Source organism: Chenopodium album, chromosome 25 (genome assembly GCF_948465745.1).
Source record: "Chenopodium album chromosome 25, dcCheAlbu1.1, whole genome shotgun sequence".
NCBI lineage: Eukaryota > Viridiplantae > Streptophyta > Magnoliopsida > Caryophyllales > Amaranthaceae > Chenopodium > Chenopodium album.
In genome coordinates, this window is record NC_137858.1 from 32,631,197 (window position 1) to 32,702,778 (window position 71,582).

At 34.0% G+C, this 71,582-nt stretch overlaps 7 protein-coding genes and 1 long non-coding RNA gene across 8 annotated transcripts in view; 5 read left to right on the forward strand and 3 right to left on the reverse strand.

Moving 5' to 3' along the window:
* LOC145613985 (uncharacterized) overlaps window positions 1–520 on the forward strand; it is a 6,914-nt gene extending 6,394 nt beyond the window's left edge. Inside the window, exon 5 of the mRNA XM_081669004.1 lies at window positions 198–520. The gene's annotated coding sequence lies outside the window, so the exon portion shown is untranslated. The remainder of the gene's footprint in view (window positions 1–197) is intronic.
* A 2,181-nt stretch (window positions 521–2,701) lies between these two features.
* Window positions 2,702–4,842, reverse strand: LOC145613204 (gibberellin-regulated protein 1-like). Its single transcript, XM_081668266.1, has 3 exons — window positions 4,682–4,842; window positions 3,281–3,326; window positions 2,702–3,173 (listed from the first exon to the last, which is right to left on the reverse strand). The coding sequence occupies exons 1-3, from the start codon at window positions 4,757–4,759 to the stop codon at window positions 2,992–2,994; spliced, it is 306 nt and encodes a 101-aa protein (XP_081524392.1). The 5' UTR covers window positions 4,760–4,842; the 3' UTR covers window positions 2,702–2,991.
* An 8,084-nt stretch (window positions 4,843–12,926) lies between these two features.
* Window positions 12,927–14,358, forward strand: LOC145615441 (uncharacterized). Its single transcript, XR_014107277.1, has 4 exons — window positions 12,927–13,193; window positions 13,351–13,395; window positions 13,472–13,555; window positions 13,831–14,358. It is a non-coding gene; the product is annotated as an uncharacterized LOC145615441 (long non-coding RNA).
* Window positions 14,359–17,438: 3,080 nt separating this feature from the next.
* Window positions 17,439–23,217, reverse strand: LOC145613100 (uncharacterized). Its single transcript, XM_081668156.1, has 6 exons — window positions 22,789–23,217; window positions 21,395–21,594; window positions 20,485–20,625; window positions 19,946–20,026; window positions 17,802–17,926; window positions 17,439–17,724 (listed from the first exon to the last, which is right to left on the reverse strand). The coding sequence occupies exons 1-6, from the start codon at window positions 23,012–23,014 to the stop codon at window positions 17,676–17,678; spliced, it is 822 nt and encodes a 273-aa protein (XP_081524282.1). The 5' UTR covers window positions 23,015–23,217; the 3' UTR covers window positions 17,439–17,675.
* A 2,950-nt stretch (window positions 23,218–26,167) lies between these two features.
* LOC145613398 (putative alkaline/neutral invertase F) lies at window positions 26,168–31,723 on the reverse strand. Its single transcript, XM_081668497.1, has 5 exons — window positions 31,364–31,723; window positions 30,504–30,936; window positions 29,371–29,802; window positions 27,436–27,994; window positions 26,168–26,951 (listed from the first exon to the last, which is right to left on the reverse strand). The coding sequence occupies exons 2-5, from the start codon at window positions 30,900–30,902 to the stop codon at window positions 26,656–26,658; spliced, it is 1,686 nt and encodes a 561-aa protein (XP_081524623.1). The 5' UTR covers window positions 30,903–30,936; window positions 31,364–31,723; the 3' UTR covers window positions 26,168–26,655.
* A 4,153-nt stretch (window positions 31,724–35,876) lies between these two features.
* On the forward strand, window positions 35,877–38,292 carry LOC145614141 (DEAD-box ATP-dependent RNA helicase 47A-like). Its single transcript, XM_081669141.1, has 3 exons — window positions 35,877–35,979; window positions 36,081–36,159; window positions 36,369–38,292. The coding sequence occupies exon 3, from the start codon at window positions 36,394–36,396 to the stop codon at window positions 38,077–38,079; it is 1,686 nt and encodes a 561-aa protein (XP_081525267.1). The 5' UTR covers window positions 35,877–35,979; window positions 36,081–36,159; window positions 36,369–36,393; the 3' UTR covers window positions 38,080–38,292.
* A 4,840-nt stretch (window positions 38,293–43,132) lies between these two features.
* LOC145615138 (uncharacterized) lies at window positions 43,133–53,239 on the forward strand. The gene is made up of 5 exons (XM_081670212.1): window positions 43,133–43,452; window positions 43,540–43,651; window positions 44,062–44,135; window positions 44,236–45,288; window positions 52,839–53,239. The coding sequence occupies exons 1-5, from the start codon at window positions 43,135–43,137 to the stop codon at window positions 52,953–52,955; spliced, it is 1,674 nt and encodes a 557-aa protein (XP_081526338.1). The 5' UTR covers window positions 43,133–43,134; the 3' UTR covers window positions 52,956–53,239.
* Window positions 53,240–63,563: 10,324 nt separating this feature from the next.
* Window positions 63,564–70,424, forward strand: LOC145614324 (flavanone 3-dioxygenase-like). The gene is made up of 4 exons (XM_081669361.1): window positions 63,564–63,965; window positions 65,809–66,109; window positions 66,607–66,734; window positions 70,069–70,424. The coding sequence occupies exons 1-4, from the start codon at window positions 63,597–63,599 to the stop codon at window positions 70,387–70,389; spliced, it is 1,119 nt and encodes a 372-aa protein (XP_081525487.1). The 5' UTR covers window positions 63,564–63,596; the 3' UTR covers window positions 70,390–70,424.
* Window positions 70,425–71,582: the final 1,158 nt, after the last annotated feature.

A 71,582-nucleotide genomic window follows, 5' to 3' on the forward strand; every position in this document is an offset into this window, starting at 1 on the left:
AAATAATATGTTCATGCAGCCAGGCGAGCCACTTCAGCTTTTATTGTTGATGCAGCCGATGCCGATGCTGCATCTTTTGTTGTCGTTGTAAATGTCGCTGTCTTTGTTATAGATCTGTTGCATATTCTTTGTTGGTTGCTTTAAGAGCTACAATTGTTATTTAGATGGGCTAAAGCTTTCTTTGTTTGATGTTATAGGACTTCGGTGAAGAGTCAGAAGGGCTCAATGTCGTTCAGCAGCACATCATATCTTACAAATGCTCACATATGAGATCCCCTATTAAACTTGACTGGTTTTACGCTTCGAACAACAGCAACAAATTGATACGTTCTGGCCTTATCAACTTCAGCTCAGCAGATCATGTTAAGTTAAAGTAGAAGACATGAACATAATTATAAATTGTGTTAATCTAGTTTTTAGTGTATTATAAACACAAATAAAATAAAAGTTGTAACTTTTGTGTATTTGTATGTGATTCTGCACTAATTTCGCTTTAATTAATGCAATTTTTTTTATTATATATATTTTTTAGCTTTGTTAGCTACTGTAATATTTATGGCAACAAAGTTTGGTAGCCACAGTACAGATTCGAGGCAACGAAGCTTATTAGCTACGGTAATACTTGTGGCAACAAAGTTTATCACCACGGTAGAATTGGTGGCAAATAATGTGTTAGCCACGTTAGTTTTCGTGGCGAGAGAATATTTTTGCCACGTGAATACTCGTGGCATAAATTTCAAAATTTGCCACGACATTCATTTTCCCATGGCAATTTTCTAGCCACGGCCTCTTGTGCTACGGGAGAAAATTTCAAGATTCCCGTGGCAAAATTGCATAGCCACGGGAATTTTATACTTGTGCCACGATTTTACTTGTGGCACAAGGGTCAAATTGTTGTAGTGATAAAAAAAACGAGATTTGTCATTACTTTTTTGAATTAAAAATTTAACTTGTCACGTAAGCAAAATTAGTGAATAAGGTTTGAGATTTTAAAAACCAAGCACCACGTAAAATAATTAAAACAACAAAAGATAACAATAGTGTTAAAATTAAAAAATTATCTTATGATATTAAGAATTTTATCCATAAATCTAATTAATGATATTCATAAATATACAAATTTTTAAATTAAATTAAAATGATTTACTATAACCGTGCATCGCACGGGCTTACATCTAGTTTATATAAAAACCGGTGCAAGGTACACCCAATGATATTTTATATCCATAATTTTACATTTTTTGCTCAATTTAAAATGTTAAAATGAGCAAAAAAAAATTACCCTTGAGTGCACGTATCTCTATGTGCACCCGGATATATAGAAAAGATGTTGGACTATCACTATAACTACTTTAATTTGGAATGTTCTAATTATTAATTATAAAGACATGAGAGTGGAGATAGAATAATGTAAATTAACTTTTATTCAATCCACTGAATAACGTATTATTGATGATAAAGAGGCAAGTGGATAAAGAGTAACATAAATTAACTAGTATTCTATTCACGATTTAAAATTACAAAAATTAAAAAAAATAATAAAAAAATAAAAAAAAAACCTCTTAGGCCTGTTCAGTGTTCACTTCAGCTTAATTTCAGTTTTGTTCAGTTCGGTTCAACTCTAATCAGTTTAGTTCAAGATAGCTCCAATCAGTTCAGTTCAGTTCAGCCCAACTTCTAATTTCATTGTCGTATAAAATATTCATTTCATCTCTATTGAGTTCAGTTCAGTTCAGCTCCAATCAAATCAGTTCAATTCAGTTCATTTTAATTCAACTCAGTTTAGTAAATGTAAACATGCCCTTAGTTTAGTTCGGTAGAATGTGGGTCGTCAAAACCCAATAATGTAGGTGTTATGAATATATGATTGACCTTCGACAAGCTAAAGCAGACACCAAGAGCAACAATACAAAACTAATTCAAGCTACGAGTAAGCATCATGATCCCATGATCATGAATAACATTAATCCACCAAAGCCACTACTCTTATAACTCCAGCACGTGCTCAACTAATACAAACTAATTATTTAGGATGGGTATCATATTCCTATACATTAAGATTTAATTAACCACTAACAATTTGTAGCAAATATTCCTACACACCCTATTTCCTTCAAATTGGGTTAAAATGACCGTTTGATCTTGATGGAAACTGTTATTGTTATAAGGACTTTTACCACAAAGTCGACCACTTAAAAAGACTTTCAGACAATATTCAGAGTAATATTATTATAAGAAGTTGGGTGCTAGAGTTAAGATCGAGGGAAACTAAAGCTAGATTAGGATAGATGTGGCTATATTTAAAATCTAGTGCTTGATGGAAGTAGGACGTAGCTTATACTTAGTCTATCCGTGTAATCTTTGAGGGATGAGGGAAGTAGTGTTCGTATCAACTTTGATTATAACATAATGAATTGATTGGCTAGGTTAGGTGTTAGGATTAAGACACCCTAGCAAAGAACTACCTTAATAGCCATATTAATTTTTGGTAATTACCCATGCATTTACGAATTTTAACATTTCTCTCTTTAGTACATGCATCATAGACCAATAGGAAATCAAGCATATATGTGTAGTGTCTAACTACAGCTTACAATCTCATAACATATTTTTAAAAAAAAATGACTTTCAAAATCATAAATCCAAAAAATGAAGTCACTAACTTGAATATTTAGAAAGTTTTAAATAAGGAGGCCAAATATATAAAGATCAAGACAAGAGAGACCCAATAATTTTATTATATTCGATCATTCACAATAGTGAACGAATACAACATATAATTAAATAACATTACATACTTACATACATACATACAATGACATTATACTCAACCAACAAAATGAAATGAAACATAATACAAAAGAGAATAAGATATAATAAGACATGAAAGTGATAGGAGAAACAAATAATTTGAGCTCAACTTAGAAAAAGTACGTAGTAAATTACACGGGTTCGGAGTTGTGCAATCATTCAGATTTTTTAAGAGTAATTTTAAGGGCACTTGCGTTTGCCACCGTGGGTGGTCTGGTTGTAGTAGCAAGCACACATCTCTTGGTTACCGGAAGTACCCGGTGGCACGCACCCGCAACGAGCACAGCAAGTTCCACAAGCCCTGTGGCATAGGTTTGGCCTTCGGCTTAACTGGCACCTAGCCAAACATGCTGCTCCACAATCTACACCCATAATCACATAGATTATATTAATTATTTAGCTCAATGATGTTAAGAGTAATTAATCCTAATATCATTTGTTAAATAAATATGCTTGCATGAATACTTACTTATGCCAAGAAGAGATCTCTTTGGACCGTAAATCGCGCTTTCAGTCTGCATACAATAAAAAAGTTGTACAAAGTAAGTGATAATGTATATACCATATTCCTGGGCCTCAACCATCAGCTTAAGCTTTTGGTTGAGATTGATAGATTATATAACATATTCTTGAGCCTCAACCATCAGCAAATATTTTTTTAAAAATATTATATAATAGTATAAAATAAATGCATGGACATCGATTGTTGACTTTGCTTAATCCTTATTAAGAGCAAAGGACCACTTTAACGCGGGCGGGGTCATTAAACCGAAACCCGGCCATGCGGAGGCGAGGGGGTATCAAGGGTAGTTATTATACTCCTATAGTCCTATGCTCCCTAAGATCAGTGTTTCCAATGGTCCCACCGTTTTCAATAGATGTACCCATTGTTAAATAAAAAATATCCATCCATTCCAAAAAAAAAAAAAAAAATATCCACTTTTATTTATTTATTGATTTTTTATATAATAACTATAGTACTTAATTCTCTTAAAAATAGGAGTCGACAATAAATTGATAATCAAACAAAAAATGGAGGGATTACATTAAGTCATAACCCGAATTTTTTATATGGTGAGAGAGTCAATACTCTTTGCAAGTAAAAGACGGATAAATAAATGTGCCCTTTAAACGAGTTAGGGTCACATATCATTGGCTTTATTCTTTTTTGGTAGATTCCACTCCAATAAACTTTGCGTTCGTGTATGTGAAAAAAAACAAATACTATGTATATTGCCAAATAATAAAGAGTCCCGATCAATGGAGAATATATCACCAATAATTTAGTATATTATAAAGTATTAATATATTTATATAAATACTATATTCTAAAGAAAGTGTTTTAAGTGAGACAAATATAATTGATGTTCCCGTCTTTTACTTATCATCATGGACAAGTAAGGTACTAAGAATAAGACACAACAATAAGAACAACAATACCAAACTTGAGCAACATTTGTAACTTGTCAAGTCATCATATCCTAGTTATGATAGAAATTAAAGGAGTGATCTAAAGTGTTTACTAAAATAGTGTTTACTAAAATAATTTATTTAAAATTTATTATCATGTTTATGGAAATATGAATGATAGCAAAAAATATTATTTTCGTATAGCATAAATGAAGATTATACGTGTTATACATAAAAATAATAACTATATGATGAAAATATGTATATCTAGTTATATGCTATGAAAAATAAAAATTTTTGTGATCGATAGGAGTGGTATAAGGAATATGTATATTTAAGCTCAGATAGATGTTACAATAGTTATGACAATATTGTAACGCCTATGCCTATCAAGCTCAGCTCCCAAGAACGTACATGTTAAAGAAACTTATTTGATATGACTACAAAGAAATAATCTTACCACTTCGTGAGCTTCGGCTACATGAAGAAGAAGAAAAGAGAGGACAAAAGTAGCAACAATAAGCTTAGAAAAGGCCATTGATCTTTGCTAAGAGAAATAATATGTATAATTAATATGAGCTAATTACTTTGTGTTGAGTGAGGAAGAGAGAAGTAAGAAGGGTTGTATTTATAGGGCAAGAAAAAGATGCTTATATGCCCATGCAAGAGAGGATACAGCTGCCAATTGAAAGCTAAGCACACCATAATATATATAAATTTAAATAAATAATATTAATACAAAAACAAATTAAAAAGTATGTGAGTTTTAGTGGGTGAAAAGTAAAGAAAAAAGCGGGCATATGACAAAAAGTTCTAGGAGGTTCTTAAATGTATACAAGTATAAAAGTTAAGCAGCCTCTTACCAACTTCTGGTGTTCTAAATTAAGTGTAGTCTAGAGAATCAATTAAAGTGACTCTAATAGTAGAATAGTATTTTCTTCTAACTCTTATCATCTCTTATTACGTGTGATTTTATTTGGATAAAAAGAGTCAACGCACTGTAGCTAGGTAGAAGCCAATTATACTAGCCAACCCTATGATGTACAATTATATGATGTTGTTCTCTTTTTCTTAGGTTGCTAAATTCAATTAATCTATCTATTTGTTTTTGCTTTAACCATTATTAGGATAAAGCTAATCATTGTTGATAACTAATCCGATTTTTATAATAAGCCCTCCATATTGTAAGGGCACACCACTTTTGGTTCATTGTTCTATCTATTTAGAATTTGGTATAATTTCTATCATATTGAAGTAAATCATCATAGAGTAAATGTAATTGTTGGTTGGTGCACTTGTACCATGTGCATGGTACACCTAGATCAAAACTAGTTTTTTTTAATAATAATTAAAAAAAAAAAAAAAAAAAAAAAAAAAAAAAAAAAAAAAAAACCAGAAAGAACATAACTTATATTTGTAATGAACATCACGACTTTATAAAAGAACACATCCATTGAAATAAATATAAAGAACGTGATAATTTTGGTGAAACAGTTTTTAAAAAAGGTTAAAGATAATTACCAATTGATTTTTACCACGTATTTAATGTCAAATCATTTCAAAATATTCAGTTTTCTATAATTTCTCTCTCTAAAATTATTTCTTTTATATTTTGTTATAATATTCATCTTGATCATGTGTATCTATTATGATGTTCATTTTATGATTAAATGTCTATGTTCTTTTATTGTAATTTTTAGGCCCTATTTTTTTTAGCTTTTAGGCACAGCAGAGCAGAAGTTAGTTGTTGTTGTTGTTGTTGTTGTTGTTGTTATTATTATTATTATTATTATTATTATTATTATTATTATTATATTATTATTATTATTATATCTCAAAAACATACAAAGTTATACAACCTATAGAAAATTAGTAGGAACCCGAGATACAATCTGGGCCTCCACTCCTCTAGCTATAGAAAAGTCGATCCTAGTAAAAATATGAGTTGCAGCACGCGCCACAATGTCCTGAGTCTTCGAGAATTTCTGGATTCGCTTCAGCAATGCAACAGCCTTCTTTTCCAACTCCCCAAAAGAAGAGAAAGAGACAGAAAGGAAGCCATATCCAATTGCATGACAACTGAATTCGTACTTGACCCGCTTCTGATTGGCCGCATCAGTCAATACCCGTCCAGGAACAAAGTCAGATAAACACCGCTAAGCCAGATTCCCAAATCCCCGCCCACAACCCTCCTTCCCTCTTCTCCTTCTCACCCTCACCTCCACTAGATCACTGATCTTGGAACCCCGACCACCCCAGACCGCCGAAGCCTCTCCTCCACCCTATCTCGATCTCCTTCTTTCCTCTCCGCCCTCTCCTCCACCCTCTATTGAAACATCAAACACTAAACCCACCACCTCTCCTCGAGACCTCGACCAAAACAAACCCACGGCACGAGGAGGCGAGAATGGAAGGTCAGAGGAGAGAGTTGTGAGATTAGGGTTTGAGTCTAGGTACGTAAATTGGTGATCAGAGGAGAATCGAAGGTCAAAGGAGAGAGAGGCGGCGTTTTAGATGAGAGGGTTGTGCGTAGCAGAAGTTGGGATTCACCGTTGAGACATTTCCCTATTTATAATCTCTCTTATTAATTCTCTTCGTGTTCTTAGTCATATAGAGTAGACATTCGATAATATTTGACTTTATTATGTTTTCGCTTGTGTATTAACACCAATTTACAATCACAACTTTTAAAGTTTAAAAAAAGAGAAATGGCGTACAAATAATTATCTACTGACGGAGACAGTAATCCGCACTGGAACTTCAGAAGAAAATTCATTTTCCAACTCTTTCACACCTTAATGTAACATCATATGCATGGCCACTAGCCGGGCCTTAGTTACAAATTTTGCAGTCATTGCAAATAATTCAAAATAAGGAACAAATATAAATGTCAATGTTGCTCAATAAACAACCAAACCTATGTCATTTTCACTCCCAAAAAAAATCAAAAGAGTCATTTTTAATTTAATTCCTCTCTAAAAAAGATAATGATATATCCAGAGCTGGAACTTAAATTATTATAACATTAATTAATAAAAATGACATTATATTAATTAAGTTTACTGCTATACATAACCCTTAGGCCTATATATAATCATTAAAAACACTCTTGAAAATTGTATAAAATTAGAAATTCATGACAAAAACACGCGTAGATCAGTGTAATTAGTGTGTTTTTGTCATGATCTTCTAAATTTAAACAATTTTCTAGAGTGTTTTTAATATTTACATGTAACCCTAAAGGCTATGTATAGCATTTAATGAAACTATTGCTATAATAGAGATGTGTGCAAATTGTTGCTCCATTCAATTCTTAGATTAGGTGTTTGAGATCAAGATTTAATATTAAAGTGTAATAAAATGAAAAACAGAACAAGTATTAGCTGTGTTTTGTTAATTTTTATTGTTTGGTTTTTAGCTTTATATATATCTCTCTCGCTTTCTCTCCTTTTATTTCGGAGGGGGTATGGTTGATTTAGACTTCTCATGGTAATTGGCCTTTGTAGATATAGATAATGACTACCAATATGTTAGAGAAAACTCACATGTTACTTTTCACTTGTTGAAAACAAAACTGTAGAAACAAAGAAATAATCGCCAAAATTCATCCTTCATTTAATTATTGTACGCGGTATTGTTTAGACTCTTACACAATTCACGCATTTTTCAGCATTTTTATCTTGTTCATTTCGATTTCACCAAGAGGTATGTGTATGTGTATCTAAGAGTTCTTTTTTGTTTACCTAGCACTACTGCACTAGTTGCACGTATCCAAAAAGCAACTAAGAATTACGTAGTAGTATTTCCTCTGTTTTTATTTAAGTATTCCAATTTGACCAGTATATTTATCAATGCATAACTTTGACTAATGATTATATCTTTAATTATCAATAAATACAAATTCTAAAAAGTTATATATTTGAAAACTATGCTTTGAGACGATTCTAACAAGTAATCAAGCACAAATATTAGTCAACGCGGTGCATGTAAATATTAGTAAAGTTAAATTGGGACACTTAAATAAAAACAAAGGGAGTAATATACAACATACTTGGTATATCTTTGTTTTATCTTTGTTTCATTGATTGTCGAGTACTCGAGTTGTGGCTTACTGGCTTTTAGACCTTTGCATGATGCAGTGTAGTTGGAACTTGAAGCCTTGAAGGGGTTGTACGTATAGCAGCATGGTGTTGTGTTTTCGAAAGATGTACTCAAAGGTATTGTTTTGAATAAATAGCTCAAAATTTGATGATGAATTCTCATCAATATACAAGAAAAACATAGTCATGAGGCTCTTATAAAATTTATCTCAACACGTCGTTTTTTGAAGTGTATTTTTTAAATTTTGGATAATACTTCTTACAACTAAAGATATTTGAAAGTGTATAAAAATGAAAGAGGATAGATTATTCATTATTCTTAAAAATAAAAGTGGTGTTTCTTACATTCTAAGGGAAGGCTTGTTAGGAGTTTGAATTTCATAATAGGACATTTTGTGAAAAACTACCTTATAAAGCACTTTTTTTTGCGAGAAACTACCTAATAAAAAAAATGTTGTAAGAAACTACCTTATAAAAGGATAAATGTTGTAAGAGACTACCCTTGGTCGAAAAATCATCGTTGACTTTTGTTTTCCGGCGTTGATCACGTCACGTGCCCAACGTATATAAATTTTCCGTGCTTGTATTTCTGTATTAACAAGTATATATATACAACCTAGTAAGAGATTAGGCCCGTGTAATATTATTGGCCCATTAGCTATACAAGAATAGGTCTAACACACCCCCCCTCCCTCTCAAGTTGGAGCATGCAAATCAAAATGCCCAACTTGCCAAGTAAATACAAAAACTAGATTTTACTTAAAGCCTTAGTGAATATATCCGCGAGTTGATTAGTTGTTTCACATAAGACGGACTAATAAGTAATAACCCATTCCTGAATTGCATCCCTAACATAATGACAATCAACCATAATATGTTTAGTGTGTTCATGAAAGACCGGATTCCGAGAAATATATAATGCTGATTGACTAACACAAAACAAACTTATCGCACGTGGATGCGAGACTCCCAAACTATCAAGTAATGCCTTCAACCATTTCAACATTAAAGTAATAGAAGACATTGAGCAATACTCGGCCTCTGCAGAAGAGTTAGAGACTGTATGTTGCTTCTTGGCCTTTCAAGAAATTGATGGAGAACCACCAAAAAACACCAACCAGCTAGATTTTGACCGTCCAGTTAAAGGACAACTAGCTCAATCCGAATCACACTAACCTGACAAATGTAGATCACAAGCGGGCCTTAAAAGGATAGGTTTGACAAATAACGAATTATAAGCATTAATTTTTGAACCCATACATTATCGAAACTACATTATAGTGGTAGGGTGGTGTATTTTTTCCCCTTTTCTAATTCTTAATTACTCCGTAAGGTTTTCCACGAACTTATTTCTCTCTCAGCTCTTAATTTCTTCATGAATGGTTGATCGCTTTGTTCCTTGAATTGTTAATTGTGGATAATAATTGCAAATTTGTTCCAATATCACTTTCTATTGATTCGCAACCCATAATGATATGTCTTTTTAATCCAATAATGGCATTGACAAATACTTCGTAAACAATTAAATATGCAGCATTTTAAAATAAGGTGTTTACCAAACAAAAATGACCAATCTTGCTAGATCATTTTAAGATGATAATATACGAGTGGCTTAACCATAATTGTCACTTCAAATGTTAAACACGGGTCTGGGTAACACCCGCAAACCAAGAGAGAGAGTCCACTTCACAAAACCTAAGGAGGTTCTATCCCAAAACCATATGGCAATAGGAGGAGTACCCCTTAGTCTTATAAAGTGTTCAACCCTCTCTTCTTCAACCAATGTGGGACACTTATATGTGGTGATACTTGGAAGGTTTATTCTTCAACATCAAAGTTTAGCCCTTCTTTAAAAAAAAAATTTAAATACACGTCAAAGTGGCTTAACCATTGTTTCTAGTAGAGTGAGAGTGAGGGATAGCTCAAGTGGGTAGAGCTTTCTTTCCGGTTTTAGGAGATCTTAGGATCGATTCTCACCCCGTCTTTTGTAGCTATCTAAATACCAATATATATATATATATATATATATATATATATATATATATATATATATATATATATATATATATATATATATATATATATATATATATATATATATATATATATAAAATTTCTAGTAGAGTTGAGTGATTGTAGAAAAGGAAAATATGAAAGTAAAAGAAATAAAGTTAAAGTGGGTGGGGTAAATATCTTAAGGATAAATTAAGACCTTGTTTATATTTATATTTTTTAGGGAAATTATTCCGTGTACTCTTGAGGTTTTAAAAAGTACACCATGTGCCCCTAGAAACTATCAAATACATCGTGTACTCTTGAGGCTTGTAAAATAACGCACCAAATGCCCCTAGACTCATAACATATATTATTATTTTTGTTAAATTGAGACCCCCTAAACATCAAATTCTATTATATTATTAGAGTATAATGCTAATATAATGCTTAAATATTTAATTAAACTTAATCAATAAATCAGATTCTAGCACCCAACAATTTAAGATTTAGAATGATCAATGGAGTTCAAATTTTGATATGAATTTATGCTTTTAGGTGGCTTTACTACATAAATATAAAGCATTATAAGAGAGTTAGTTTGTAGGCATGATTTTAGTTTAGTAAGTCAATGATTGTGCATTTGTACAATAATTAGGGTATTTGGTGCATTTTTTTTACAAACCTCATGGATACACAGTGCATTTGAAAGTTTTTAGGGGTACACGTGCATTTTTCAAAACCTCATGGGTAAACGGAAAAATTTCCTTATTTTTTATTTTAGTTTTTTTTTACTTATTTCAATTTACTTATAATTTTTTTAGTTTTTTTTTTCCTTATTTTCAGTTTAGGGATCAGTAAATTTGGTAAGGCTTTGATGGATAGATATAGCTCAGTAAATTTCGATTCAGTTCAAGTCATTTTGATTTTTTATTATTATTTTTATTATTATTATTATTATTATTATTAGTTTACTTTAGTTCAGTTCAACTTATAAAAATAAAAAAAAAAAAAAAAAAAAAAAAAAAAAAAAAAACCATGGTTTAAGTTTGTAACTTGTGACAAAAGACCGGTAATTTAAAGGTGTTAAGCGAATATAGGGGGTGTTTTCGATAATAAATTTATTTTGTAATTTTTCATGAAAATATGTTATGTTATATTTCTTCCGTTCCAATAATATGGCAACAATGGGACTTTTGCACTATTTATCACTCTTGTTTGACCAAATATTATGATTTATATGTTAAGCAAAAAAAATAGTCATATGAGATCTTGCATAATTCGGCTCATAAAATATTTTCACAATATCAACTTTTTATAATTTTCACTCTTATACAATTACATATATTTAACATATAAAATGTGTCTTAAAATGTGTAATTTCATCCTTGTTGCAATATTATTGAAATGGAGGAAGTATGGTCTAACTATATCTAAGGGAGTGTATACCAAGCAAAGCTTGGTGGAGTTTGTGGAAAACTCACCTTGTAACCATTTGGTCACAAGTTCGAGCCCCGTCAACTACTTATGCTTAAGAGTAGGGGGATTTCCTTACCTCCCCCCTCCATTCTCAAATGTTGACCTGTAGAGGTGAGTTATCTTAACCTGTGAGAGGTACTAATTCAATAGGGTCATTCATCTTGCCTTTCAATTCGAGTTTAGCCTAAAAGTTTAAGGTTTGAAAATTTTCAAACTGATTGATGCAAAGTACTCCAATCCATACGTCAAGCTCAACTCAACTCAACTCGTGATCAACTCTATCAATTGTCACCCCTAGCTAGTATTCACTTAACAACTTCCATCAAGTTCCTCATAGAGGGATATATGCATAAAGCTAAGTTATGATAAGGATTATCAAGTATTCCTAATCCTCTAATAGTAATAGTAGATAGTGTTTGTCATTTATGCAACCAAACAATAGAAATGAGAGAGACGTACACGTTTGGGGGGATAAAAACTAGGAATAGGAACTAGCTGATTAGCTAGAGACTAGGGAGGCAAGTTAATGAAGGACAAAAAAGAGTAGAAATTAGTTCAAAAGAAGCCATTTTAAAACAGCTGTATGTGATAGAGTTAAGGGAATATGTCACATAAAATGGGTGTGGCACCCCAGCTGTTTTCAGCTCATTCAATATCAATTTTAATAGACATTTTTCAAGTGACTACTGACTAGTATCTCTCCTTCACCTGATGTTGATGAATTGTTTAGCCAAAGTCACTCTTAAGAAACTTTCCTACTTCCTATTTTTAATTGTGTGGCCTTCATTGCTTGCTTTCTCAACCTCCAATGCAAATTAATTAAAATAAATAAATTCCAATTTTTAATTTCATAAAAGTTTGGCTTAACTTTTGTGTATCACACAAGTATAGTGTTGTTTTATCTTCAGTACGCCAGTCTCTAACTACGTATGTATACATATCTCTTAAAAAGATAATATTTTACGGGCTCTGCCAACATGCATGACTGTTATAAACTTTGTTGTTGTACTTAGAGATAACTAGATAAGCACACCCGGCCTGCTGAACGTCATGACAATCTTAAAAGTCTCATATATCTTCTAAGGCGTTAAGTAAATCCAATTCTTAGAAATTATAATGCAGATTTGATTGAAGCATTGCATTCAGGTTTATTGCTTTAAAATAGAGTTATCTAATTATTCTAGACTTATCTTATCCGAACTTACATAAACTTATCAAATATAAAATGAGTAAAAATATAATGAGGTAAAGAATACCTTAGGATTGTCATCATTGTAACAATTTGAAATATGATCCGTGGAATGCATGCTAATTCAAGGAGTTTCACACAATGTAACATGGTTTTATAACATAACAATGTGTATATTTGCAACCTCATTGGCAAAGTATTGAAGGGCATAAGTGAGTGCTAGAGCAGATTATACTTGAAATGATTATCATAATTCTATTTTACAAATTCTATTATACATTGATGTTATGTCTTATAATAGTTATGTGTATTGTGATATATTGTAGAGATGGATCCAATAGATTAATCAACTTACACTTCTGTATTCAGGTTGAATTTGTCATGGAGGTTCTCTCCAAACTCGTCAATAGACAGGTGATCTTAGGTTCAAATTTTTTGCGTTTCTTGCCTAGTATCTTCTATAGGACTAATTTATGATGCCACCTTGTAGATCTGGAGAATGCCAAAGCTCTGGGTTGGTTTCTTAAAATGTGTGTCTCAGACGCAGCCACATTCATTCCAAGTACTATTAAAGGTAAACCAGATAATCTGCCTGTATATGCAATATTGGTTTCAAGTATTATGGTGCTATCTTAAGTTACTTTTTGCAATGTTATACTCCCTATGTTTTTTCTTGTTGTACCATAAGTGGAACAACTAATAAAATGTATAGAATTATGTACTATCTGAGGATTTGTTTTATAAAGAATTTCGGAAAATGTAAGGTCTAGTATGATAGGCTGCAGTGCTCTTGTTTATGCTCTCATAATATCCAATTTGCTGTAATATGTAAATATTCTTCTTTGGCAGTTCAACCCTTGCAGTTCTTGGTCTTGCAAGTGAAACACATCTGACTCAGCCACATCTTTCAACTCCCTTGCATACCTCTGATACAAGCTCTGTTCGTGGGGCAACATCAACGTGATAACTCAGCCACATATACAACCGCGTTATAAAATTTTTCTCCGAGGATAGTCCCAACTTCCCAGATTCACTAGGAAGTCACCATGAATGGAAACACAGAACTGTGTTCCACTTGAATGCTCCCACTTCATAAATATGTCTTTGGCGGGAGCTAAGAAGGCATCTGCACTTAGTTAATGCCGAATATCCAGTGATATCGAAGAAGATTCCAGGCAGAGCAATTAAGAAATAAATGATCAGTTTTGCTTTGAGTTAACAACCTGCTATTACTGCAGGTTATGTATAATATCTGTATATTTGTATTTTCATTAGTCTTGCTCCCTCCAATTAGAAATAGAATTACCATTCCATGTCAATTTTGGTATTGGTTTTTGCCTCAATTAGGCATTTTTAATAAAAATAATCATTATGTTACTCCTTATTGATTCAAATATTCTCCCAATCAGGTGAGGTAAATGACCGCGTTTTGGTTGCTGTACCCTGTTGGGTGAGGAGGGGCTCTTCGTGAAATTACCGTGTCGAATTTTTATGTAAAACAAACAAAATTCAACTGTTGTGTTTACATAGTTTAGTTCAAAGTAGTTTTTGGAAGATACACTTAAAAACCAAGCTTCTCAGTATGACACATGAGAATAGAGCACAGTAAAAAATAAAATAATTTTTTTTTTTAAAAAAAAAAAAAAAAAACAATCAAATTCACATGAGATAGTCCAGTAAAAAAACCATCACATTCACACGAGAGTAGCTGGTTAAAGATCTAACTAGTTTCCACATTTTTATTATTTTTCTCTTTAGTTCTTGATTTATGGCACAGTAATACAATATCTATAGATCTCCACTCTTCAACAATCAACAGAGTATTCTCTCACAAAATTTACATTACTTCACGATAACAAATCAACACAACATTATTCATCTTAATGATTTTGCTAATTAACATGACTGCTTATTGTCATTTCTGAAGAATTTTACAGTAACATTTATCAACTTGTGTCAAGTTACAAGATGGTTTAACGCCTTGCTACCAGGCTTTGTAATTTTGTAAACACATATTTCAGTAGTCACCACTATGCATGATCCAACAAAGGGATTACCTATTTACCTCCCCTCCTTCATCACCACCAATCACGCCTATTCTTCAAGGATATACATTGATTAAACCCCTGCTCAACATCCTTTGCAGCTCAACAATACAAGACCAAAACACCAAAAATACCGCCCTCTCACAACACCAACCATTTAGCTGTCACGGGTGATGTATCTTCTGGAAAGAGTCAATAGGTTACATAGTTCAAATTGTATGATATAATAGATCAATAATTCAATATGTGAATTACACTTGATAAACTTGTTTCATGGAAAACCTTCAACAACACTGCCACACTGGGAACATATCTAAGAAAAATTCTTCAGGTCATCTAGTCAAATAATTAAATTTATGTTCAATAAACCATTCCTAATAGTGCACGACAAATCAATGATGTTTTCATTTTTCGGAGCACAATACTGCAATAGGTATTCTAAAGAAAGTAAGACACAACTATGTAAACCTAGAAACTAGTTATATTTACTGGAACACACTAGCTAGGTTTTTATCACTCTGTAGTTCGATTGGCTTTATTTTTGGAAAGGGAAACTTGAGATCAAATCCCGTCTATATTTATAAATCTATTGCTTTTGTGGCCCCATATCCATACAAAAGGAAATTCCTTACTAAAAAGTCCTAAACATGTTCAACTCATAAACAATCTTAAAATCTTCAAATTTAAAAATTTATAATCTTCATCCATAACACATGCATGCAACATCTTGTTTTCAAGGGTTTATTACAAGTTTGTGGTGCAAGTTCAGAAGAATCAGAACAATAATTAAAATTTTCATATCAATCCAAACTCTCAGAAAGTTCCATGATTATTATTACATCTAATGTACTTCATATGTAACATTGCATGAAATTGTTAATTCACACCCGAATAGCTAACGTACTTGCTAAAGCATTCCTAATCAACTACTCTCTCCATCCGGAATTAATCAAAATCGTGAAAGTATCGAGCTTTGGTCAAGAGTACAAGTATAGGACGGACAGTTGGCAGTTCTGTTTCGGGGTTACGACAGATGATAATAAGCTTCAGGTGTTACTATGGCCAATGATAGATATGTGTCCTATAGAATTATTAGTAAAAACATGCAGGAACATAAACTTAACATGGAAAGTGATTGCCTAAATGTAGCACTTTCACTTGCTACAGTCTTATTTAGTGTTGTGGATTAGATTGATTCTTCAGAGAATATCAATAATTTCATTCCTCATTACAGCTACTATGATTTCTTTGCTTTTGTTATTATATTGATATCCTATTGTTTTTATGCAATTGGCCATTAGTTAAAAAACCGAAAATGAACAAACAATAGAGGATTGAAGAATCTGAACAGAAGATATTGAAGGTATGAATAGCATTATTAATGGTAGTCCTCCCTTTCTGGGGCCTAGAGTCCTGTACACTGGTGATTGCATCTAAATCAATCGCGATTTGCCATCTGTACGGGCACGTATACTAGGAGGTCTATCGGCATCTAAATGTGGGACTACCAAGGCCATACCAAATGCCCACACCGGCCACACGCAAGGCTAAGAGTCTAAGACAGAAGGGTCGTAATGACCTACAGGAGCGCAGGAGGGAATCTGGACATCGCATACTAGCACCTGCTCTTGAGGTCAGCATCAATATGGAGAGATTTTTTGGACTCCCTCATTGTGCCAAAGGACACCACATCTTCATGCACACGAGATATCTGTAATTACTCTCACAGCCCCACTACACATCAAGGTACGCGCTATGACACTACACATTAAGGAGGAGTTCCTCGACTAATCACAAGCAGCTTACAGCTCAATCAATTGCCACTGGACAAGGAAATATATATATATACAGGCTCCCCTCAAATTACTTCTGGTAACTTTTTCCCAAAATGAACAAATCATTAACAAACATTTACAGCATTTGTAATTGCTAGGGGCTTAATTATGTTGAATGACCGATACTTGAACAATGTGGGAACTTGCTCATCTTATTTACACCCCTAGAAACACAACTTTAAACCCTTGCTTTTTTATCGCGAGATGCAATTTAAACCTCTAAGCTAGCCATATTACCCTTATATAACTCGCCCAAGTATATAAAAAATAACTTATAATATCTAAGGTAGCCATATTACCCTAGTAATTACTTATAAAATCTTTAAAATTGGTGTTGCTAACTAAATTCTTTCATTGATTAGTAAAGACTCAAGAGCATCCATAAATTAAGACCAAAATCTGATAAATTATTTGTATTGGTATGATTTCAGAAGCTAAAGCCATCTCTGTAACAAAACCGGATGATAAAAACAGGGAATTGGATTTTTCAAAATGTTAGCATATTGATAACCAGCCGAAAAGTTCATTGTGATAATTGAAGATGATAAGCTGAAAAAGCTCTAATTCTAACTAAGACTAAAAGCAACACAAGATTGAATGTATAATTCACAGTACAAAAGTTCATATGAGATGTATTTCCCAGAACAGATAAATCCATGGTTAGGACCTCCTCAGTAATTCACAAGTACTTGCTGGAAATGACAACGCTGTTTGTACAGGAAATTCACAGTGCCAAAAAGGCGGATTTAACAAAGAGCACCTGACTAACCCCTTTGGGTATTTCTACTCTGATCTCACATAACTAAACTTTACTTTATACAACTCCTGAGGGAAGGCGTAGCACGAGCTGTCCACCAACAAGGCTGCACACAATATTTACATGTTAATGAAGTTTAGTTAATGTTGTAGTCAATTTTCAGATATTTGGTCAAAAACTTACCTCTTCACATAGTAATAGCAGAAATCTGCTAAGATGAAAGTTTGAACGACTTCAGAAAGCAGCACCATTGAAGGCCACAGACCATAGCCTAGAGCTGTTAGCAAGCGACCACGGGTATCTAAGACCTGCATTATATGCATAATAGAATCAACATGCAGGATAATACATGTACAAAATTATTCACAACGTATAGAAAATTCCTGAATCAATAAAATCCAATTTTGAACAAACGAAAAAACATACTAAGACACCATAAACAGTAAACATTAGGGGAGTGTGTGTTTCCATCAACTAAATTTTTTACTTGTCTCCTCAATCCTTTATAACTCACATTCTGGATAAGCAAAAGGGATTTTGTATCCATCCCTGCCAAGATATAAAGGGTCCGAACAAAAAAAAAAAATACAAAAACAACAACATTTAAAAAAAAAATTACGAAATAGAAAGAGAAAAGAGTCCATGTAGTTAAAAGTCATCTATCCTTATGAATTCTGATCATTCCTGAGACTCTGAGAGGAATACCTATAGCAGCAATCTTTCACCTAAGGTTCTTAAGAACATACAAACTTTAAATGTAATCAATCTGGTCCCATGAGATTCATAAGAAAGAACAAAAAGATTGAGATAACTTTTACTCAACCAAGCTAGGCACCATAAATTTACATCAATATTCATGATATTGTATCAACAAATTTAATCCAAGGAACATACCATTAACGAGATAGGAAAATGATATTGGATACTCCAACAAACAAAATGGGCCTTCTTTTCCTCTTTTTTTTATTTTAATAAATAGATGCTAATTTCCAAAAATTAAAAAAAAAAATAATAAATAAATAAAGTTCAAAACTACATCAGATTTCTATTCAACATGATCAAGTTTAGTCATGAAACTTCTCTATGGACCAAGAGTAGACTAATTAAATCAGCTCAAGGTCACAAGTTAATAATTTCAAAAATGATAATAATACTACATGAAATATGCAATTTTACAAGCTACTAGCATGGCCAAAAACATGTACGAAGTATCAATTTAGGATCAAACTTATCAAAGTAGCTGATCTGAATCAGTGGATCTTTTTCCTCTTTTAGGGCACACTCGGGATCAGGATTATTGAGAGGAGAAAGAGAATCTGAGTTTTTTTTTTAAAGACTGGGAAATTGCAAGGGGATTCTGTATTCCCATAATTGAGTCTACAGTCTAGCATAGTAAATTTTTCCTTTAATTTTTTTTTTCCCCTTTAATTCATCATCAAAGTAGTTTGTTTAGTGGTTTCCAATACTAGGTTTGCAAAGTCGCGAAGACATTGGTGTTGACGTGGTGATGGTTGCAATCTCTTTACAATTTACACTTCCCTTCTTATCTAATGTAAACTTTGTTTTACCTCAAATAAATGCCCCAATTTAAGAAAAAGAAAATTTGTTCTTTTGCTATTTGTTATTAAATAAAATCAAGGCGTGTCCTTATCAAGTTAACCCTTCTCATTCCCCCTCCAGCCTCTTCTCCCAGCCCCCATACTAGACTGTTCTGTCCCCATGAAAATTCCTAAATTTATTAGATCTATCTAGCGAATTTGAAACTATTTGAGCAAATTTTAATTGATTAGTCGAACTAAGTGCCTTATAAGAACTTATGTAGACATACTATACCTTACCCAGTCTTATTAGACCAGATAACTATCTTGTGAAAGGTGAAACGAGCAGTGCCTTACTGTGGGTTTACCCTACATATCTCCGCCTCCCACAATTTTTACGATTTAGCATGACCCTCTTTTCAGACAACACTACCTATTTGATACTTTCTCTAATTTGGACGTAAATTCAAAGACAAGTAGCACAGCCGCTGACATCAACTTTGGCTTATGAACATTGCAACCTTACATTGTATCTAGACACTAAAGATTAAGGGTGCCTTTAGTTGTATTAAGTGCTCACCAATACCATGTTCAACACAAATATTAGTAGTAGCAAGTAAACCGAATTGCAGTGTTAACCAGTATTGACTAACTATGTTGAGTAATATAGTTGAAGATAACTCAGCTCCAGGGAACAAGAGCAACACAAAATCAGCATATCTAAACTATAAAACCATATATGTTCACCATGAACTGACAAAATGAACTCTAGATCTTGTAGGCTCTTACCTGAAGAACCCAATGTGCGCAGCTTAAAAATCTCGCCACCCCCAAAGCAAAAACATAGTGAGCCGTGAAGGGCTCAACAATCTGGAATGGAAAGAAACTAATAGTGAGAAGCAATCAAATGACGTGATCTCATAATCTAAAAAACAAAAAAGTTGAACACGAGTAAAAATGACTTAGCACAAATTTAATAGAATACTACATCTCAATTCAAACAAACAAGAAATAAAATGATACTTCCTCCGTTTCTTTTTACTTGCAACACAGCCTTGTGGCACGTGTTTTGAGGTCGGGTTTATGTAATGTAAACGGATAAATCATTCATTATAATTTTTACAAATGATACTTAACCCTATTCTAATCTTCGTGTAAAAATTATATTGATAAAATCGCTCGTTTACCTTCACTAATCATCTCCTAAAACTGCGTGCCTAAAAGGTGTGTTGCAAGTAAAAGAAAACAGAGGAAGTACAAAGCAATAAGATATTAACAACATAAAGCAGGCCGTTGCAGGTATAGAACCAAAGGAACTAATCTTCTACCTTTGTGTTTTGCATGACTCGTAGCTGAGGTAGCACTGAAACAGCCTCCAGGTAGACACAAAATGCCCAGCTAACCCTATTGACAATGTTATGGACGGTGGTCGGATGAATAAGCAGAGACAGTACAGCACAAGGTACCACCTACATCCATAGTTAAATGCAAGTCAGACACAATAACTAAATGCAGAAGTCTAACTTCTATGAGAATAGAAACAATTATAGGGCATATGAGGCTTTGCATATTTAAATTATCACACATACAGACAAATAAATAAATAAATAAATAAATAGAAGAAGAGAAAAAAGAAGAAAGAAAAACAGGAAGAGGCAGCGTAATGAATAATTTTTACAAAGTCAAAATGACTCAAATAATGAAATCACAGTAACTCTTAAGCAAAAACTTGTATTTCTTTCCTGTCAAAAACTTGTATTATTATACACAAAGGCAATTTCATAGAAGTTTAGATTAAAAAAAATCCCTTTCATTCGCTATGATTCACCCAATCTACTGCTCAGTTGACCCCTGGATTCCAAGTCATTAAAGTTTGAAAATTCCATTCATGAAAACATGTCCACAATCAATCAAGATAGAACCTAATTTCAACCTAAGAGTATCCCCGACTCCAAGTATCCAATTACAAACTACAAGATATCATTTTCAACAAATCCATCATTACTTATCTCAACCAAACCAGATCATGAGGATAACAATTAGGCTCTATTTGTTGGAGATAAGAATCATTACTAATCTCCAATCCCTAGAAAATGCTAGATCAAAACACAAGCAACAATATTTTTAGATGGAAAATCAGAAAATGCATATCAATTAAAATTTATATAAACCTCATTCATTGTTACAAGAAAACTATTCTATCATTATTAACTAGCAAAACAACAATGGCAGACTTACCACATAATAGATTGCAAAGTTATCTTTCTCTTCCATATAAGTGGACTTCAGTCTAAATCGAATCATATAAATAACCCACAGAGTTGTTGCCAGCGTAGCTGTATCTAGTAATGTGTGAATATCATATTCCATCACAAAACTACAGTACAGCCTAACAGCTAAAAAGATAGCTGTAAGCTCTTGAGATTTCAGTGAAAGTCCTGCCATAATGAGCCACAAACAATGATGAGAATCTCTCAGACATACAAAAATAACATAATATTGCATAATTATTAATTCCTTCTAAAATCGGAGCAACAATCGTAGTACGGAGTAAATGAAGGTTGGGGTGAAGAAACAAGAATAAAAAGTTTGTATTAAATTATTAGCAATGCAACCAATCAACTTTTAAAACACACTCACACTAAGACAATATGTTACACTCTTCAATAAGCAAACCAACCCCGAAGGATCCATTACATTTCTAATTTACCATCTCATTCTAGGGGCAATCACAACTTCACAAGGACAAATTATCAAAGAATAAAAATTCATTCCTATATTAATATGTTGGGTATACATTTCACATTCTAGCATCAGATTATCACTCAATTGATAGGCTAATAGCAATTAATGATCAAGGTTTCGCATTTACACTGTAATGTTTAGACCTTTGGAAGCAGTAGTCATCATTTGCAGAATTCAATAAGAGAGAGCTAAAAATATACGTCTCCCTTAAACAACATAATCTAAACAATTCCATTATAATTCCAAAATTTTATTAAATAAAAAAACTATTCAATGAGATTAATAATTACAATTCTATTTACACCCAAAATATAACAATAGCATACAAATAATTTTCAAAATAAGAGAAATCTTCTAGATAAATAATAATAATAATAAAAATTAAATTAAATCAAACGCCCTAAAAATTGAATTCTGACAAAATAACAGGCTAACAGCAATGGACAAGCCAAGGTTAAATGCATCCTTGCAAAGATGACAGCTTTGAGTCTTTAATGATCAAAACCAACCAAATAAGTTTCACCTTTTAATAGTGTAAAATCATCACTCTACAATTTACACTAGTACAACAAAAAGATCAAAACTTCAGTCTTCAATTACATAATAAATTAATTCGCAAACATATCAATTATTCATAACAAGAAATCCAGCCTTTCTCAAAACAAAAATAAGAAACACAATTGAGTATTGATTATAAAAATTCAACCTTTAAACCCCAAAAATTTTTAATAAAAAAAAAAAGCTCATAATTAACAGCAATTTCAACAAAACCCACAGATCAAAACATGCACAAATTAAATATAAATTATGAAATCACATCAGAAAAAATCAATTAAAAAAAAACCCTAATCAAAAATTGAAAAATAAATGAATCACAAAAATTTTACCAGCGCAAGTTTTTTCCTTGGTGAGTTTATAAATAAGGACGGCAATACCAACGGCATGAACAGCTTCGGCGGCAACAAAGAGGTTGTCGTGATCTTGAACAACCATTCGAAGAAACACCAACGCTACCATTCCGACAACCACCGCTAGTAACGCCTTCATCTTCGGTGGTTGTCGCCGAACCCATATGTTCACTGCCTGAACTGGGCTTCTTTTTCCTCCCTTCATTTTTTTATTTTTTTATTTTTAATTTTTTTAATTTTTTTGGGTTTTAGAGAATTTTTGAAAGAAAAAGAAAGAAAGTTGTGGGATTATTATTGTTAGTTTGGTGTTGAAATGAATGGAAAATTAATTTATAGGTGGGAGTGTTTGGGGTTATGGAGGAAAGTCAAAGGAGAGAGAAAGTTAGGTGGCTTGTTTTTATTGGTTGAGTTTATGTTTTTGTTTTAGGAAAGTTATTGAAGCAAAGGACTCCATTCCTTTTTCCACAAATTACTCTATGTTTAAGGAGTTCTTTTTTCTTTTTTCTCTTGCCAAAATTAGATTCTTTGGTTGAATTTGTTGCTATAATTGTAAGGTTTTCGCATCTTGTCACATCGAATAAATTTACTAAAATTTTTAAATAGGAATATAGAAAATATATGCATTATTGTATCTTTGTGAAAAAAGAAATACTACGTAGATTTCTTAATTTGAATATCTTGTAATTTCATACTTTGTAATGTTGTTCATCCATTTAATTATAGTCTTACAAGGATTTTTAAAATGATTAATAGGTTTAATATTAGTGAGAAAATGAATAGATTTTGAAGTGAATTTACCTAATAATAAGATATTATGCGAATTATAATCTGGCAATCTGCGTATATATATAGGGCCTGTTCTGATTGACTGAAATCAACTGAACTGAACTGAATTGAACTGAGCTGAACTGAACTGAACTGAACTTATTAATTAGTGATTTTTAACTACGGATTAGTGCTCTTTGATTATATATTATTATACCTATGTGTATATTATTATTATTATTATTATTATTATTATTATTGTTATTATATTATTATTTTTATTATTATTAATTATTATTATTATTAGTATTATTGTTATTATTATTATTATTATTATTATTTATTCATGATTATTATTATTATTTATTGATAATAATAATAATAATTATTATTATTATTATTTGTTGTTGTTGTTGTCGTCGTTGTAATAAGAGCTTAAAAGAATGAAATTTGGCTTTATATCATTAGCAATATCATTAGACATAAGAGCTGAACTGAACTGAACTGAACTGAGCTGAGCTGGACTGAACTGAACTGAACTGAATTTCAACGGAAGAGAACATGCCCATAGTATAACAAATCTGTTTTGACGACTGAATTTGAATAATGGTGAACAGTGGACATGGACTTACTTTTCAAAATGTATTTATATTAAAAACCTCTTAGGATTGTAATAAATTTAAATACTCCCTCCGTCCCTAAATTACATTCCTCTTTCTAGCATTAATTCCTCACATAATAGAGAGAAAGAGGAATGTAATTTAGGGATGGAGGGAGCACTTAATAAAGTAAAGTTCATAGAATAATTTAAAAGTTTACTCTCTACAAGTGATACATAAACACTATCACGAATTAAGGTTCATTTATCACTTAAAGGGATTAAGCGAACACAAATTCCTATAAATAGTCCAAACTTTTAAACTCAACTACTTGGGATCAATCAACATTCAATAGCAACTCATAATCTCTCTAAAAACATTTTCTCTCTCTTAAAATTCTTCCGTCACTTGATTAACTTCGTTTCCACACTAAAAAAACAAAAAAATTACCACCATACCATAAACCATTTAAAATTAAATAAAAACATTAAAAATTATTTTATTAAAAAAATAAAAACATTAAAAATTAAAATATCTTTTTATATTCTATATCTAGATACATCAGAGAGGTTGAATTTCTCATAAGTAATATGATACATACTCCTAAATTACACTTTAATTGTTTATTAAGGAAATTAAATTGCCAACAAAATGTGAGTTTTAATATATTAGGAGTAGAAAGAATACTTAGGTTGAATCAAACTTTTGAGAAGTCAACCGAGTTTGGTTGATTGATTAGTTAGCTAAATGCAATATAAATAGTCCACATTAGTTAATTGAGAGGTATGAAATTATATTGGTCATGGGATTTAGTTGGCCAACGAATTTGGTCTCACTCACCTAGCATCTGCCAAAATGGCATTAAAATAAAATTCAAATTCCTGCTTTAAAGAATAAATATTAAAAAAAAAAATGAAGAGTATTGTCGTCACTCGACCAATGAAAAACCTCCATATTGATGACTTGGCATCTTATAGCTTAGGTCAGTTAATGTTAGTACATTAGGCTAAATCTTATGTAGTTCCGTGTCAAGTTATTGCATGCAATATTCTGTCAAGTTAGTTATAGTAGTTAACATTCTTAACAAATCACTTTAGAATGGTGAATAAGAAAATAAGATAGTACGAGTAGATTGATATCTTATTTGGGGACCAAGGTTAAAATTTCATGCAATGCTCGATTGTTAAATATTTTTGACAATAGTATTACAAAATATAAAGTACATAAAAGATATTCAAAAATATTTCATTTGGATATTCATGAAATATGATTGTCAAAATGGAAAAAAAAAATATCATAAGATATAAATAATTGACATAAAGATTTTGCCTAGAAAAAGAGAGAAGCAAAATAGGCGGGAAATATTTTTACAAGGTAAATATTTGCTTTTAGTATAGGTTAACAGATAGATAGATAGATTATGATGATGATATTCTTTGGTCTAGTTCGTTCTTCCTTTAATTGTGTTAGTTGGTGTCATGTAAAGTGAGAGGGCAATCTTGTAGGTCATAATTTATCCCACATTGTGCCTTGTTGTTAAATAAGTTTAGGTGAACCATAGCCCTTGTGAAAATGCTCTATATATTTTGATGGACAAATTAACAATAGACACGACATCCTTGTCCTTAAAAAAAATAATAAATAAATAAATAAAAAATAAAAATACATTTCCTTCATATTTGTTACCAAATGATTGACAGAAAGTTTGAGGGAAACCACAATTACAAACATAGTTGTCCTATGTTTCCTTGCAAGAAAAATGAAGGAAAAGGAAAAGAGTGGAATTTAATTGATTAGATAAATGGGACTCGTGGGAGGAAAGGAAAGTGATGTTACAAGTAGAAAGGAAAACGTTTTCTACTCTTGGGAGAACCTGGAAATTATTATCAAATGGAGAGACGTCTTCTCAAAAATGCAACAAAATTAAGCTGTTGAACCACTATTTGACAGTACACCTGTACATATACAACAATTTTTTTTTTTTTTTTTTTTTTTTTTTTTTTTTTTTTGACAGGAATTCTTATACAACAATTAAAGATATACAAGTATTACAAATTTAACGCACGAAAATATTGTGTATGAAGATTTTTAAAAATAAATAAAATAAAAAAATTTCAAGGAATTCTGTAGGGAATGTTCCAAGGAAGTAAGGAACACTGACAAACCAAAACTGACTCAATCCTAGGATTAAGGCACTTTTTCTATGTTTACTCTGATTAAAAAATATCTTTCAAGAATCTGACTTTTGTTTGTTTTTGATTTACTGTAAGAAAATTTCAGTTTCTGTTCCACAACTTTTCATCCAATAAGGAGTATACAATGCACTATTGTAATGCCCAAAGGCACTGAAACCAGATAATGTTCGAAAAAAGTTATTCCAAAAAAAAAAAAGGCAAAAAAGGAAGAGTTTCACTCCCTTGTTCTTACAGAAAGGTAACTTGGCGAAAAAGAGAAGAGACGATAACAGAAGACATCACCATCGTCAGCAAGTCCAGGAATGAGATCTTTTGATTTGGGGGCATATCTGTTTGTCTTCCTCAAGTGAGACCATACCCAAATGAGAAGGGTCCTCCAACATCATCTTTGCTACCAAATACCCTGCAATCGACCAAGTTTGGTTTTTACGCGCTTGCTTTCCAATGAAACGACCGGTCTTCCCATCATAATATTCAGGCCAACCATCCTTCAGCAGTCGGGCTTCAGTAAGTTCAATCGCTTTTTTGGCTATCTGTGGCCTTCCACTCTTAATACACGCAGCTGTAAGAAGCCATAGTAAAACTGCACTCCAAGAGAATATTAGTTTAGACTTCAGTGGAAACAATAATATGTTTGATCTAATGAGAAGTTCAAGCAATATTACTGACTACTTTGCTGTTTCTGGGACCTACCTACCTTTAACAAGAAGAAAGAAAGAGGAGATAGAATAAATCTCCAACATTACAGACAACTACTCAAGATTGATTATTCTGAGACTTAGTTCTAGATTAAAAAGCACTCAGTTTTAAATTTTTAATCAATAAAAGACTTAAAAGTTGGTTAAAACATTTAATGAGTAAAAGTCCAACAAAATCAGCTAAAGAGAGCAGAGTCCCAACTCCCAAGTCACTTAGGATATTGGCATAGCATACCTCTTCTTAGGGATGAGGTAGAGGCAGACAGATTGATTGAAGAGAGATTTCTACGTAGCTACTATGTATGTGAGTTTCTAGCTCAAGACAACATCTAATAATAGAAACAACAAAGCAAGCAAGCAGAAATATACCTGGCCAGGAACCACCATTGTGATAACTCCATCGAGTATTCTTAGGATCATATCCAGTAACTATCTTCCAATCATGACCTTCCAGGGCCGGATAGCTGATCTTAAGAGGCATCTCACCCACTAATTCATCCCATCGAGCTTCAATAAGGTCCATTATTGCAGAAGCCTGCTCTGGGGTAGCCATTGAAGACAAGATGGCAACACAGTTCCCAAGGCAAAACCACCTAAAGTCCATCCTTGCTGGGCTCACATTGCCGATGAAGTAACCGCCCTTCACTGGCATGAAGTCAAATACCCAGTCTTCAAGAGAATCAGGCATCACATTGAACTTGTTGACAGCTGTGTGGGAATACTCCTCAGTTTTGAAGCGATAAATATCGTTGAGTTGCTTCAAGTCAAGCCAAAAGTAGTTTCTCATATGATAGCTCAAAGCATGAAGCCGTTCAACTATTCTCTGGATGAATTCTTTACCTTCTCCTTCAGGCCTAAGCAATTGTAAAGCACACCTTAACGCCATGAAGAAGAGTGCTTGGATTTCAATGGGATATCCGTAAATTCCCTAATGAGAGATAAAGCGCATTTGATCAAAAAAACCATACAAAGACAAATGACAAAATCAAAATCTCATTCTTCAAATTACATTAACTCATTAATGATCATTCAGTATTTCACACTGCCTTAATGAGGGGCGTCTGCCTCATCTTTAAGCTCAGTTGCTCAGATTGCATCTTTTGAAAGCAACCCTTGTTATTTACTGCTCTGGCTTAAAATATAATGGTTTTGCAAGAAGGCTATAATTAGAAATCTATTTCTGAAATCTGAAATGCTATCTCATACACCTCTCTTCTAGGCTTCAGGCATACAAGAGGAGAGAAACATATTTGGTACATAGAAAGCACAGCAAGGGGTACAGTATGACAAGGTAGAACAAAAAGGTAGACAGATACAGCCAACATACTAGTATGTATAAAAGTACCATATTCTCTGAGGACAAATATGCAAAGGACTGGAGTAGTCACGAAAATGCTCATCGTGACAATGAATTATGCTACCCCCACAAAGATGAGAGTTTTTTCATATAAATCAGCTCACATGAGAGCAATATAATAGCATGGAGTGGACTGATAGTCATTTAGTGTGAATAATCTATTAGTGTCAAGAATTCGTGGGGGAGAAGTGTGAGATTGGCAAAATTATGTTCATCTCCGAGAAGGATATATCACTAATCTACTGTTAGTTCATATACAAAGAATGGAATTGCAAGGCCTCACTTAAGAGTCGCACAAGGAATAACCACTGAACCCTGAAGCAAACAGAACTAAGAATTAAAAAGTATAAAGTATGCCTAGAGGTCACTTAGCCCGGATCCAAAAGGTCGGCAAAGTTTTGCAATCTCAGGAGATGTATTACTCTGACTATATCATACATAATTTATAGAAATTTAATTTTATAACCTTCTTCATTCTCATAAAACATGAAATTCTCGAAACTTATCACCAATACCAATTTTTAAACCAAGTCCCAGAATATGAGCTACACCTAATGTCCTATATTGATCTTGTAAGCTTGGTTGAAGGCAAAAATTAATTCAGACACCTCCATTATATTTTCTAAGATTGCAGATGCATCAACCAGTCACAATCGTAATTTGTGTGGTCAGCTTTTACCCACACCACATGCAGCATGGGTGATACAGCTACTGTCCTGATATTACCATTATTTCATGAAAATGATTAAGAAAGGTGGTTGACATGCAGCATGTATGATGCAGCTACTGTACTGCTATAGCAATTATTTCATGTAAGAAATTTAGAAAAATGGTTGACTTAGCATGCAAGCATTAAATGAGGTACTATGATGACAGTAACAGAATCAAAAATAAATAAAATGGCATGTTTCAGCAGATACTTGAGGCTAAAGCTGCAAGGAACTAACCATTCTACGATCAATCATACAGCACCCATCTGCACAAAGGAGGGTCGGGAAAGTATCAAATCCTTCTGAAAGACATATCCCTAAGATAAGACGGATACCCCTCTGGACTTCTGGCTTGTCAGCCAAGGAAGAGTCTCCAGTCGATTTTGTATAAGCACGTAACAAAATGATCCACCAGAAACCAGAGTCAACAGGAGCTACTCTTCCAATAGCAGCCTCACCAAAATCGGCAACTAACGTCTCAGTGTTCCTGACAGCATCATGATGTACTTTGAAACTAGCAGGCATAACACCTTCTCCTAGTTTGAATAGATCAACCTTCTTCTCCCATGACTGGAGGCGGAGGGTCTTGGTAAGAAAGTTCTTGACTATATCGGGTTCTCCATTCATTAAAAAGGCCAAAGCACTTGGAACAAAGTCTCTTACAAAAACCTTCACATATATTAGAAAATCAGGACCTTTATGACCAAAAGCGAGAATTAATATTTTAATGAAAAACACAAAGCATCCCAGAACATGAGATAATAAGAAGTGAATTCACAGTATGAAACAAAGACAGTTTCAAGGAAAACACATATACTCATCTAAATTTCTAGTTAATGACCATTTGAAAGATTCATAAGTAAGTTCTAAATGATTCATTTCCCAAAACATTAATGAAAAATAGTTCATTAGAGCCTAAAACCTCACATCCAAAACAAATCAAGCCAGATTAGAAATAAGATAAATGCGGTACCATGTAGAAACATACCTTAAAAGTTAATGTAAATATGTAAAATCTAGAGTGAAAAAAGATCCATGAAGAGCATAGACGGATTTACTCCAAAATCCGAACAAGAGGGTAAATTAGCCATCCACAGCACCCATAAACTCTAAGTAGGCCTTAGATGTCTACTTTCTAAGCTGAGACTAAAATAAAAAGCATGTAAACAGAAAATTTCGCCTATAAGAGATCGATCTGACACTAGCACCCTTGTTTTCTTTGTTTATATGGCCATTGGTACACAAAAACAATGATCATTGATACATCATTTATTTCCTAAAAATATCGGTATATAACACTGATCATTTAAGCTAATATAGATCCAAGTTAAAAACATGTGTGCTTAATAAGCTATGAAAAAGAACTTCACCTGATCATAGTTGAGCTTATCTTCAGAGTGGTCAATAGCAGCAATAGTACCAACTGGCTCACTCCTGAAGTAAACTATGGATTGCCTCAAAGCTTCCCATGCTTCAGAAACAATAGGATGTGTCTCAAACCCATTATCTGATCTCGGGGTATCGAAACCAGACCTTCCACCAGATGAATATATGCTATCAACAGGCTCGAAAACCCGAGACGAATTCTCAGTATTTCTGTAAAAGTGTCTAGGAGACATAGTAATAGACATTTCACTGAATGACTTCTCATCAAAGGATCTCTTCCTTTCTGTGATTATGGGTTTAGGTTTCTCAGAAAACCTTGAGAAATCATCATCATCAATCTCAAAAATTGCATTGCTTGTGCTAACTCCTCCATTTTGAGACATAACTAAAAAAAATAATTGGGTATTCTTCAAAAATCTGAAAAAACACCCAGGAATTAAGATGTTGCTGAAATTTCAACACTCCAAATTTATTGGATTAATATTACAAGAAAAGTGAAGCAGTCTCAATCAATAAAAGTCAACTTTTGTAGTAAACTTCACAGCAATTTAACTATTCCAAATCTATCCAGCAAACCTATATGAAGAATTATAAACTTTATTATATACAGATTTGGTATTGTTTCGATTTCATAGATTTAATTTAATAAAAGGGCAGCAACATGACCATTTCTAGATCTTACACTTTCAGCTAATTTTTTATCAAAATGTGCAAATCACATTGAATTGAATTAACAATACAATTAAATTAGCACTTTTTACTACATTATATACTCCAAGATAACAGGACAAAAAATAAAAATCACAAAGAATTTCACAAAAATATGAGAAGGGGATGAACATACCAGAGAATTATAAAATGGGTATGAATCAAAAATTGAAAAAATGCCCTGAAAAACCCTCCTCGAGATTTAAGAGTATAGAGTAAATTGAAGAAGAAACTCTCAACTAATTTTGAGAGAAGAAATTAATTAATGCGAGGAAGAAAACGTGGAATGTGGGTTATATATATATAGTAGTTGGTGATTTTTGAGTATTAAATCCATGAAAGTGTGTAATTGGGATTTCTGACTCGGATTGGTTGACAAAATTGACGGAAGAAAATCAAGAAACGTTTTTGAAGTAACTTTTTGGAGGCATTTTTGGGAATGTTAGGTAGATTTCAAGGTTTATACTTTAGACGTTTCCCAAAAGGAAAAATATATTTTGGATAGAGTAGTAATACATTATTACATTATACATATAATCGGTGACATAAGATTGGATGTCATTGTCAATATTGTGGATTGGATTGTAATCTTTGTCCTCCAAATCTTCCATATGTTCCCATTTTTTTAACAAGATTATCCTAATTTCCTATGATATGTGAAAATCGTCAAAATGGTAGTTATTGGACGTTGAGAGATCTCTCAGTCTATTTATGGTTATGAAATCGTGTTTTTTAAAAAAAAATAAATAAATAAATAATATTTTGAAGATTGTGTTTAGATTAGAAGATTTTGATATTTGAATTAAGATGCAATGATTTAGTAAATAATCTTATGACTATTAGACATCGGGACATGTTACAAGTTACATATTCTTAGTTTTAGTAATAATTTTTTTTAGAGGATTTTAAAGATTGTGTTTGGATAAAATGATTTGGATATTTGAATTGGAAAACAGTGATTTAATCCATTACGTTGTAATTGTATTCTAATTTTGTAATAGAACTTCCTTTTGTCAAACATTATAGAGAATGGTCGACATGAGATTACGTATGTAGAAAGAAATTAGGAGCGGGATGTTGTGTCATTGGCCACATTTGTACATTACATCATTTGGGTGAGTTTAGTGAAATGAATTTTTCATTTAAGTTATCAAGACAATCATTTAATAATCGACCATAAATATTATACAAAGACAATTATTTGAGAATGGATGAGTATTTTCTTTAGATTTTCTAATGGGAAACAAGTAATGGGAATTTTCATTCTGGTCTTTAATCTAATTTGGTACAAAACCCTATTAAAAGTGATTTTATCCCAAAACTAAATTTTTTTAGTTTAAATTGTTTATAAAACCTTTAAAATAATTAATTTTCTCCTTTAACATGTTAGGAAGATTTTTATAATTTTGATAATGCTTTATTTATATTAGACTTTCTAAGAGGATTTGGAAGACTTACTTTTTTATAGTAAAAAAAATTCTGCAAAAATGTCTAAATTGAATCAAACCAAGTCTGATCCATAGGTTTTGGTAATGTGTTTAGGTCTAGTACAATTCAATCTTGGTCCTTGACTAATATTGGTCCAATATTTGGGTCTTAATTTTTTTATCTTAAAATTTCGATCTTCAATCCATTTCAATAGACCTTGGGCCAATAAACAACCTTACATATGACCACTGATCAAATTTGGTTTCAAATAAGATACTAAGGGTCTGTTCACTTCAGCTCAGTTCAGCTCCAATCAGTTCAATTCAGTTCAGTTCAGTTCTTAAGTTCATTCTATCATAAAATATTCATTTCAGCTCAATTCAGTTCAGTTAAGCTCCAATCAGTTCAGTTCAATTCAGTTCAGTTTAGTAAATGTGAACATGCCCTAAGACCACCTAAAATGATTGAATTGGTTACCTCTTTTATGAATCTATCTTATTCACATTCAAAACTTCATACGGATGACATTTCCTTAGGTCCTGTTCATTTCACCTTAAAAAAAATAATTAAGTAAAAATAATTTTAGTTCAGTAAAAATAAATTCAGTTCAGTAAAAATCAATAATTTTAAAGAAGAAATTTATTAGAGAATTAGTAAAAATAATTTTAGTTCAACAAAAATAAGTTCAATTAACAATGCCTTACACAGTATTTTACTCTAATTAACTTCGAAGTTTGCTCGGATTGCTCAATTTAAGTAACAAATATTGTTACTCAAATGGCATTCATGTAAATACTGATAAAATATTGGCCTTGAAATTCGTGCAAAATAATTTTTTGATTTAGTCGAGGAGGATGGTAATCAAGGCTGTTTATTAATGTCTTCTAGACGGAGTTATAAGTTTTGTTATTGCCTTGAAGAGAGAGAAAAAGGCAAAAGTAAATCAAAGTACATTGGAGAACCACAAGCGAAGGAGCGACAACGTATAAGTCTGTAGCGTTAGGCGAATGTGGAAATATGGCCCGCTGTAGCAACAAAAAACCTAATAAATCAATGGTGGCAATTGCTTACATAAACTACGGAACTCTGATTTGCAATAATGACTTCTTAATTGTCTGTATGTCGCCGCTTGTGATGGAGTTCAATTCATTATCGCTTGATTTCTGCAACTGATTTCAACAATAATTCACAGTCGAACGCTAACATCAATAGTTTTCAACCGACGAGTTCAAATCCCCCCTATTTCTCTTTGATTTCGAAAGACGAATTCAAATTCGTTGCTTCAATCCAAGGAGACCATACCCTAACTTTCGCTCAATTTCCTCACTTTAATTAACAACATTTATCCATGCGTTAACTCCGTCTTCTTGACTTTAATCAGGCATAATAAAATTACCCCCATCTTAGATGGCAAAATGACCAACATGTCCTTTAAGTAACAATCACTTGGATTTTCTCGTCAATTTCGCGCTGGGTAGTATTTTAAAAATAAATATTTTTTAAAAAAAAGGATAAATTGACAAGAATAATCCCAACTTTGCTCGATTTTCTCAAAATAATCCCAATTTTTGATTATTTTAAATAATCCGAAATTTAATATGAATGCTTTTAATGGTCCAAACCGGTAATTAAACTTACTATAACAAGTCACCTAACACGTGTCAGGACGTGATTGGTAAAAAAAAATTAAATTAAAAATAAAAAAAATTAACTAATATGTATTTTTTTTAAAAAAAACATTAAAAAATATAAAAAAACCTCCATGCACCAGCCTAGCCACCGCATGCAGGTTTGCAGCTACCAACGCCTGACCCCCATCTCGGCTGCCGGCGCTTGTCCCACTCCCCGACTGGCGGATCTCTCCAAACTAAACAACCCCTCCCCGCCGGCGAAGCTTCGGCACCTTACCCCTTTCCCCTCCCACGAATTGAACAACCCCGACTTCCCAAATTCTCCCACCCCGACGCGTCGCCCTCCTACCATTTCCCCCTTCTCGATCCACCACATGAACACCCTCCTTCCCTGAATGACCATCGTTCTATATTCCCCAAAACCTTAAATCAGACTCAAAACTACCCAGGCCCCAGGGGTCGTTTGAATGACAAGGGAAATAACTTCCCATAGGAATTGACAAATTATGAGAATTAACTTCCCACATTAGAAATCCCATGAATTATTGAAAGTTGTTTGTTATTCATGGAGGAATTTCCAAATCATGAGAATTTCAAGTTACTAAGGGGTACTTGGTAATTTAATTCCCATGTTTTGTGGGAATTGGAAATTCCCATGAATTTGGAATTCCAACATTTTTACGTTTTGTGGTCAACCAAATAAAACTTCAATATCTGAATTTCCATGATAATCTATTTCCCCCATTTCTTTTGTGCAACCAAACGACACCCTAGAAACCCCAATGAGAAGCCCACCTTAAACAACCCAGATTACCAACGAGAAGGGGTGAGGAGTGGGGTGAGCTTCGCCGGCGGGGGAGGGAAAATGAGCCAGCAGGATGTGCGCTGACCAGCTAGGGAGTCAGCAAATCGCCGGCTATCGAAGGTGGGGTTAGGCTCCCATGGGCTCGGTGGTTGCATTAGAGCAACTCCAATGATAAGCTAATTTGTTAGCTAATTAACAAATTAACTTGTTATGCCACATAAGATTATAAGCTAATATCTTTTGTAGCTAATTTGTGCTCCAATGGTTAGCTAATTTGTGCTTCAATATCTTAATTTTATTAATGCATCAACCTATCTTTTTGGCAAGTTTATTTCTTAAGCAAATTAGCTTAGCTAAGCTAATTTGCTTGACCAAGCTAATTTAATTTTTTAGCTCCAATGGTTAAGCTAATAGCTAGGGAATTTTATAAATTGCAAGCAAGTCCTTAGCTACAACCATTGGAGTTGCCTTTAGTGGTGTTTTTTTACTAGTAATATTTTTTTAAAAGTTAATTAATTAAACAATTAAATCAATAATATATATTAAAATAAAAATTAAACTTATTTTGATCAATCATGTACTGACACATGTACATTCAACTTTTTTTTTTTTTTTTAAAAAAGTATCTATTCATTAGGTTGCTGGTCATCGGAGACCATTAGAAGCAAACTCAAGTTTGGATTATTAAAAAATAATCAGGGATTATTTTGAGCAAATCGAGCAAAATTGGGATTATTCCGGCAATTTTTCATAAATTATAATTATTAAAAAAAAAAAATGGAGGTTTAAGAGGAGGATAATACTCGGGCACTCCATTATTTTTCTGGAGTAGCCTTTCTCCTTGATTCCGCCCCTGTGCAGTAGTATCAGTTTTAGAGTCTGCTTCAGGTAATTTTTTCTCATTTTAGTTTTCCCAACAATTTCTTATAACCATCTTTAATTTTTATTGTTAGGTTAAATTAATTGATACTGTAATTGTGACACTATAGAACACAAGCCAAATTGAGGATTTGGGGCAATTTCAAAGTTTTCCAGATTACCCAGAAATTGAATTCGATCACTCGTTAGGTAGGTAATTGTGTCATTGCTTAATTCTTCGAATTTAGTTCACATTTGACATGCTCAGATTTGTAGTAGTACTGTATGCTATTTATTCATGATAATTAATGGGTTATTAAGAAAATTCTTTATTACGGTCTTATCTTCTTAGTTTTAGCTGATAAATGGTGCAAATTATTGGGTTATTTTATTGTGTTCAAATTTTGTGTATTTTCCAGTTTTGTAGAAGATCTTGTTGTGAAAATGCCAGCAATCGTTTCTTCGCGCTTGCTTATTCTAGTGGGGGAGTCCTTACCATTTGGGAGACTGTTACATGTTTCTAGGAATGCTTGTTATTATCACCGAAACGTCCGATTTCTTAGTAGATATAGGCATGATAATGGCCCTCTTACTCTTGCCACACTCGGGTTTAGAGATTCAAGAGCTAGTAAAGAGAGTGAAGTAGATAAAGTTAGAGATACAAGAACAAGTAAAGGGAGTGAAGTAGATAGTTTTGCTCAGTTGAACCCTGCATTTGAAGTGCCTAAACGTAAAGCTAAGACAGTTCGCGTTAAGGAAACTGTTGTGAAAGATTGTCTGGAAATTGAGGGAGCTCCGTTTGCTGCTAACTCGTTTACTGAGATTGGACTTCCACCTTTGTTGTTAAAAAGATTAGAGGAGGAAGGTTTTACTGTTCCTACTGATGTCCAATCGACTGCAGTTCCTACTGTTTTGAAGGGGCATGATGTCGTGATCCAATCGTACACTGGTTCTGGGAAAACACTTGCGTATCTTCTTCCAATACTGTCTGAAGTAGGTCCATTAAAGAAGCAATCTGCCACTGAAGAGGATCCTGGAAAGAAGAAAGATGTGGAAGCAGTTATCGTGGCTCCTTCTAGGGAACTGGGAATGCAAATAGTGAGGGAGGTTGAGAAGCTCTTGGGACCTGCAGACAAGAGAATGGTTCAGCAGCTAGTAGGGGGTGCTAACAGATCGAGGCAGGAGGAAGCGCTTAAAAAAAATAAGCCTGTCATTGTTGTTGGTACGCCAGGTCGCATAGCTGAAATTAGCGCGGCTGGGAAGCTTCATACCCATGGTTGCCGGTTTTTGGTGTTAGATGAAGTAGATGAACTTCTGGCGTTCAACTTCCGTGAAGATATGCATAGGATCCTGGAACATGTTGGAAAGAAGAGGTCAACGGTGGCCTCCCAACATGGAAATAGCCCCCGAGTTGAACGTCAGACTATTATGGTGTCTGCAACTATGCCAATTTCAGTAGTAAGAGCAGCTATGAGCTGGGGCAGAGACCCACTTCTTGTCAGAGCTAAAAGTATAAGCCCAATTAGTTCAGCCTCAACTTCTGGCCCTGTGACTGTGGTAAAATCTAATTCCTCATCAGACAAGAATTCACCATCTCAAGCATCATCTGAGAGCTTACCCCCACTTCTGAAGCATTATTACTGCACTGCTAGGTTACAGCACAAGGTTGACACGTTGAGGAGATGTGTCCATGCCCTTGATGCCAAGTTCGTTATAGTATTCATGAACTTGAATAGACAGCTGAAGGACACAGTACACAAGTTAGAGGCTCGTGGAATAAATGCAGCAGAACTTCATGGGGATCTCAATAAGCTCACTCGATCAACTGTGCTTAAGAAATTTAAAAACGGGGAGTTAAGAATACTTGTGACAAATGAGCTGGCTGCAAGAGGTTTAGATATTGCAGAATGTGATCTTGTTGTGAATTTTGACTTGCCCACAGACTCGATCCACTATGCACATCGAGCTGGAAGGACTGGAAGGCTTGGCAGGAAGGGTGTTGTGGTTAGCATATGTGAACAGCACGAAGTATTTGTGATGAAAAAAATTCAAAAGCAGCTTGGGGTGGCCATTCATCCCTGTAATTTTGTTGAAGGTAAACTTGTTCAAGAAGAGGAGGAGAAGCACTGAAATATGAAGGAAAAAAAAAAAGCAAGATGAACCATTTGTTTGTATACCTCTCTGTTAAGTGAACTGAAGAATATTGGCTTTTCATTCATATGTAGTTTGTATACCCTTTGAAATATGAAGGGCTACGGTATTTTCCTCTCCAACTGATATTCATTTCCAACAGTATTAGGTTTTTGTGTTTATACAGAGAAATAACAATAGATTATTATTTAATGGACTGCTTTCCAGATTTCTGCATATCACTATTCTGCGAATTAAGTTCATACAGTTGCAACACTAAAAAGTTTTTTTTAAGGATTTTTATTCTGATTATGCAGAAATGCTGTGGATTCCGTTCTAGATTTGTTTTAATCAAATAAAACTGTTATGTGAAATGGTTATGTCCAACAGTTCTTCTAGCTAGATCAAGATGTATTAATAAGCATTAACTATGTAAATAAAGGGAATCGAAATTCAGAGAAAAAAGAAGTAATGGAGTCATAGAGAGCATCCCCTTACCACCTTTTTAATACTCTCTTAAATTTTCTTTGTATACTTTTTTCATTTTTTGTTTCTCACTTTACTCACATTTTTTTTTTCCAACTTTTATTTAATTGATTATCTTGCTATGCTCTTTTTCCTTGACAGATGGAACCTTATGACGATTCATGTTAGCCGACCCTGAATCATTTTGGGACCAAAGCTTTGTTGTTGTTGTTGCTGCTGTTGTTGTTGTTGTTGTTATGGTGGTGGTGGTGGTGGAGTCATGCAGAGCAATAGAGCATTACATGATAAGAGGAAAAATTGGGACAAAGTTCCTTAAATGATCATTAGTCCAAAGGTATAGAATCATGTCATGAACCTATTGTGAACCATTGTGTCAAAATATAGCTAATAAGCCAGGTTTCAGAATCTATACCAATTCAAACAGCCCTTAAATTTACAGTAAGCTAAATCTGATGACCACAGTATTCCTTCTCTGGAGAAAAAAAACAGTATTTCAAATTGAATATCATATTTTATCTAGTTAAAGGACTAGGCCCTGTTCTCATTGACCGAACTCAGCTTAACTGAACTGAATTGAGCTGAATTGCACTGAACTGAGCTGAACTGAACTGAATATTTTATAAGAGAAGGAAATTAGGAGCTGAGCTGAACTGAATTTCAACGCAAGAGAACAGGCCCCAAGAACAATTTTAAGATTTCAAGATGTATCAAGTTTTGAGGGGCATCAGTTCAACTTATCAAGAATGCAAAAGACATGGATTATTCCACATTATGGTAATTAACACCTGGAAGTCCCCTTCTTACTACTACAAAGCCCTTTCATACAATCTCCAGAATTTGACGCCGACTCACCTTTGTACTATAAGACCACGTTCAGATGACTGATAGGATCATAGAACGAGAGGTACAAGTAGGTGGTCAGGAACATTTCTACTTGGAATCATAGAGCAGTTTAGTGTGGAACATAGACAGTGGTAACGTGATTCATATGATTTCTGTTACTGCAGCAGCTTCTCTTGCCCCTTACTACGTACTTCGTATTTGTTAAACTGGCAGGTTAACGTGATGATAACTGGAAAGTGTTACAACTTTCTTTGAAAGTATAGCCTGTTAAGGTATATTGTTATTTCCCTATTAGGCTAAATAGACTAAGAGACCATTTGGTTGGGGTTAATCATCAAAGGGAATGGGAATCACTACCCCCATTCCCTTTGTTGTTGTTTGTTAAGCACATTCTTTCATTCCCTTTACCCTCTTCATTCCCCCCAATCCCTCTAACTTCATTCCCCACCCCCCTAGATCTTCCCATTCCCATTTCTTGGCCACCATCTCACCACCCTATTACTACACTCACTACCGGAAAGTCAGCCACCGCACCGCCGCTCTACCCCCACTCGTTCGCCGCACCTCCTCCGACAGGTCACTGCACCCCCTCTGACGGGTCGCCGCACCTCCACCACCCTTCCCCTCCCTCGTAAAACTTCCCCCACCCTCGCAAAACCCTAAAACTCCCTCCCTCCCCGCGAAACCGTCAGACAATGGTGGGAGGGTTGTCTGACGGTTTCGCGGGGATGGAGGGGAATTTTAGGGTTTTGCGGGGGGCTGAGGAAGTTACACGGGGGAGGGAAGTTTCTAGGGTTTTCGAGGCTGATTTTCGAGGAAGGGAGAGATGCGTGGGGGCCGACGAAGGGAGGTGAAGGGGCGGCGAAGGTGTGGCTGGTGGTTTGGTGGTCGGATGGTGGCTAGAAAAGGTGGAAAGTGAATGAATTAGGTGGTTGTGGGGTGGTTGTGTGGTGGGCTGATGGGATTGTTTCCCTTTGTTTTTAAAACAAACAACATAAATTAAAGATTATTAGGCATTGTCATTCCATTCTCTAAGATTCCCTTGGTTCATTCCATTTCGTTTATCCCGGGTGAACCAAATGGCCCCTAAAATTTTCTGCAGTAATTGACATTCATTTAGGATTACATTATAGTCTAAAACAATCCAGCAATACCCATACTTTTTCTGTATTCTACTCTTGAGTTATTCCTCCATCTAATAAACATCTACTCATCGTGTTCATTCCGACCTACAATCTATGACAACTTTTCACTCAGCTTGTCAATAAATAGAAGTAACAATAAAATAGTTTAAGATATGACACTAAAGAATAGAGGAAGTGACGGCTTAACACTGTTCATGAAAACAGTATGTATAATGAAAATTTTGAACCATAGTCAATCAATTATTAACCAATGGATTGTAATCGCATAGATATTTCATGAAAAGATGTTGGAGTTGATCCTTGTTTCTTATATTCCTGTTCAGTCAAATATTAGATGATATTGGAACCCTACCATTCTTGTCTCTCTTACATGTGTGTGTTTTTTAATTTTCTTGAAACTTCCTTTGTGGAGTAGCGCCTCTACGAATTTGTTTCATGATTTCTTGTACGAAGTATGTGTTTAGGATGTGTTATGTTCAACTTATTTTCACTTATTTCAAGAAAAATTAGTTATAGAAAATAAGTTCTTATAGGGTTAATATGGGCCATTCAATTTTAACTTACAACTAGAATAAATTTTAATAAGGTTTAATAAGTCTACAAGTTTAACTAAGGGCTTGTTCACATTTACTTAATTTCAGTTCAGTTCAGTTCAGTTCACTTCAGCTCCAATCAGTTCAGTTCAGCTCTTAATTTCCCTCTCTCATAAAATATTCATTTCAGCTCAATTCAGTTCAGTTCAGTTCAGCTCCAATCAGTTCAGTTCAGTTCAACTCCAATCAGTTCAGTTCAGTTCAGTTCAGCTCAATTCAGTAAATGTGAACATGCCCTAAGTTGAATAGAACACAACCTTAGGGCCTGTTCTTTTACGTTGAAATTCAGTTCAGTTCAGTTCAGCTCAATTCAGTTTAATTCAGTTCAGTTCAGTTCAGTTCAGCTCCTAATTTCCTTCTCTTATAAATTATTCAGTTCAGCTCAACTCAGTTCAGTTCAGTTCAGCTCAATTCAGTCAATGAGAACAGGCCCTTAATTAATGTTATCGATCATATCTAGGGCTGTACACCAGTCCAAAACCGGACTGGACCTGATCCGAACCTGAATGGACCGGGACCTGAATCCTTGATTTTTAAGGTTCGGTTCCGGTCCGGACCTGAAAAAAATCAGGCCCGGTCCGGGTTTGGACCTGAATAGACCTGATTATTGATTTTCTTTCGTTTTTTTAGAATAATATAAAACCTGTTGTTTGGACTTATTTATGGGCCTGTTTAGACCTGTTTGGACATGTGTTGGACCTGTTTGGACCTGTTTAAACTTATTAAATAAAAAAGTAGCTTCACCGGTTTCAAGTCCGACTTGAAAATTCCGGGTTTTACCCGGACCGGACCTGAAGCCCGAAATCCTTGAATTTCAAGGACCAGGAACGGATCTGAATCTACAGGTCCGGTTTAGGTCGGTTTTCAGGTCTGGTTTAGGTCGGTTTTCAGGTCCGGGCCAGTTTTTGTACACCCCTAATCATATCACCCTGTACAAGTAGGATTTACAATGAGTCGAATTTTAAGGTTTTCAAATTTTAGGGCAATGGATTATGATTTTGGATAATTAACATAAGGAAAGGGGGTATGGTTTAGCTCGGGTAACCATGAGTTAGAAAGAATTTTATTTTTCATTTTTTTGGGCTGTTGAAATGGTTAACCAAGGGTTAAACGTGGATTAAGGGGAAAACATGGGAAAAGTGTTAGTTGCGGACGAATAATGCTAGAAATTCACATAATCGTTCTCTTGATATTCTTAAAATGCGATGTTTTCTTTAAACAATAATAATCAAAGCCTTAATTCCCAAAATAGGATCGGATTAGCTTACGTTGTCAACCATGATCCCCTCCTTCCATAGTTCCATTCCCTTAATACTCCGTTGACTTACGTTGACCATAACATATTTAGAGGAGTTTGACCGAAGGATTGACTATAGTTGGGATACTTGACTCCGACAATGTTAAAAGAATGCTAAAGACAAATATTAGGCCCAAGGAAAAAGGCCCAAGACTTATGTTACTTGGACCCGAGTACCCATGTTCGACACGAATACGTGTCCAAGTTTCTGACTTGACAATTTTGTGAAAATTTTCTATTATTTTGAACTAAAATGAAGTGTCCGAGTGTCATGCTCATGTTCGAGTGTCGAAGGACCGAGCATAGAAAAAATTCAATGATGTTGACGTTTTGGACCCACGGTACTTTTAAAAAATAATAGTAAAACTGAGTATAGAAAAAATTAAGAGTAAACCAAAACACTAACGTTTTGGACCCCATGGTACTCCAAGAGTAACATAGAATCTACGGAAAGTGAAGGTGGTGTTTTTAATACTTTTGATAAATCAAGGTATAATTTGTCAAAACAAAAAAAAATCATTAATTAGTTCACAAACTCAACGAAAAATCAAGATGTTGATGACAATTTTGCCCAATAATTAGAAAAAAATAATTCGTACAGCATGGAGTATACACAAGTTAGCCCCTATAAATACCAATCTAGCCGTTGTATATTCACATCATTTAAAATTCTGTAAATCCGCCTTTTTTTATGTTTCCTCTCAATTTTCTCTCTCTTCTTTTCTGGGTTTCTTTGTTCATCTTCAAATTCTCTCTCCTAAAAATTAATCCTAAACTAATACTAGTACTAATTATGGTTTCAACAAGAAATCAGAAGAAGCAATCAGACCCTTCTTCAGATCGCCAACAATGGGAAATCATCTTCAATGCCCTTCAACGAATGCTTCGAAAACAATCTTCCCAAATCGATATTCTCCTCGAACAACGCCAAACTCTTCAAGAACGCATTCAAATTCAGTATCAGCGTTGGAATTCTGATGTTCGCATGTTAGAAGATATTATTGCTCAGGTTTCTTTCACCCCTTCGATTTTACCCAATTTTTGGTAATTAGGGTTTTTAGGGTTTTTGAATTGATTCAGTTTTGTGATTTTGCAGAAGGAGAGACAATTGTCGTTGGCTGAATTTGAGAAAAGGGTTGAAATCTCGAAGGCTGATTTTCTGCTGGGTTCTAAGCAAAGGGAAGCACTGGTTAATAATCGTAAATTAGGTATCTTTCTTCATGATAATTCTCATTAGGGTTTTTATTTACTCCGTATTTTTTTTTTGTGAGAAATTTTTAACGGTATAATTGTTAGTTGTAACGGTATTTTTTGCAAATGTTAAGAAAAAAAGAAAAACAAAAAGGTTGGGAAACACTCACTATATACATTTAAGTGAAAAATGTTACTTAATTTTGTTCCCACGAATCCTGTATTCATCATTTGTTGAGCTTTGTCATTGTAATTGAATGATTGTCCATCCGTCTATAGTTGTACGTCTATGTCGCTTCAAAGTGGTCAGATTGATCGAATCATTGTGCAAATGGATTGATGTTAGAATTTTTGGTTATGACTTGCATTTTCTTTTTTCACATGAAGTATTGTTTGTTGTTTAATGCTTAATGTTGGTACAATGCAGATCATGCTTTGAGTGAGTTGGATGATTTTAAAGCCTGGTTTGACATTCTGTCTCATAGATGCCCTGATAAAGAGGTAAGGTGTATTGCAATCGGCTATCTGTGAATCTGTGATTGTTGCTGGTAAATTGGCTGATATCATCCTGTATCTAACAATACCTTGTCTTGCTTTGTAGGATATCACTCCCGATAAAATATATGAAAGTCTGAAAGCAAGTGGTGGTGGACAAATCCTTTCTAATGAGGCATCGAAGTATCAATCTAAGCTTGAAAAGGAAGTGGTGACTCTAAAACAAGAATATGAGAAGCTTTCTGTGAAACACATGTCTGAGATATCTGCCCTCAAGGATGAAAACAAATTTGTTTGGAATCAGTACAAAACGATGGAGGGTAATTTCACTGATCAACTGAAGACTAAGAATGATGAAGTTGCTCAAGCACATGAGAAAATAACAAACCTCCTCAATAATATGGAACAATTGCAGTCAGCAAATGTAGAAAAGGATGAGACTGTTGCAACTCTAAGGACCAAGGTCACTAAGTTAGAGGGTGAAGTGAACAAAAAAGATGGAGATATTTCAAGAATCTCAAAAGAATTAGAGTTGCTAAAATCTAAAAACACTGATGGTGTACCTTTGCTAAATCAGTGCTCTACTGAGTTTTCATCCTCTGGATTGAAACTTAGAAGAAGCAGCAGAAAAAAAGAGAGTGTTGTTCTAGAGGAAGAAGCAACTTCTTTTCAGCTACGGGCTACAATTTCAAGTCTGAGAGCCAAACTTATTGAGTTGGAAGCAGAGGGTAACCAAAAAAGTGAAGAAATTTCTAGACTGTCAAAGGAATCAAAGTTGCTAAGTTCAAAAACCCCTACTGATATGCCTGTGTTAAAACGCTGCACGAATGAACCATCCTCTTCCAGAGGTAGGGGCAGCAGAGGTAGAACTGCTGCAGCGGAGGAAGAATCATCTTCTATGCAACTTGAGGCTACAATTGCAACTCTAAAAGACAAAATCAGTGAGTTGGAGGCTCAGTCAAACCAAAAAGATGAAGAAATATCTGCACTATCTAAGGAATTAAAGTTAAATAAATCTAAAAGTGCTGCTGATACACCACCTGTTTTAAACCATAGTCGGCCATCATCTTCCAGGCCAAGAGGCAGAGCAAACAGCAAGAATTGTGAGAGTGCATCTTTGAAGGAACAAGCATCATCTTCACAGCTGGTCACCAAGCAAGTAAGTAGACCTAGACTGTCATTTATCCCCTCTGCCTCCCCTCCCCTTCAAAAATCTGTGCAAAGGTACTTTTCATCTTGCATAAGGTCATGAACTTTTCCATTCTACTTGCACATTTTTCTTTTATTTATTTTGTGTTCAATTGTCTGTCTGTTGTTTGCCCTGTCTCACAAAAGCTCATGAGTTTGTGCTTTTAATAGTTAAACATTCCTTTGTAGCAATTGTTTAATAACTTGTGGGAAACATCTCCTGTATATGGCTTCTATCCTGAACTATTTTCAGACACCTACGCTATTGTTTTTGGCTTGGAACAATTGTTGAAAATTAAAATACCTACCACGAATCTAGGTTAGACAGGAAGTTTATTGGTTATTTATTCTTCCAAAACTTGTTGGAGGGGCATACTTTGTTTATTCTCTTCTTCGTAGGTTCCAAGGAATGAACTAGGGGGTACTAGTTTTGTTATTACTTTAAGTGGGAATTCACATTATAAAATTCACTATACCTACCATGAATCTACTTTGCACGGAGATAGGAACATATGTAAAAGGGACAAGAAACCAAAAATTTCACAAATTTAAGATATGAGATCAATGATATGACAAGGAATGACAATAAAATTTAAATATATGAAAATTTCTGATTAAATATATGTAAGATTCACCTCCACGACATCAAAAGTGCTAACAAATTTACAAATGTGCAAAAATAATGAAACAAGTAGTAAACTTTGCTTACCAAAAAAAAAAAAAAAAGAAAAAAGTAAACTTTGAAAGTTAATGAACGAGAAACAAATTAGTTGGATGTAGATAATAATTCAATTTACCAGATTGGTATGAAGAAGCTCTAACCTCATTAATCCATCCGGTCATTTGGGCATATATATTTGTTGAAATGGAGAAATTGTGAATTGATTACTTGATATAGTGATATCTATTTTGAGTTTTTTTTCTTTAGCTATAAAATTATGTTTTCCATTTATCTTCAAATTTTATAAATAAGGAAAAAAAGGGGATAGTGAACATAAATAGCATTATAGGCTAGTAGCAATGCCATCAATTTAGGAAGCCTAAGTAAGAAGAAGCAACAATAACTAGCTAGTAGCAACTCCATTAATTTAGGAGGGCTAAGAAGGAAGAAGCAATAATAATTCTAGCAATAAGTGGCTTGTTTAATTGCCTTGGCAGTGTTGATTTGTTTGCGATGCAATTAGAGCATTGGAAGGAATAAAGGTTAAACGAAGAGAGAGAAATAGGTATTTTTCTTAATTTAGGAAATAGGTTAATTAACTAGGCAAAGGAGGAAAAAACAATGGTGATGCTAGAAATAACTTCCTTGCTTGTAGTGAAAATGAGATTTAGGTGTATGGTGATGCTAGAAATAACTTCCTTGCTTGTAGTGAAAATGAGATTTAGGTGTTTGAGGCTTTGATCTTATAAGGAAATTGAAGCATTGGCTATTAAAAAGGTTAAAAGGAGAGAAAGAGAGAAAATGGGATTTGTTTTAATTTAGGTGAAAAAGGTGATGCTAGAATAAGTGCCTTGCTTGTAGTGAAAATGAGATTTAGTTGTTTGAGGCTTTTATCTCACAAGGAAATTGAAGCATTGGCTAAAACGGTTGAAAGGAGAGAAATAAAGAAAATGGGATTTGTTTTAATATAGGTGAAAAAGGGAACTCAATTAGGGAAAGGAAGAAGCAACAATGATACTAGTGATAAGGGCCCGCTTGATTGCCTAGGCATCACTGATTTATGTGGTGAAAATGTGTTTTAGTTGTTTGAGACTTTGAGCTCATAGAGGAATTCGAGCATGAGCTAGTAGAACGGTTAGGAGTGAGAGAGAAAATTAGGCTAATGAGGAGGTAGCAATAGCGATACAGGCAATGAAATTTAATTGATTTATGCTTTATAAGACTGCTTGATTGTCTTGGCATTGCTGATTTGTCTATGGTGAAAATGACGCTTAATTAATTTATGCTTTATAAGATCACAAGCGATTTAATGAATTTGGGCTGTAGAAAACTAAAAAAGAAGAGAGAAATTGGAATCTATCTAAATATAGGGGATAAAAGGGGAATTAATTAGGCAAAGGAAGAAGAGTCATTACTTTTTTTAGCAATAATGGCCTTCTTGATTGCCTAGGCAATTGTTACTTTGTCTAAGATGAAAATGTGTTCTAGTTGTTTGAGGCTTTGAGCTTTAGAGGGAATTAGAGAATTGGCTTGTAGAACGGTGAAAAGGGGAAGGAGGGAGCGTGAAAGGAAGTAGCAATAGCGATATCGGCAATAAGTACCTTGCTTGATTGTCTTGGCATTGTTGATATGTCTATGGTGAAAATGAAGTTTATTTGATTGAGGCTTTAAGCTCTCAAGGGATTGGAGAATTTGGGGTGGTAGAAAAGTAAAAAAAGAACAGAGAAATTGGAATCTGTTTATCGGGGAAAAAAGGGGAATTAATTAGGCATAGGAAGAAGAAGCAATAGTATTAATAGCAATAATGGCCTTCTTGATTGCCTGCATTTTGTTACTTTGTCTAAAATGAAAATGAGTTCTAGTTGTTTGAGGCTTTGAACTTTAAAGGAAATTAGAGAATTGGCTAGTATAATGGTGAAAAGGGGAAGGGAGTGTGATAGGAGTTGGGATTTGTCTTCAAATAGGAGAACCAGGGAATTTTTAGTGATATTGTTCCCTGCTTGGTTGCCTTGTCGCTGTTGATTTGTGGATGGAAAAACCGAGTTATAGTTGTTTGTCTTTGATAGGAGTTGGGATTTGTCTTAAAATAGGAGAAATAGAGAATTTTTAGTGATATTGATTGTTCCCTGCTTGGTTGCCTTGTCGCTGTTGATTTGTCTATGGAAAAATTGGGTTATAGTTGTTTGAGGCTTTGAGCTCACAAGGGAGTAGGAACTTAGTGCATTAGGTAGTAGAAAAGTTGATAAGAGCAAAGAAATTGGGATGTGTTTGAATATATAGTTAAACAAATTACAATTATTAGGTTAATAGGAAGTAAAGAGACTAAATATGCGTTTTTAATTTTATTGTACGCTCAAATGAGCAATTTGTTATTTTTTCCCCCACACTTTAGTCGTCGACAACACTGAATAATTAACGGTTGTCAACGCTTAACACAAGCTAAAAACAGCTCACATGGCTTATTAATCAGAAGTTTTGTGTAGTGGTACACAATGCACGTCCATAGGATGTCTTTAAACTTTCTAGCTGTCCCAAATTTTCTTTATGTATCCTAATCTCCCTCTAGTTCCTCATACCAACATATAAGTGGACTTTCAGGTACTCAAGACAAGACATATGTTGCCAAAAGATTAAAACTGAATATTAGAATTACTGAAGTGTAATTGTAATTTTAGGAATTATTTTTAGCCTTTGTTATCTTCAGGCTTATCAATTGGTTTTTGTATGTATAGAACAAGAGAAAGTATATTGTATATATATTTATAAAGCTGCTGCTATGCTATGTCATTGCTGCTTACCGAGTAACTCTGCCGTCCTCGATATTGAGGCGGAAATTGATTTGATTGAGGCGATTCTTGCTTTATAGCAATTTACTCTGTACTCCTCTCACATAAGTCACTATGCCTCAGGAAAAGGAAACTAAATTGGTTAAGGGAGTTATTGAGGGTACTTCGGTTTCTAAACCCAAGATAATTGGGAGTAAGCGATCGAGAGAAAAACAATTGCAAAAAACAATTGACTGAGGTTCCTTTCTCAGAGAAAGAGTAAACTAGTAAACTGGTGACAGCCTGTTAGAGGAGGAATAAAATTCGTTGGAAAGGAAACAATGGCGGTGAGTGAGACTTTTTTTTCGTTTCTGTATTTTTGATAAATTATTTAGGGTTTTCTTCGTTTTTGGATTGCAAATTATGTCAAGAAGAATTGTTTTTAATTGAAAGGTGGGAATAGGATTATAATTTTTAATTGAAAGGTGGGAATAGGATTAATCCTATTCCCACCTTTCAATTAAAACAATTCTTGGACATAATTTGCAATACAAAAACGAAGAAAACCCTAAATAATTTATCGAAAATACAGGAACGAAGAAAAAGTCTCACTCAGCGCCATTGTTTCCAACGAATTTTCTTCTTCCTCTAACAGGGTGTCATCAGTTTGCTCTTTCTCCGAGAAAGGAACCTCAATCATATGTTTTTCTCTCGGTCGCTTACTCCCAATTATCTTGGGTTTAGAGACTGAAGTACCCTAAATAACTCCCTCAACCACTTTAGTTTCCTTTTCCTCAGGCATATTGACTTCTGTGAGAGGTGTAAAGAGTAAATTGTTGTAAAGCAAGAATCGCCTCAATCAAATCGAAATTAGGCGTGCATGACTTTGGATTCCAATTAATTTCCGCCTCAATATCGAGGACGGTAGAGTTATTCGGTAAGCAGCAATGACATAGCATTGCAGCATATATATTCCTGAAATGCTGCCCAAGAGTTGTATCTGTACTTTTATATCCATGAATTACTCAAGTGGTATCGTAGAATTGAAAATTATTCTTGTCAGAGGGTAGTTCAAGTAGAATATTTAGCCGTTAAACCCTTCTTTGTTTTGCTTTCTACTTACCATTTTCTGTTCCATTGGGCATCAAACTCGTTAAAATATACGAAGTACTTGTATTTTCATTGCTAGAAATTAACTGGTGTTGCCTAGTCTAGAATGTGCAAATAGGTACATGCTACATGATACAGTGTATCTAATTACATCTCTGCACCCATTCCATGTATCAGAGAGGTACATGCTACATGGTACAGTGTTGCATTCTTGTACCCATTCCATGTATCGGAATGCAGGATTCAACCATTCTAGTCATATAGTCTGTAATTATGCTGCATCAAACCGGTGCACAAAGCGGTTTTTGACTGGTGCCCATTTGCATTTTTCTACTAGTGTTGTCTTGTGGAATTTGGCTGATACATTTTTCATATAGTCTAATGGCCTTTCCATGTAGAAATTAATGTAGGTCTCATTTTTATTTTCGTACTATTAGTGCGCTGGACTGCTGGAATTTAAATAGATGCAATTTGGGGTGACTAATTGCAAATTTGCAGACATTACAACAATTGTGAACTAAAGCTCAATCTTTTTTAATCTTGGCTTTTCACATACACCCTTCGTTTTCTTTTGAAGTACCCAATTACAGAAGACTCTTGTTGTAAGCAAAAGATGGATCAAGTAAGAGGCTGTAAAGAAGTGTAACTATTGTATGATAAGGAGATAAGATGGTCAACTTTGTTTGTCAAATAAAGACTAAAGCAAATTAAAATGAAACGTGGTACATCAATATAAAACAAATGGAGTACTATACAAGAGCTTTTGGAGACATTCATGAAACATCATTTAAGCTTTAATTATTCCCTTGGTATTTAAATACATCAATTTAACCGCACAAATTATAGGAGGGTGATTTGAATAAAGTAAAATGTTGTAAGATTTGTTTGGGAATCAAAAATTATAAGAAAGAGAAACAATAGGTAAATAGTATATTCAAAATTAAGGGATGTAAAAAAAAAAAAAAAAAAAAAAGAGAAATATTTGTAAAAGAAAAACAATCGTAGATTTACAAAAGAGGAAATGATGCTCTTAAAAAAATGGCCAATTATAGGAATTGATGCACTTAAAAAGACGACCTGTTATTGGAAGTACACTTTTGGAGTATATCTTTGGCATTTGATTCATAACTATACGTAGCATATTTTTGAAAGAAGAATAATAAGTGCCATGGTTTTGCATTATTGCTATGCTACTGAGTGGTTTAGGTTTATTGCCTATGCTAACAGAGTCGATCCTGGATCTGTAAGATATTAGTCAGCCAAGGCCTATATGAGCATTGCGTATATCTAACATGTTCAACATAGATTCTTGCAGTGAAGTCCAAACGAACTATGGTAAAGGGACGTGAATTGGTATACACAGTTGACAGAGTTCAGAGAGAGGTGGCCAATCTTGGGTGTTATACAGCTAGGCAGTATCATCTAGGTTCTAGCATTTGTCATCCTACTGCAGTATGAATGACCCCCCTTTGATTCCGAGCAGTTTGCTCTAGGTTATCTGTGAAATCTTGTGGGTTAGGGTTCTATGTCAAATGAGGCCTTGATTGGATGCAACTTCTTGTAAAACCTGATGGCATTAGCTTGGTTAAGTAGTTATTGGGGTCTGTTCTGAAATTTCAGATCATTTTTTGTTATGTGCTTTGTGTGAAAGCCAAATTAGGAAATTACTTCACATAACGGGACTGCAGCTGTCTTTATTCTGATAGAAAAACGTAGGTTTCCAGGAACAAGGTATTGTGACAATTTAGAAATCATCTGCATGAAGCCTGTTATACATCTATGAAATAAAAATAAAACCTAAGAAGATAGAATATGCCATTAGCCCATCTATCAAATCTCACCATAAGACATGTCTCACTATGTTGATGCAAACCATAGTTCTACCACTGAAGTTTGAGGCTTTACGTTGCTGTGCTTTATATTGTTTGTCTTAATGTTTTTTTATATTGCTCCAGAATGGAACACTTTCCGTAGTATCTGTATATGCAAAGTATTTTTTAATTTATGTTGAACTAGTTTCAATATAATGCCCAGCAGTCTTGCATACTAATGTGATTGGGGGGAGGGGAATGGGAGAACTATTTTTCTTCTTTTTCTAATAATAGATCAATCCTTCAAATGCTAGAAAGATTTACACTATGTACTACGTATGTATGATTATAGTGAAGGAAAAGGGAGGAGAAGAGAGAGGGGTGAGGGGAGGGAGAGACTGATGTTTCATTTTCCTCCCAACTCTCCAACATTGGTTGGATTTGGTTTATTGAAATGTCTTATCAAAATAAGAGAAATTATTTCCCTAACCAAACAGTGTTAAAAAAAAGATGTAATCTCACTCTTTCCCTTAACTCCTGGTTTTTCCCTCCCAAACTTACTGAAGCTCAAATATCATGATCTCAGTAAAATTTGGGATCATTGGAGTCAGATATTCTAACTTGGTTTCACTTCAATGATCCTAGTAGAAATTTGGATTCAGGTGCTGGAGATTTTGCTCATTATATGATGAGTGATTCGGGATAATAGTGAATCGTCAAATACAAGTATATAAGAACCTTTTCTCTGTAACTTGGACACTTAGTGAAAACTTATACCATTTTGGTAAAATCAACTTTGGGTTTTCTATGGAATTATATCTTCTAGAGGGTAGTAGACCCGAGGGAGGTAAATGATGCTCATTCCTTACAATTGTGTTTCCTTCTGCGGTATGTAGCAGGTAAACTAGTTTTGAATCAATTATGGTACTCTCTGAGGGGAGGATGAGCAGGGGGAGTATTACATTCATGCCTTGCACTCATGTATGTTTGGTGTTATACATTCATGCCTTGCACTCATGTATGTTTGATTCTGCTGTCTAATGGTTCTCAACGGGTTGTTATTATTGCTAATAACAATTTTGTTTCCTGAACCAAACTAGTTTTGAAATTAAGCTCCATGATGTGTTTTCTCTCTATACGTAACCTCTTTTTTTTTTTTTTTTTCAATAACCAGAGTGGTTCACGGTCTAAGAGAAAGCGAGATATCATAAGTATTGAGGAAACACCAAGGTTATTCACATCCCAGTTCAAGATCCCGAAATTGAGGAGCCAATCTCCTCATGGAAGATGACATTCCTTGCTGCCTTATTTGTTTCTCCAGAAGGGAAAAATTGTACAGATTTCTATCAGGTTCATATTTTTGGTAGTGGAATTTTATATAGCCGTAATTATGAGTTCTTTTCCACTGCAAGTAATGTAATGTTTATACTTCCCATCTGCCCCTAGAAAAATATAGATTAGGGCTGTAGTTTTGTACAGATCCCTTTTGTTGTACCAGTTTAGGCAACTAGAACAACATATGTAAGCTGTAAGCTGATTCTTTTGTGTAGACAAGAATTACTCTGCAAATGCAATTATCATCTAGTTCTGTATCCAAATTTTCACTTGTGAATATATGGTGTTCCTTTATTTTTCTTACTTTTAAAAGCCTGTTGGGTGGCCCGAAAAAAAAAAAAAATTCTTCACAAGCTAACATCTATGGGCAGCCACAGCATAGGCCATTGAAATGCCTTTGCTGCTGGCCTAAACACCATAACATGGAGGCTCACTGGTGGCGGGATGACTATCTGTGGCGCCAAACTGGCCTCTGTGATGATCTCATAGTTGATTGCCATGAACTTATAGTTGAGTTTGTGTTAATGCTTATTTTACACCTGTTGGTTGTTACTTGTGCTCTTTTTGGCCTTTCATTTTTATAATTGCATAATAAAATAATATTATACACCAGTTTTTCTAGAATAATTGTATTACTTTGACTAGCCTACAGTCTCTACATATCAATGTACATCTTTAACAATCAAACATGAGCCATCGTTTAGAAAAGTTATATGATGTTGATATTATGAAAAATACAGTAACTAAACAAGAACCATCTATTTGAAAAGGTTTTAAGAAGCTGATATTATGAAATATAAAGTAACTAAACAACATTTTACATAACAATTACATTACTATATTTAGGATTGTCTAACATGTTTTGGCAATTTCACAACCAAGTTAAAAGAAAACTCTTATCAATCAAATATATAAATTCGCCAATGGTGAACATTAAAGGCAAATTTCTAGATTTCATTCATCAATTTCAACTAATTTAAATAATAAAAAGATTATCATTTTATTCGTTAGAATAATTTTATAATTAAAGAATATTTTAGGACTTATTGTGTATGCTCATGGGCACAATGTAAGAAAATCCGTATAAAGAAAAACTTGTATCATATTACAAATTGAAACATGACATTCATTTCATACCCAAGAAATAAATAAAAGAGTACCTTGGTGGGGAACTCACCTTGTGACTTCAAGGTCACAAGTTCGAGCTCCACCAATTTGCTTGGGGGTAGAGAAATTCTCTTATCTCCTCCCTTCCCCCCTCTTTACTCTCAAGCGTTGAGTTATAGAATTAAACTGGTTTAACCTGTTAGAGGTGTCGATTTAATAGGGGTCCTTCATCTTACCTTTAAAAAAATAAAAAAAATTTAAAAGAGTATTAAAGAGAGGGACTACGCGAGATAGGCCATTGCTATAAGTCTATAGTAAATGAATGATGGGCCTGCTTTCCTGGAAGCCCAACATTTAGAATATTTTGTTTGTGGGCCAATGGCCCCATCGCACATTCTTAGGTGCACATTCATGCACCTAGAATTAGGTGTAACAACAGCACAATATGAACATTAGCTTTTCAGAAAGTGAACATAGGTATAAAAAATATGAACATTATCTTTTAAAAAAGTGAACATAAGCATAAAAATGTGTGATTTTCGATTTCTTATGTGGTGACTTTGTGATTAACTTCGATTGATTAGGTTATACTATCTTCGTGAACATTTAGTTGCAACTTTGGGGTATTATTTGAGAGACATAAAATATTTCAAAGTTGCAACTAAATGTTAACGGAGGTAGTATATGATTTTCATAATTCTAACGAATTGAATTTTATCTGATTTTCTGCATTTTTTTTTATCAATGAACATAATCATGCAAAATATGAAAATATGCATAGGTTCCCTTAGATGTGAACATTAGCAAAGTGAACATAGGCATAAAAAAATATGAATTTATGATTTCAGAAAGTGACAAACATTTCAAAATATGAATGTAAGCATTGGTTTTCTTAAAGTGAATATAAGCATTTAAAAGGTGAACATATACGTAAAAAAAATATGAACACAAACCTTTAAGAAAGACAACATATGCATAAACAGATTTAATTAATATTTCATGAACAACACTACATATTTACATTATGAATATTTGAAATTATATATGAACATATAAAATATTATTATGAATATAATGCATTTAATTATGAACATAAAAATTCAAAGAAATAAAAATAATATGATTATGAAACATGTGCATTATAAGTATTAAATGTTCAATTTTTTTACGTGTTCATTTTTTATTATTAAATGTTCATTTATTTTCATGTTCATATTTTTTTTATTAAATGTTCATATTTGTTTACTAAATGTTCATTTGGTAGAGCGTAGTGTTGATTTTTTTTACGTTGTTGCACCTATCTAAGGTGCACAAGGGTGCACCTTAGACTAATTGTTGGGTGAAATGTCTAGATTCCGATCTTGCAATTACACAACCATGAAAGGTGCTTTTATTGTCAACCCTTTGTAACTTGGTAAACATGCATACATAAGTTAACCTTTCGTAACATTGGAATGCCACTAGGTTTTATTTTATTTTTATTTAATTTTATTTAATTTTTTTTTATTTTACAAAAGAACTTACAAACAAACAAACTAAAAACAGAAACAAAATAAATCATGCCGACGTGCCATCCCTTTTAAACAATGAGCCTGAGCAACCGTAGACCTTAGAACCTTATGAATATGACACAACCAAAGCCCCAATAACTTCCAGAAGCTCTTGTTGAATCCAACGCACAGAAATATCCTTGGGAAACTGAGAACGAAGCAGATCTACCACCGAAGAACAACATTAAGTAAGAATCTATAAAGAAGAATATCCACGCTGCCTGGCATGGAGTAAAGCAAACAGACAAGCCATCAGTTCAGACTGAAACACAATATTAGAGCTACAAGCTTGCGCCCCACCCCCAAGATGAACATCAGAAGCCAGATCCAAGAATACCCATCCAGTACTCGCATTATGACTACTAGAACTCTAGGCCCCATCAAAAGTAAGACTAACTGTACAAGCATCCGAAGCATTCCCTCTAAGAACTGCAGAAGACATATTACAAGAAAACCTAGGAGGAAACTCAAGAGTAAAATCATATATGAACGACCTAGTCTCGGAACACCTATCCACCGTTCCACCCAACTAGAATCTAAATCCAAAATCGATTCAAGAGAATAAACCGCAAAATGAAACCTCATGGAGTTTCGAGTAAGCTAGAGGGCCCATAACAAACTAAAAAAAGCGATCGAGCATCAACCAGTCCTTATCATGAAGAAACCTAGAGAGAACCTCAGGAAACCACTCTTCAAAGGACTGGTCTTGGGATATTCAAGGCCGATCCACAGGGTCGGTCCTCCCATAAACTCCAAGTAAAAGGACAATCTCGAAAAAGATGAGAAAAAGTCTCCACCTCCTGATGACATAACCCACATTTGGATTCCACAAGAAAACCCTTCCAAGCAAGTAACGAAGCAGAAGGCAACACATTATGGATAATCTTCCAAGCAAACATTTTCCACTTTGAAAGTAAAGGCGAAGCCCAGAAATGTCTCCACCGACTTGAGTCAAGAACCAAAGGTGACCGCTGATCACCATTCACATAACACAAGGAGCACACATATGCAGTCTTCGTGGAGAACATCCCATCCCTGGTAAATTTCCAATAAACAAAATCATCGATTCTTTCCTTTGGTCGTTCAAGGCCCAAAATAAAGCTAGCCGTACAAGGAGGAAATGACCGATGAATCATACCCGTATTCCATGTGTTTGAACACACATTAATTAGATCAGAAACAAAGGATGGGGCACCCATTATGCTCATGAAATCCTTAAACTGAACCTGAATCCCAAGCACCCAACTATCATCAAGAATACGAATGTTGGTACCAGATCCCACCTTCCACATCAAACCATGACGAAGGGTCTGAAAACCTTGTAATACACTACAACCCTAAGAAGGCCAAACCGTCTTGGCAGTACCATGAGAAGCCAGCAAAGACGGATACTTTGCTCGATACACCCTGGAAACAAGAAGCTGAGAATTATGCATAAGCCGTCACAACTGCTTAGCAAGGAGAGCAACATTAAAGCAACTAAATTTCTGAATACAAAACCTCCCAGCCCTCGAGGTAAATAAAGAACAGATGAAGGAGATAACGCTACTCCTATAAAGGAAGGAGAAGAACGACCAAAAGGAGTAGTTTTTGTGTACGGATCACCTCATATTTCGGCTCGTAGTTCTTTTTGGGATGAGGTTTCTACTATTCTTAGGACAATTGACAATGTTGTTAACCTAAGAGACTTTTGAAGGAATTATGTCTTCGATAAGTGCAATTACTAGATATATCAAGGATCAATATTATGGAGATAATTAGTTCATTCTATAGGGTCGTCATTGTCTTGTGGTAGATGTGACAAATGATCTTTGAGCTAGTTAAATAGTCCAAATCCTTATAGAATGGATCTTAAGAGGTCACACACAAGAGTATTGGGTTAAACAAGTAAGAGGCCCATTATTGGGCCTCATGAGGTTATGACATACCACATTGAGTGATGGGCTAGGATAGTTTAATGAGCTTAGGACTTTTGGGCTTGACATGGATTTATTTAGAGATAGGATCTATAAATAGAATCCATGCCTAGGGTTGCATCAAGTCACAATTATCATACAGAGAATTGTGAAGCAAGCAACTAACTCCCGAAAACCCTAATTCTCTCTCTTCTCCTCATGACCCACTCTCTTTCTCTTCCCTTGTCCGTACGGCCGGCCACCTAGGTGGCGCGTGTGGTGTTTGTTCGGATGGTTCGTGGTTAGTTCGTGATTCTCTCTTCTCCGTTGAAGGTTGATTGAAGTGTTCGATCACAACTAACTAGCATTAGTGGAGGTTTAATCCGTGCTTGTGGATCTAGTAAAGGAATCATTCTTGGGATTCTTTATCTCCCATTGTTCTTGCTCGATCGCACGTGGAATCAAGCTTTAAAGGTATTATTATATGTTCTTTATGTGTTATGCAATGATCTTGGTTATTAGATGCTTATGAATATGATTCATAAAATTCCGCTTAGAATATCTAAAGTCTACAACTTTAACCAAGTTGAATACTTGACAGACAAAGTTGGTGGGTCCTTTAACATTTCTGGTTGTTAGGACTTTGTGGATTGGAAATTAAATGAGGAATTGATGGATGTACCTTTTTCGGGACCTCCTTATACTTGGACTAATGGCCAACTAGATGCCCCGATTTTCGAGCTTCTTGACAAGGCTTATGCTTTTAGAAAATGGTTGTTGTCTTTTCCTGAGACTGAGCTTATCATCAACCTATTTTATTCTCTGATCATGGGGTGGTTATTTTACGTGATAGTCAAGTTATTTTAGCTAGGAAGCGTCCTTATAGAATTGAAAAATTGGTGATTGTTATTTCGGGAAGTTTCTTTGCTTATTGGTACCAATTGGCAAGTTAATGCCCAGGGGCCTAAAATGTTTTCGGTTTGTCGTCAATTGGATTATATTCGTCGTTTGTTATTGGCTTGGTGTGTTGTTCATAAGAAATCATGGGGTATTGACTGAAGGAAGATAGAGACTTCCATTTGCTCTTTATCCGATACTTTGGCTACTGAGTCAGATCGTATGAGATTTATTTCCGCAAGGAAGGAAGTTCTAGATCAAGCCCAAGTTGAATTTCTTTATTAGAAACAGTGAGCTAAGGTTAAATGGGATGCATTGGGAGAGGCGCCGACTCGGTTTTTGTTTGCTTCAGTGCAAGCTCGTAAACAACACAATAAGATTATCAGCTTGAAAGATATTTTGGGTAATTGGGTATCGGATCCGGTTGGGATCTCACAGATGTTAACTAATCATTTCTCGAACCTTTACTAATGTCAGACCCCTTCCATTGGAATTCCGGACTTGGAAATCTTCCCACTCTTTCTTCATCTGCTTGTTAGGAGCTTATGTTACCTTTTTTAGATATGGATATCAAAGATGCTATGTTCCATATTGGTAATTGATAAGTGGTTTATTTGACCACTAATTGTGTTATTTTAAACCCGGTTTTGCATTCATCTCCCCTCTTTCTAACCCGTTTTTGAATGAAAATATTTTGTCTCGGCCTTGCCCCCTCTTGGTTTGTGTTTGTCCATGTTTTGCAGGTCTATGGACTCAATTTGGCAAGCATTCGGTGCATGGTTTGTGTTCAAGGCAAGAAAATTAGAGAATGGAGAGGGCGCTCCAACTGGAGCGGGCGTGCACACCTCAAAAGCGGGCGCTTCAAACTTTCTGCCAAGTTTCTGCCAAAACTTCAAAAAGGGACACCATGTGAGGAGCGGGCGTGCACCTGTTAGGAGCAGGCGCTCCTGGATGTGGAGCGGGCGCTCCTCGCTGGGAAATCCGCTTTCTTTTGACGGATTTCCCTATGTGTTTCGGGGAGTATAAATACTTCCCCTTTAATTCATTTGTAACCTAGACAAAAATAGCCTAGTTTTTAGAGACTCCTCTTAGTTTGAAACATTCCTTTTAGCTAATTTAGCTTAATTTTCATCAATTCAATCACTGTAATAGTTGGTTTCAAGATTATTTCTCAAGATTGGCACTTTGTATTCAACAATTTCAAGCTTCAATTAATAATTTCCTTCTACTTTTCTCCATTAAATTTATGATTTTATTTGCTTTTGCATGTTATTTAAATCTTCTTAGTTCTTGATAATTTGTTATTGGATGATAGTTATTTCAATTGTTTATCACTTTTTCCCAATTATAGAAGAAATTGGAGCCCTAATACTTGTTTGCATGTTGATGAACATGAGTTCTGAGTAGTCTTCCTGCTAGGGGTTGGGTGAAGCTCAACCTTTTGGGATAATTATGCAATTGTGGGAGAAGTATTGATGTTTGTATTGCGATTAAATTGATTATATGAGATTGCTTGTTAGTTCTTCATGATAGGATTAGCTACCCTTGAGTTAGGAACTTGATAGCATAATATGCCTAGTTTGACATGGAAATGTAAATTGAGTATGTCATTACTTATTGCAATTCGATTATGTATCTTCTATTACTAAACTAATGAGGAATCCAAGTTTAGTAGTGTGAGTTGTTTTCTAATTGCATGAGGTTAATTTTACATATAGTCCTTGCTATACCTTGTCTATTTTACTCCTTGTTTGCCTAATTGTCTTGGTTGAGTGGATCTCATTCCCTAGTGTCTTTAATCCATTGATTTAGAACCATAGTTTGTTTGTCTACTTGACGAACCCCAAATTCACCATAGACTTCGAATTAGCTTAAGTGTTAAGATCTTTAGCAACCATATCCCGTTCCTTGTGGACCGAACTCTTACTTATCATTATGCTTGGTTTGTAAGGTGTTTGTTAATAAATATGTTTGATTGAGCGTGGAATGTGTGACCGTTCTAACGCCCATCAGTAATGACAAATCTCCAGGTCCGGATGGGTAAACGACAGCCTTCGTTAAGACCCATTGGTCAGTTTGTTAGTGCCTCGGTGACGGAGGCCATTCACTTCTTTTTTGTCCATTGTTATATTCTTAAGGAATGAAACTGTACCTTTTTTTATTTTACTGCCTAAGGTGGACCACCCAAAAGAGCATTCTCATTTCCATCCTATTGGTTTCTACAATGTCCTTTATGAATGTGTTGCTAAATGTTTATGAATCGCCTTCGAAGATTTTTGCCTTCTTTGATTTCAGGATTTCAGAGTGCCTTTGCACCTGGTAGGTTAATGTCGGACAACAGTCTACTTGCTCATGAGCTTCTTTCCTATATGAATTCCTCGACTTTTAAACTCTGCTCAGCAGCCCTTAAGTTTGACATGAATTAGGCTTATAATAGGTTAATTGGGAATTCTTGTGGCAAGTTTTAAGGGCTTTTGGTTTCCCTCCATATTGGGTTCATATAATTCAGTAGTGTGTTACAACGGTATCATACCAAGTCTTGGTTAATGGTTGTCCGTCCAAGACTATACATCTATAGTCTCAGACATGGGGATCCTCTTTCCCCGTATCTTTTTGTCCTTTGTATGAAGATTTTTTCTTTAATGATTAGGCATGCTGAGGCTTCTGGGTTAGTTCGAGGACTTTAGATTTCCCGTAAGGCCCCGCCCGTCTCCCATCTCTTTTTTGCTGATGATGCCTTGCATTTCTTCCGAGTTTTGCCTTCTGCTTGCTACAACTTGATGGCTGTCATTAATAAATTCTGTTGTGCCTCGAGCCAAATGGTTAATCTCCAAAAATCGTTTGCGAAGTTCAGTTCTAATACTCCATCGGATTATAGGGATTATTTGGCTTCTCCGTTGCGTACGCATTTTGGTTTTTTGTTTTGAAACTAATAATTGGCTCGGGCGATGCCTCGAATCACTATAAATTTGTAAACTTGATCAAAATTATACATGTTAGCCTTTAACAATACTTGTAAGTGAAAAAAAAATATAATAATAAATTTGAGATTAATGGGTGCTAGTTTTTATTCATTTTATTTTATATACATTAATAAAATTAAACTTATGCAAATATTATTGTACTTACCTATAATTGTTTGACTGGGATTGAATATCAAAAATTAGCAGCCAAGAATGAATCAATAGCCATTAATATGTGATTAATATTTTACAAATTAAATATGTACAATTACTTTGAGTTACATTCTATGGCTAAATTAAATATGAAGAGTTTTAATTTTTTAATTAAGATGATGATTGATGTCACATAAGGTGACACATAGCGTTCATGTGGCCTGGTGCCAAATCATATGGAAGCCGAGGAACTTTAACACATGGTGATACCCTGTTATCCCTTTGAGTTTTAATAATATTATTATAGATTATACGAAGTAATGTATTGTATATTTTTTCCGTTTTTCTTATAGTGCAACAATTACTATCTTAGGAAGTTTCACAAATAGTGTACTGTTATCTCTTTCTCATTACATGGATTTCTAATTTTATCTCTCTATCTCTTTAAAATCCATCCAACACCTTCATGTTACAATATTAGGGGAACGGAGAAAGTATGTCATATAATGAATTAAAAAAAATTGGTCAAACATGTTAAATCGATAATAGAAAAGTGGAAATAACTATTCTGTTTTTTTTTTTTCAATGAAACAGAAAACCGAAAACATATAATGATCCAAACAAGTTATAAGTATTATGATTTTAAATTTTTTTAATTACAAAGAAATTTACGTATTTGACTTGCTAAGTTATTCATGAATTAAATATATTGGTGCTATTGTCTTTCTAATGAAAGACTAAGGGCCTGTTCACATTTACTTAATTTTAGTTCAGTTCAGCTCCAATCATTTCAGCTCCAATCAGTTCAATTCAGCTCCAATCAGTTCAGTTTAGCTCCTAATTTCCCTCTCTTATAGAATATTCATTTCAGCTAAGTTCAGTTCAGTTCAGTTCAGCTCCAATCAGTTCAGTTCAGTTCAGCTCAATTCAGTAAATGTGAACAGGCCCTAAAACTACGTGCTACTTAGGGCCTGTTCTCATTTACTGAACTCAGTTGAACTGAACTGAACTGAATTGAGCTGAATTGAACTGAACTGATCTAGGGGGTGGCCAGCCCTATTATCTTTGACAAATTTGTTGCATTTTCTTTGTGGGTATGGATCTAGGGGGTGGCCAGCCCTATTATCTTTGACAAATTTGTTGCATTTTCTTTGTGGGTATGGATCTAGGGGGTGGCCAGCCCTATTATCTTGAAACTATAGATTTATTTTAGTTGCATAAAATTAAATACAATGCACCTTTCCTCAAAAAAAAAAAAAAAAAAAAAAACCTACTATAGATTTATTTTAGTTGCATGGCCCGTCCTATGATCTTGACAAACTATAGATTTATTTTAGTTGCATAAAATTAAATACAATGCACCTTGGCTAAGGTGGCTCCATCAGTGCTTCAAAGCCCAAATAATGATGGAACCTAGATCGAAGCTAGCAGGCCCTGAACAAAAATTACTATTCCAAGCTTGTATCAATAATTGTAGGGTTCATATATGTTTAATAAAATTTTGTTAATTTATTTAAAATTTTATCATTTGATAATTTATTGAGGCGATAAACTTGTATTTTATACCCAAAACATTAACTAATATAACTACAATAGTCAATAGATAACAACCGAAAATATTAACCAACTATAATAGTCAATCGATAACATATTATTGACATGGAGTGGTCAATTTAAATTGAGGGAGTAGCACTACTAAACTATTGTTGGAATGAAAGGAACGTCATATCAAGTGACAATCTTGACAAGTTTACCGTCTATTTTGAAAAAAAGGTCCGTCTAGAAGTCTAGTGTCATTAGTCACTTGTAAGTATTGGAATTAGTCAGCTTCTACAAAGTAAAGCACGAAATATTCTACACATAATAAATTATAATACATCAAATTTTCAATTATCTTGGGCTAATAACAGGACTTCCTCATCTATTTAAGACCTCAATTATATTGTTACTATCATACTCAATATCACCTAAGGTCACGTATTATAGTGAGACACCGAGAGTACGTAGGTAGTGTAAGATCGAGTGAGGGGTCATGAGTTCAATTCCTACGTTAACATCTCTAGTCAAGGATGGTAAATTTCAAAATGATTTCATCATGGACGAAGATGAACGTCCTAAGGTTGCATATAACCAGTTTAGCAATGTAATCCCGGTGATCTCTCTCGATGGAATCGAGGATGACACACCGGGAGGACAAAGGGAGGTTATACGCAACCAAATCGCTAAAGCTTGTGAGGAGTGGGGGTTGTTTCAAGTGGTGGATCACGGTGTTGATCTTAAACTTGTGCATGATATGGCTAGCTTGTCTAGGGCATTCTTTGCTTTGCCTGATGAAGAAAAACTTAGGTTTGATATGAGTGGAGGCAAGAAAGGTGGTTTTATTTTATCCAGTCATATACAGGTAAATAATATATATATAATATATATATATATATATTTTTCTCCTTCCGGGCTATCAACTTATAAGATATCCTTTGAACTTGTTTTATAAGAAATGTTTAGATCAGATAAGTTGAAAAAAAGAAGATTTGATAAGAGTAAATAACTACAAGCCACTTAATTTCAATGTACATCTAAAATAAGATCTTTTACCTTCATGTGAGTTAAGCTAAATTTATAATAGTTGATTAACTTTGTTATGTTGTTTTAACCCTTATTTGAACTTATTTTTTTTTGAAATAAAATAAGGTAGTGCTAGTGCAATATTGCATGGATTTCACCCTAAAAATTTGGTGACAGTTGTTTATTATAAGATTAGTTTTGTAACCAACAGTACTGGAATACGTCGAAGAGAGAGTGAGGGATAGCTCAAGTGGTTAGAGCTTCCCTCCCAATTTCAGATAATCATGGGATCGATTCTCACCCCCACCCTTATGGCTTTATACACACCACACACACTTACTTTATATTGAGTACACGCACGTACGCGCGCGCGCACACACACACAAACATTGAGTGAGTACTTTATATTGTTAGGCTTTGTTTAGTTCATTTTATTTATCTTTTCATATGGTCAAATCTAAATGTAACTTTTCTATTCTTAACTTAATTTTTTTTTTATCCGATTTGTTTTGATTGCTTGATTTGACCAAATTATGACCTAATATGTACGGTGGTAATCTATAATAAGGAAAAATTATCAAATGTGGCCTTAATAACTAGATTTGTATTGATGTATAATATATTAATATGTAATTCTCATGAATTTTCATATTACAAAATTAAAGATGTTAGTGATAAAAAGTCGCACATAAAACGATATGATATACTACGAGTATGATATGAACTTATTTTTTCTAATCAAAGTTGAACTTTTTTTTTTTTTTTTGTTTTTTACTATTCTAATCTAAAATAAAGAATAAAGTCCTCAATATTAAAAAAAGGTGAACTAAGGGTGTGTTCTATTCATCTAATTTTCACTTGTTTGAACTTATATGAAATTAACAGAACTTATTAGCCTTGAAATAAGTGAAAGTAAGGGGAACAGAACATGCCCTAAACATAGTATTAGTGATATACATATAATAGCTCAACGTTTATTTTATTAAATGTACTAGTAACTTATTTTTGTTGACTAAAATGTATTCCATCCATTGATTAATAATTATTTTACTGAATAAAACTTATTTATATTTGTATGAAATATTATATATTATTTATGATAATAACATAGCTTTATAGGATTAAAAAAAAATGAGTATATGTTCTGTGATTGAGTATAAAACATAATATTCTTGGGCCTTAACCATAAGCTTAAGCTTTTGGTTGAAATGGTCCACTAACATGGTGTGAGCCAGCGTGACACAAAGGTCACGGGTTCGAATCTCATCCATCCCTTACTTTCAAGTGGAATATTAAGTGTTGGGTATGAGGAGGGCCCATGCTGGATCCACACTTCTAGTCCAAATGGGCTCTCGTGTTGAGGCCCAAGAATATGTTTTATACACTATCATTCTGTCAAAAACTCTTTATAGTTCAAACCAACTGTAATTCCATATATGTTTAGTTAGATATTGGCTTATATATTAGGTTCTATTTTATTCACAATATTTCCATTTCATATAAGTTCACATAAGTAAAGGGTTTAAGTGTTACTTAAATTCATTTACAATAAAAATAAGTTATAACAATGTCTGTTAAATTCTAATAATTTCAGATACATAAAAATCAGGTTAATAAAATAAAACAAATCTTTAATCACTTTGATTCAATATAAACTCTTGCTATGATTTTACTTTTACTAGAATGAAATAGTAGCAAATTGGCGGGAAATGGTAGCTTTTGTTCCATACCCAATAAAAGAGAGGGACTACTCAAGGTGGCCCGATAAGCCCAAAGAATGGCGGGCCGTGACTGAACTCTATACTGAAAAGATGATGGGCCTAGCAACCCAACTTTTAGAGGTTTTGTCCGAGGCAATGGGCCTTGAAAGGCAGGCCATGACAAAGGCCTGTAAAGAGTTGGCCCAAAGGATGGCAGTGAACTTCTACCCAAAATGCCCTGAACCCAGTCTTGCAATTGGGCTTAAAAGACATACTGATCCAGGTAATATTACTTTTTTTTTTTTTTTTTTTTTTTTTTTTTTTGGACAGGAAGAAGAATATTATCATTAATAAATAGCCATACGACATCTACAACAATAATAAAGATTTATAAACTACAGATCTATAGAAAATAACATAACTTTTCCAATCAAAATCATAACTAATTTGCATATCGGGCATAGCTCACACTCCACTGCTTCAAACTTGACGTGAGCATTACTTCCGCATTACTTTGCATTACTTCCTCCGCTTTTATTTACTTGTAACGCACCACGCTTTACATACACTTTTTTTTTTTTTTTTTTTTTTTTTGACACAAAACATACACTTTAGGAAAGATAGGAGGTTAGGTAAACGGAAAAATTAATTAAAATAATTCAACCACCGATAAGAAGAATGTGTTAAGTTAGTATAGTTCAAATTTTATAACTTACTTTGTCCATGCATGTACCTTTTCTTATTATCTTTTAGTTGGGCTTAATTGACATACTGATCCAGGTACAATTACTTTGTTGCTACAAGACCAAGTTGGTGGGCTTCAAGCTACTAATGATGGTGGGGAGAATTGGATCACAGTCCAGCCCATTGAAGGTGCTTTTGTTGTCAACCTTGGTGACCATGCACATGTAAGTTTGGTGATTCTTAAATTGTTTTTGCTTAATGAAATGCAAATAATTAAGGCGTTTTTACTTATCTGATTTTATTTACTAGTATATAAAGTCATTGTAATTAAAAATTAGACTATAATAGTATGTTACTTCCTCCATTTTTATTTACTTGTAACGCACTGCGCTTAGCACACACTTTAAGAAATACATACTAGGTAAATGGACAAATTAATTGAAATAATTTAACCACTGATAAGAACACGTTAAGTTAGTATAGTTCAAATTTTATAACTTACTTTGTCCATACATATACCTTTTTTAATTATCTTCTCAAATAATGTGTTAGAAGAAGTGTTACAATTATACATTAGAAATTGAGAAAGTATATCTAATTTGAACTTATTTTTCTTAATCCTTCATTTTTAATTGCACCATTTGGGCAATGAATAAAAGGTGGGGAATGTCAAAGTTGCTTTATTATATCATATGGGCGTCGACCCCCGATCTTTTTCAAGCCCGTCGACCTCTGATCTTCTTCTTTTTTTTTCAACCCCGTCGACCTCCGATCTTCTTCTTTTTTTTTCAAGCCCGTCGACCTCCGATCTTCTTCTTCCCCCGTTGACTTCCTCTTCTTCTTCTTCTATCACTAGAAGAGGAAGACAACAATTTTAACCACCTTGTTCGCAACCATTTTAACCACCTTAGGTGGTAACAAAGAGTGTAAAATAGTGCCATATCAAACCTTTAGGGAAAGCATCTTGTTCGCAACAATTTTAACCACCTTAGGTGGTGGAAATGAAGGGGTTGATGGAGGAAGCTAGACTATGGAGGATGGAGGAGGCAAAAAGGGAGGAAATCTGGGATGGGGAAGATGAAGAAGAAAGCATCTAAAGTGGCTTACTATATTACCCTCTTAGGTAGACGAAATGACTATCGTGCCCCTTTAGTTTGAGTAACTTCGATTTCCTGTTTGATTTTTTGCACTATATATTCACAGTAAGGGTGATTATCAGACAAGATAACTTGAGAGCTACTCGAGCTTGGTTCGGTCAAAACTCGATCAAAGCTCGACTCGAGAAATCTCGGCTCGGGCTCAACTCGAGATTGTAACGAGTCGAGTCTAGTAACTAACTACTGGACTTGAAAAGCTCACGAGTAGCTTGATTAAAATTTTTAACTTTTAAGTATATTTAAATCTTGTTTTTAGAACGTAAATCTTTGTAAAAGTGATAGAATATAAAGCATATTTTGGGTCTCAACCAAGTTTTGGTTGAATTGGTCCGTTAACATCAACTATTAAGAATTTAAGATGTATATAATTTATATTTTTTGAGAAATAAAGATATCGAGGGAGTATCTGATTAGTGATCACTAGCTGCAATTGGCACATGACTATATGATAGTCCATTTTACTCTCTGCCGCCTTGCTTTGAAGTTTCAACAAGAAAATAAAATCTCTTGAGTCTTGACTACTAACAACTTTGAGATTTGTTGAATAGATTAGATGAGGTGAATTCGCCTTTATTGCCCAATATCTTCAAACTCCCTGTTCAATTTTTGATTATTTGACGGAGCAAAAGAATTCAAATTCAAAACACTCATGCACTAAGTAACCAATCAATTTTCCAATCTATTCAATAACTTCAGCTGTGGGCTGAAGAGTTAAATTTCATTGACTATGAAGAAATCAGAACTATATTACTTCACAAAAAAAAAAAAAAAAAAAAAAAAAAAAAAAAAAAAAAAAAAAACATTAAATCATAATTATATGAATAAAAAATTATTAAATATCTAGTGAAAAGTCTTAAAATATAAAAATTCTATAATCATCCTTCAAATTGACATTATATTTAATTTTTATTGTCCGATTTTTGATAATTTTTGGTTGGGCAAAGTAATAAAAACATGATTTTTCTTTCTTAAAAATTCCTTTTTTTTTCGGAAATTAATTTTCTAAAATTTGAAAATCTTTATTAACTAATTTCCGAAATGAAATGATTTTTTAAAACTAGAAAGTCATCAATACTATATACTAAAGTAATCACCAGGATTATTCTAGAAGAAAATGTGTCGCGTTTACATTAAAAATTTTCCCGCCATAAATCCTTTTTTTCTTTTTTTTTTCAAAATAATAAAATAGCTAATAAATAAATAAATAAAAAGAGAATATACAACCTAATAAACAACCTAAAAAAATAGAAAAATAATAACAACTTAGATAAATAAATAAATAAATTTAATCGTTAATCTATAAAATGCATTATATATTCCCTTCAATCTTTGCATTGTTTGTTTTTTACATAAAACAAAAAAAAGGATTTTCACTCAATTTCAAATTTATAACATGTCAACAAACAAAAATTAGAGATAAGTACTTTACATTAATGTATTTAATCTATATAAATTTGATAATATAGATAGTACTACGTATAATTTATCTATTAAATTTTTTTTTTTGAATATCCGAGTGTTTGCTCGGGCAAAAAACTAGTGTTAAATAAGTTTAACCAACAAAAAATAAATAAAAAATCAGCCACGTATAGACCTGGCAAATGGGTCATTTCGGGTCGGGTCAAGTTCGGGTCAAATGGTTATCGGGTCAAGTTCAGTTCGGGTCGGGTCGGGTCATTTCGGGTTTTGGGTTGCTTTCGAGTCGACTGATAATCGGGTCGGGTCGGGTATCGAGTCAACATTTCGGGTCGAGTTCGGGTCGGGTCAAGTTTGGGTCGAGTCAGTTCGGGTTGGGTCAATTTTCGGGTCGGGTCAATTTTCGGGTCAGGTTCGGGTGATGCATTGGGTTACACATTACAGATTAATAAAAAAATTTGATTACAATTTTTTTCTATTTCGGTTTGCTAAGGTCAAGTCTTTAGCTTAAATAGATTCTGGTCATTTAAGGTATAAGGCAATTTTGGTTCAGGTCACTTTGGGTTTCGAGGCTATTTGGGTCAATTTATTCAATTTAAAGGTCGGGTCAACTTCGGGTCAGGTCATTTCAGGTCTCGGGTCAACTTCGGGTCAGGTCATTTCGGGTCTCGGGTCGACTTCGGGTTGGGTCATCTCGATCCGGGTTGTTTCGGATCAAGGTCGGGTCAGTTCCACTTCGGGTCGGGTTGATTCGGGTTTTGGGTCAATTTCGGATCACTGGTTTCGAGTCGATTTCAGGTCATGGGTCGGGTCATTCGGGTCGGGTCATCGGGTCTGGGTGAGGATTGCCAGGTCTAGCCATGTATAGTGGTAGACTAATAGTTAATTTAAGGATGAGTACAATAGAAACATCTCTTAAAATAAGACAGGAAATATTGCTACAATTAAACCTTTTACATTTTTTTTTTGTGCTTCTTTCTTATAGTATCTTAGCAACGGAAGATTCAAGAAGGCAGATCATCAAGCAGTTGTGAATTATGACCATGATCGATTGTCGATCGCGACATTCATCAATCCAGATCAAGAAGCAATTGTGTATCCTTTGAAGATCGAGGAGGGAGATAAGGCAATCCTCGAAGAGGCCATTACATTTGCTGAGATGTACAAGAGACATTTTGTTAAACACCTTGAGCGAGGCAAGGCCAAGAAATTGGCTAAGGAGAAAATACTTCCGAAAGAGGAATTAGAGAAGATGCTTCAAAATTCAGGAAAAAATGTCAAATCCATGCAAGAGTTACTTGCTTAGTTGCTTTCAAGAGAATATCATCAAATTAAGTTACTTCCAAGAGGCAAGAGTTACTTGCATAACTACGTGGTACAAATTAATAAATTAACTTTTGCTAAAGAATAGTGAGTTTTTTCATACAATAAAGATGATGTTTTGTACCTATTTGTAACATGATTACATGATATAATAAGATGTTATATATTTATAAAATAAGTTTGATTTCAAGTTTGGAGTTTGTAATCAATAATGAATAACTTAATACTAAAACAGACACCGGAAGTGACATGTGTCACATCCTGGTCCTGTTTTTTCCCTCTAAATCCCCTTCCCTTTTTAACTTTTTTTTTTTTTTTTTTTTGTTAATATTTGATTCTATAATAATATCATTCTATATCTTTTAAAGTATTTTATTGACAAATATATTCTTTTTACTTGGTCAACATAATTTTTCTAAACACATTATATACCTAAATAATTATTCCAACTCATTTTTAATTATCTTTTAAATGGAGTATTATTAGATATTTCTAAAAAAATTAATAATAAATTGATCCATAAAGTAAAGTAGATGTTAAAGAAATTACTTTAAAACATCACTTAATTTTTTTTTTGTTTTTTCAAATACCTCTAGCTAATGTTTTACTTCAATTTCAATATAACTATATATTGAAATTAATTACAACTTTGTTTATGAAATTTTATTACTGCATATATATTATCACAAATTAAGGATTATAGAGTATGGTATAACTATAAAATAAATGTTGTGTTTAACAATTATATCATACTCGAATTCTAGAGCAAACAAAAATATCAATTAGATTCGTTTTTTTTTAAAAAAAATTACGTAATTATAAAAATCAATATCTTAGTAAAAGCAAAAAAAAAAAAAAAAAAAAAAAAAAAAAAAACTTTTTCTGAGACACTTGATTGAGATGATAAATTTATTACACTCGACATTCATAAATAATCTGCATACTGAAAGACACGTCAGACGTAGTGACAATTGATCCTATCTCCTTTTAACTTCTTTATACACACAAGACACGTCAGACGTAGTGACAATTGATCATATCTCCTTTTAACTTCTTTACACACACATATACACATACATACATATATGTATATATGCGCGCGCGCACACACATATATATACACTTTTAAGACAACAACCAAATATACACTTTTAAGACAATAACCAAAAAGGATTA

Excerpts from the sequence above, each read along its gene's own strand:
- LOC145613204 (XM_081668266.1), bottom strand. The coding sequence starts at position 4,759 with ATGGCCTTTTCTAAGCTTATTGTTGCTACTTTTGTCCTCTCTTTTCTT. Across the intron at positions 3,327-4,681 it reads TAGCCGAAGCTCACGAAGTG|ACTGAAAGCGCGATTTACGG; the intron begins GTAAGATTATTT and ends TATTGTATGCAG. Across the intron at positions 3,174-3,280 it reads GAGATCTCTTCTTGGCATAA|ATTGTGGAGCAGCATGTTTG; the intron begins GTAAGTATTCAT and ends TTATGGGTGTAG.
- LOC145613100 (XM_081668156.1), bottom strand. The coding sequence starts at position 23,014 with ATGAAGGGAGGAAAAAGAAGCCCAGTTCAGGCAGTGAACATATGGGTT. Across the intron at positions 21,595-22,788 it reads CAAGGAAAAAACTTGCGCTG|GACTTTCACTGAAATCTCAA; the intron begins GTAAAATTTTTG and ends TCATTATGGCAG. Across the intron at positions 17,725-17,801 it reads TGCTATTACTATGTGAAGAG|CCTTGTTGGTGGACAGCTCG; the intron begins GTAAGTTTTTGA and ends TATTGTGTGCAG.
- LOC145613398 (XM_081668497.1), bottom strand. The coding sequence starts at position 30,902 with ATGTCTCAAAATGGAGGAGTTAGCACAAGCAATGCAATTTTTGAGATT. Across the intron at positions 29,803-30,503 it reads ATAAGCTCAACTATGATCAG|GTTTTTGTAAGAGACTTTGT; the intron begins GTGAAGTTCTTT and ends ATATATGTGAAG. Across the intron at positions 27,995-29,370 it reads GTATGATTGATCGTAGAATG|GGAATTTACGGATATCCCAT; the intron begins GTTAGTTCCTTG and ends ATCTCTCATTAG.
- LOC145614141 (XM_081669141.1), top strand. The coding sequence starts at position 36,394 with ATGCCAGCAATCGTTTCTTCGCGCTTGCTTATTCTAGTGGGGGAGTCC.
- LOC145615138 (XM_081670212.1), top strand. The coding sequence starts at position 43,135 with ATGTTTCCTCTCAATTTTCTCTCTCTTCTTTTCTGGGTTTCTTTGTTC. Across the intron at positions 43,453-43,539 it reads TAGAAGATATTATTGCTCAG|AAGGAGAGACAATTGTCGTT; the intron begins GTTTCTTTCACC and ends GTGATTTTGCAG. Across the intron at positions 44,136-44,235 it reads ATAGATGCCCTGATAAAGAG|GATATCACTCCCGATAAAAT; the intron begins GTAAGGTGTATT and ends CTTGCTTTGTAG.
- LOC145614324 (XM_081669361.1), top strand. The coding sequence starts at position 63,597 with ATGAGTTCAATTCCTACGTTAACATCTCTAGTCAAGGATGGTAAATTT. Across the intron at positions 66,110-66,606 it reads TAAAAGACATACTGATCCAG|GTACAATTACTTTGTTGCTA; the intron begins GTAATATTACTT and ends ATACTGATCCAG. Across the intron at positions 66,735-70,068 it reads ACCTTGGTGACCATGCACAT|TATCTTAGCAACGGAAGATT; the intron begins GTAAGTTTGGTG and ends TCTTTCTTATAG.